This window comes from Daucus carota, chromosome 8, assembly GCF_001625215.2.
Source record: "Daucus carota subsp. sativus chromosome 8, DH1 v3.0, whole genome shotgun sequence".
In the NCBI taxonomy this organism is placed as follows: Eukaryota; Viridiplantae; Streptophyta; class Magnoliopsida; order Apiales; family Apiaceae; genus Daucus; species Daucus carota.
The window spans coordinates 601,325-672,911 of NC_030388.2; the positions used below are offsets into that span (position 1 = coordinate 601,325).

The 71,587-nt window shown below is 35.6% G+C and overlaps 8 protein-coding genes and 1 long non-coding RNA gene across 10 annotated transcripts; 6 read left to right on the plus strand and 3 right to left on the minus strand.

Moving 5' to 3' along the window:
• The first annotated feature begins 12,236 nt into the window (after nt 1-12,236).
• Nucleotides 12,237-14,303, plus strand: LOC108199715 (uncharacterized). Its single transcript, XM_017367657.2, has one exon. The coding sequence runs from the start codon at nt 12,628-12,630 to the stop codon at nt 14,134-14,136; it is 1,509 nt and encodes a 502-aa protein (XP_017223146.1). The 5' UTR covers nt 12,237-12,627; the 3' UTR covers nt 14,137-14,303.
• An 8,303-nt stretch (nt 14,304-22,606) lies between these two features.
• On the plus strand, nt 22,607-24,978 carry LOC108197891 (probable protein phosphatase 2C 65). Its single transcript, XM_017365632.2, has 5 exons — nt 22,607-23,008; nt 23,489-23,818; nt 23,906-24,023; nt 24,109-24,332; nt 24,434-24,978. Exons 1-5 carry the CDS (start codon nt 22,793-22,795, stop codon nt 24,845-24,847), a joined length of 1,302 nt encoding a protein of 433 aa, XP_017221121.1. The 5' UTR covers nt 22,607-22,792; the 3' UTR covers nt 24,848-24,978.
• A 757-nt stretch (nt 24,979-25,735) lies between these two features.
• LOC108197892 (cation/H(+) antiporter 26) lies at nt 25,736-28,445 on the plus strand. Its single transcript, XM_017365633.2, has 4 exons — nt 25,736-25,948; nt 26,078-27,082; nt 27,164-27,641; nt 27,724-28,445. Exons 1-4 carry the CDS (start codon nt 25,736-25,738, stop codon nt 28,443-28,445), a joined length of 2,418 nt encoding a protein of 805 aa, XP_017221122.1.
• Nucleotides 28,446-28,587: 142 nt separating this feature from the next.
• LOC108197893 (patellin-6-like) lies at nt 28,588-30,788 on the minus strand. Its single transcript, XM_064082683.1, has 3 exons — nt 29,998-30,788; nt 29,486-29,627; nt 28,588-29,361 (listed from the first exon to the last, which is right to left on the minus strand). The coding sequence occupies exons 2-3, from the start codon at nt 29,618-29,620 to the stop codon at nt 29,143-29,145; spliced, it is 354 nt and encodes a 117-aa protein (XP_063938753.1). The 5' UTR covers nt 29,621-29,627; nt 29,998-30,788; the 3' UTR covers nt 28,588-29,142.
• A 1,630-nt stretch (nt 30,789-32,418) lies between these two features.
• Nucleotides 32,419-33,285, plus strand: LOC108197894 (PRA1 family protein B4). The gene has a single exon (XM_017365634.2). The coding sequence runs from the start codon at nt 32,503-32,505 to the stop codon at nt 33,172-33,174; it is 672 nt and encodes a 223-aa protein (XP_017221123.1). The 5' UTR covers nt 32,419-32,502; the 3' UTR covers nt 33,175-33,285.
• Nucleotides 33,286-34,916: 1,631 nt separating this feature from the next.
• Nucleotides 34,917-37,983, plus strand: LOC108199845 (probably inactive leucine-rich repeat receptor-like protein kinase IMK2). Its single transcript, XM_017367842.2, has 2 exons — nt 34,917-37,009; nt 37,124-37,983. Exons 1-2 carry the CDS (start codon nt 35,125-35,127, stop codon nt 37,756-37,758), a joined length of 2,520 nt encoding a protein of 839 aa, XP_017223331.1. The 5' UTR covers nt 34,917-35,124; the 3' UTR covers nt 37,759-37,983.
• Nucleotides 37,984-44,570: 6,587 nt separating this feature from the next.
• On the plus strand, nt 44,571-45,725 carry LOC108197895 (ethylene-responsive transcription factor RAP2-3). Its single transcript, XM_017365635.1, has 2 exons — nt 44,571-44,596; nt 45,095-45,725. The coding sequence occupies exons 1-2, from the start codon at nt 44,571-44,573 to the stop codon at nt 45,723-45,725; spliced, it is 657 nt and encodes a 218-aa protein (XP_017221124.1).
• Nucleotides 45,726-51,588: 5,863 nt separating this feature from the next.
• Nucleotides 51,589-53,132, minus strand: LOC108198891 (uncharacterized). The gene is made up of 2 exons (XR_001802212.2): nt 52,779-53,132; nt 51,589-51,937 (listed from the first exon to the last, which is right to left on the minus strand). It is a non-coding gene; the product is annotated as an uncharacterized LOC108198891 (long non-coding RNA).
• Nucleotides 53,133-61,903: 8,771 nt separating this feature from the next.
• Nucleotides 61,904-63,881, minus strand: LOC108199184 (uncharacterized). Of its 2 annotated transcripts, XM_064083331.1 has the most exons (4): nt 63,418-63,881; nt 62,690-63,101; nt 62,503-62,613; nt 61,904-62,423 (listed from the first exon to the last, which is right to left on the minus strand). In XM_064083331.1, the coding sequence occupies exons 2-4, from the start codon at nt 62,768-62,770 to the stop codon at nt 62,142-62,144; spliced, it is 474 nt and encodes a 157-aa protein (XP_063939401.1). In that variant the 5' UTR covers nt 62,771-63,101; nt 63,418-63,881; the 3' UTR covers nt 61,904-62,141. The 2 variants fall into 2 exon arrangements, with proteins under 2 accessions (XP_063939401.1, XP_017222410.1); XM_017366921.2 differs by having other exon boundaries at nt 62,690-63,881.
• Between the last annotated feature and the right edge of the window lie 7,706 nt (nt 63,882-71,587).

Consider the following 71,587-nt stretch of genomic DNA (forward strand, 5'->3'; position numbering starts at 1 on the left):
ACCTTCGATGAAACAAACAAGTAAAGCAACAATAAACAATAAACAAGACACCAAGAATTATACGTGGAAAACCCCCTCAATGAAAGGAGTAAAAACCACGGGACCGTAGTCCACCCAAACAATTCACTATGATAAATTATATGGGTAATACACCAAGTTCTTCTCCAGATAAAACTAGAGGAATACAATCACCTTCACACTCTTGGAATAACTCGTCAAGAAGTATGGAACCAAATAAACAACAAGAGAACAAAGACCCACGGCTAGGTTCAGCCTCTCCACGGCTCTTTAGCTACTGCCCAGCCCCTCAAATACACCTCCGAATCCGATCTCCACCGTTCAGAATTTAGATATCGGTGTTAGGAAGACGCTGTCCGAAATTCAGGACGATCCGACCGTTGGAACTCCGGGAAACGCAAAAACAAGGCAGCCAGCGCAACCAGAAAATTACCTACGAATTTTCACACAATATATCTCTTTTGCCTATTTTCTCTCTTGCTTATTTTCACAAATATCCTCCTATATTTATATATAGGGTTCCCTTTATTTTTATCTCCTTGTGGGCCAAAACAAGGGTAATCCTATTGGACTTTTAATCTCATAGGTAGAAACTAAAACCCAACAAATCTCCCCCTTTCTAACTATGAGAAAGAGTTCGCCATTCCGGCGATCGAACAACATACCTTTAGCTTCCCTTTAGCTAAAGACTTTGTCAACATATCAGAACCATTATCATCGGTGTGTACCTTTTCCACTTCAAACAACCCTTCTTCAAGAGCGTCTCTAATCCAATGATACCTCATGTCGATATGTTTCGTCCTTGCATGAAATGTTGGATGCTTAGCTATATCGATAGCTGCTTGATTATCACAAAGAACCACATAGCGTTGTTGCGGGAAGCCAAGCTCCTGCATCAACCGCTTTAACCACAACAACTCTTTACAAGCTTCGGTTGTTGCTACATACTCTGCCTCCCCCGTAGAAAGTGAAACACCCTTTTGCAACCTAGATTGCCATGAGACTGCTCCCCCTGCAAAAGTCATCAAATATCCAGAAGTGGATTTCAATGTATCCTTATCACCTGCCAAGTCAGAATCTGTATATCCAATAAGCACTGGTTTATCATTCCCAAATGTAAGACCCAATTTGGAAGTACCTCGAAGATATCGCATAATCCACTTAACTGCTTCCCAATGCTTCTTACCCGGATTTGTAAGATAACGACTGACAACCCCAACTGCAAAGGCTATATCAGGTCTCGTAGATACCATAGCATACATCAAACTTCCTACTGCTGAGGCACATGGAACTCCATCCATCTCTGCAATTTCTTCCTTCGTAGAAGGAGAATCCTTTTCAGTTAACTTAAAGTTGGTAGTAAGAGGAGAACTAACAACTTTAGCTTTATCCATGTTGAACCTGCAAAGCACCTTCTCAATATATTGCTCTTGTGATATATGCAACTTCTTGGCCACTCTATCTCGATGAATACGAATGCCAAGAATCTGTTTCGCTGGCCCCAAGTCCTTCATGGCAAAGGACTTACCCAACTGTTGCTTCAGTTGGGAAATTCTTTCAGTATTTTTGCCAACAATAAGCATGTCATCCACATAAAGCAATAATATGATAAAATCATCATCTGAAAATCTCTGAACAAAAACACAATGGTCAGAAATAGTCTTACGGTAGCCTTGCTTCTTCATAAATGACTCGAACTTTTTATACCATCGCCTTGGTGCTTGCTTCAAACCATATAGACTTTTTAGAAGTCTACAAACATACCCCTCTTTACCTTTGACCTCAAAACCTTCAGGCTGCTCCATATAGATTTCTTTGTCCAAGTCACCATGTAGAAAAGCTGTCTTGACATCCATTTGTTCAACCTCCAAATCAAGACTAGCTGCTAAACCAAGCACCGTACGAATCGATGTCATCTTAACAACGGGAGAAAAAATCTCATCAAAATCAATACCCTTTTTCTGACTGAATCCCTTGACGACCAACCTAGCTTTGTACCGTGGTTGTGAAGTATGCTCATCTTGCTTCACTCTATAAACCCACCTGTTTTTCAAAGCTCGTTTCCCCTTAGGTAGCTTCACCAACTCAAAAGTATTATTCTCATACAAGGATTTCATCTCATCTTGCATGGCATAAACCCACTCCTTCTTGTGTTCATCTTCCATAGCTTCTGCATAAGATTCAGGTTCACCACTATCAGTCAATAGAACATACTCATTAGCAGAATACCTGTTGGAAGGATGACGATCTCTGTTAGACCGCCTGAGTGGAACGAATGGTGGAACATTTTGTACCGGTGACTCCTCATGGGCATCATCATCCATGTCACTATTTTCGGGAATATCAGTATTAGTGTCATGCTGGTCATTATCATGAGCATCGTCTCCAACCTGCGAGTCCACATGTCTTGGAGGAACTGGATCCAAATAAACCAGATCATTGTTATGTTGAGGAACTGACTCTGTCTTCCCAACATCTTTCAAACTCTGATCTTCAATAAAGATAACATCTCGGCTTCTCACAATCTTCTTTGAAACTGGATCATAGAGCCTATAACCGAACTCATCTTGGCTATAACCAAGGAATATGCACTCTTTAGTCTTCACATCTAGTTTAGACCTTTCATCTTTGGGAATATGCACAAAAGCCTTGCATCCAAAGACACGCAAATGATCATAAGAAACATCTTTACCACTCCAAACTCTATCTGGAATATCAAACTGTAAAGGAACACAAGGTGAGAGATTTAATACATTTACCGCAGTATTCAGTGCCTCACCCCAGAAAGACATCGGCAACTCAGCATGTGAAAGTAAACATCTGACCCGCTCCACTAGTGTTCTGTTCATCCTCTCTGCCAAACCATTAAGCTGAGGTGTCTTTGGTGGAGTCTTTTGATGTCGAATACCCTGCTGTCTGCAATACACATCAAAGGGACCTGTATACTCCCCTCCATTATCTGTCCGGATACATTTCAGTTTCTTCCCAGTCTGTCTCTCAACTAAAGCCTGAAAATGCTTAAACACGTCTAATACTTGATCTTTAGTCTTCAAGGTATAAACCCACAACTTCCTTGAATGATCATCGATGAATGTAACAAAATATAATGAACCACCATTGGTTCGGGTTTTCATGGGACCACAAACATCGGAATGCACCAAGTCAAGTATATGCTCTCTACGAGAGGGAGGACGACTCTTAAAAGAAACTCTATTTTGCTTGCCAGCAACACAGTGAGAACATCTTTTCAAATGTATATCAGTCAGACCAGATAGTACCTTTTTCTTCGACAGCATATTCATTCCTTTTTCAGTCATATGAGCAAGTCTCTTATGCCATAAATCGATCATATCAACATTCTCCACAGCGTTAACAATGCCGGTAGAGACTTTAGGTTGTGTCATATATAATTTCGGACACCTCTTTCCTCTTGCAACAATTAAGGAACCCCGAGTGAGCTTCCATTGACCATTACCAAAGCTGCTAACATACCCTTCATCATCAAGAAGGCCAGTCGAAATTAAATTCATTCGCATATCTGGAACATGCTTCACATCATGAAGAAATAACTCCATGCCCGTGTCAAACTTCAGACATACCTCACCGACGCCAACAACTTTTGATATGCCACTGTTACCCATTTTAACATCTCCAAAATCACCAGAAGTATAAGATGTAAAGAAGTCCCTTCGTGACGTAACATGACACGAAGCACCACTATCAATAGCCCAACTCAAATCATCTTGTGCAAGGTTAACAATGTCTCCATCACAACAGATCAGGTGCTCATCAGTAGTAGCAATCACCACAGAATTATCATTACTACTGTCAGTTTTCGTCTGATCGTTGTCTGAGCTCTTTTTATTTTCTCGCTTCAACTTTCTGCAGAACTTTTTCGTATGTCCCTTCTTACCACAATGATAGCACTCAACATTAGAATACTTACCTCTAGAACTACTCCGTTGATTACCTCTATTGGCTGGACCTCTGCTTTGAGCTCTCCCCTTCCTTTCGGTGACTAGGATTTCTGACTGTGAAGAGGAACCCTGTGACTTTCTTCTCATCTCTTCATTCAGAATACTGCTCTTAGCTAGTTCCATACTGATAATACCATCCGGAGCTGAGTTCGACAAAGACATCCTGAATGTCTCCCAAGAATCTGGTAAAGTACCCAAAAGACACAATCCCTGTATCTCATCTTCAAACTTGATACCCATTCCGGCAAGCTGATTCATAATTCCTTGGAATGCATTCAAGTGATCAGAAATTGTAGTGCCATCTTGATATCGTAGAGACATCAACTGTTTAATCAGATACAACTTATTATTTCCCGTCTTTCGAGCATAGAGTTGCTCGAGCTTGTTCCACAAAGTACGCGCATGTGTCTCTCCACTAATATGGTTCAAAACATTATCATCCACCCATTGCCGTATATACCCACAAACCTGTCGATGCAAAATAGTCCATTCTTGCTCGGATTTATTTGCAGGCTTCTCCGTAGTAAACACTGGTAGATAATATTCCTTCACATAAAGAAGATCCTCCATCTTTCCTTTCCAAACATGATAATTGGAACCATTCAAATTAACCATTCTACTCGTATTCGTTTCCATCGTTCAAACAAGTTCAAAAACACAACCTGGCTCTGATACCAATCTGATGGGAAAAAGTGACCACAACGGCAACAACTAAGTGCGGAATTAATCTTCGTTGGACAATACTTATCCCTACTTGTATGAACCTTCGATGAAACAAACAAGTAAAGCAACAATAAACAATAAACAAGACACCAAGAATTATACGTGGAAAACCCCCTCAATGAAAGGAGTAAAAACCACGGGACCGTAGTCCACCCAAACAATTCACTATGATAAATTATATGGGTAATACACCAAGTTCTTCTCCAGATAAAACTAGAGGAATACAATCACCTTCACACTCTTGGAATAACTCGTCAAGAAGTATGGAACCAAATAAACAACAAGAGAACAAAGACCCACGGCTAGGTTCAGCCTCTCCACGGCTCTTTAGCTACTGCCCAGCCCCTCAAATACACCTCCGAATCCGATCTCCACCGTTCAGAATTTAGATATCGGTGTTAGGAAGACGCTGTCCGAAATTCAGGACGATCCGACCGTTGGAACTCCGGGAAACGCAAAAACAAGGCAGCCAGCGCAACCAGAAAATTACCTACGAATTTTCACACAATATATCTCTTTTGCCTATTTTCTCTCTTGCTTATTTTCACAAATATCCTCCTATATTTATATATAGGGTTCCCTTTATTTTTATCTCCTTGTGGGCCAAAACAAGGGTAATCCTATTGGACTTTTAATCTCATAGGTAGAAACTAAAACCCAACATAGACACATCAGGGAAATACCTTGCTCTTAGCACACGAGAAACTAGTAAATGAGGGTCCTGAATACACTTCCAAACATGCTTTCCCAACATTGCGACATTGAATCCGTGCAAGTCCCTAAAGCCCATTCCTCCTTTACATTTAGCCTCTGTCATTGCCTCCCATGATAGCCATCTTATACCTCTACTCTCATTCGATCCAGAATTCCACCAGTACGCATTAAAAATGCGTTCAATCTCCAAGAGTAACGACTTAGGAAGCATGAAGCACGTCATGCAATAAGAAGGCAATGCTTGTGCTACATTTTTAATCAACACCGCCTTCCCTGCTCGCGAAATTGGTTTAGCCTTCCACCCATCTATTCTTCTGGTGACCCGTTCTTATAGAATAAGAGTATTTATTTCGAGAAAAACTGTATATAATATTTTATAATATGACATATTGATAAGTGTTTGATATTTTCTCTTGTTATTTTAAATTTTTTGGTTAGGATTAAAATTTATTGTTTATAAATAAAAGATAAAAAATATATTATATTTATACTGAATCAAGTTGTATGGAGTAGACAAAAACTTTGGAGCATAGGTGTACGAGTTACAATTTTTACGTAATTTATCATTTATAAGTTGTCTTAAAAAAATTATCAATCAATCAATAATATTTTTCAACTTTAACAAGTATTAAGATTCATATTCTGCTTATTAGTTATATTGCAGAACGTAGTGTTCTCTGATTTATAAAAATAATTGTTCTACATTTTGATTACAATATATATATATATATATATATATATATATATATTATAGAACATAATTTACAGGTTGTCGACTGTTTACAAATATAATAGGACGAAAAAAAAATTAAATTCAAATGATTAGATTATATTTTTTCCAATATTCTATCCTAATAATTTAATATTTTTGTCCTCTCTATAGGACTTAACTATGTATATATATATGTTAAGAGCCACTCTAACCTCCTGAAACTTATATAAAAGTAATTAATACATGCAGGAAGCAAAATCTACAGAGAGCATGTAAAAAGCAACAGAGAATATAATTGTTGTTTATAATTTTAGTTAATTTCTTAATATTGATTATATTTGATTAAGAAGGGGAGACATACTAATATCCCACGTCATTTGTTACCGTATTAAAACAATGAAAATATTAGTTAATTCAAAAATCGTCCCCGATTCTCTTACCAAATCTTAGTTGTGGATTATGATTGATTTCACTTAGGCTAGCAATAATGTGAGACCTCTACATGTACATAGACCATCCAATTAAAATTATTTGTCTTTCACTTAATTTGAAAAAAACGTTTGGATAAAATTTGGGACATGTTACATCACTCTAAAACAATATATTCTATTGGTAATACTTAAAATTAATAATAATAATTTAAAATATAATCATTTAATATAATTAATATAATTGAAACAAGATATATTATAAATTCAATAAATCTTACTCCTTTCATTTTATATTACATGTTCACTTTTGATAAAATTACGTATATTAAGAAAAACTAACTTCTATGAAAAACTTTCATTTATAATCATATTTATTAACTCGACCAAATGTAATAGTTGGCTTTGGAAATATACATTTGAAAGATGTGGTATAAAGTTCTTTAAAATTTAAATAATGCACTACACTACATTAAAAGTTTAAGTGAACACTTATTTGAAACAATTTCTTCTTCTTAAAAATAGACATCTAATATGAAAAAGATGCGTATGTAATATCCTAATTTAGTTAACTACTACTCCCTCTGTCCCATTTAAATCTATACGTTTCTTTTTCACTGCTTGACACGCACTTCAATGCTCTTATAAAATATGGATCTATAACTTATTTTTAAAATTTTTTTTCTGAATAAAAATACAACGTTCAAACTTTTATTCAGAAAAGAAAAATCTTAAAAATAAGTTATGGAACTATACTTTACAGAAGGATTAAAGTCCGTGCCGCATCCCCGTCCCCCAATATATATAACTCAGGGGGACGGAGGGAGTATTAGTCAATATTATAGAAATTATTTTAATTCGTGTAAAAAATACATTGTGCTCGTCGTGCATGTTTTTTTTTTTGACAATTTAGACTTATATATCTTACAAATGAGTGTATGTTCTGATATTTCTCGGTATGAGATAAAGTCAAACCCGAATATTTCAAGATAATAAAGAATAAACCCAAATCAAATTCGGAAATTACAAGACAACATAAGATAAACCCGCCACTTGGACTATCAGGTCTAGCCCACACGCATAATTTGATGGAAGAGAGCTAATTGATACTCCCTCCGTCCCAGTCATTTGTATACAAATGGCTGGGACACGGAGACCAAGAACTGTGTAAGAAATGTGTAAAAAATGAGTAAAGTTAGATGAAAAGTGGGTATAGTGGTGGGACCCGTTTATATTTAATAATAGATTTGAGATAGTGGAGGAAAGTAGTGGGTGTAATAATATTTATATTATTATAGAATGGTGATAGTGGAGTAAAGTAGTTGGTGTAATGATGTTTTATATTATAAAAACTTACCATTTTTGGTTTGTATACAATTGATGGGACGTCCCAGAAAGGAAACTGTATACAATTCATTGGGACAGAGGGAGTAGCTTATTGAAAATTCGACAATCTTAAGAGATAGTAGGAGGCCCGGTTTTTATTTTGGGCTTGGAGTATAGTATTTATGTGGGAGCCCATGGCAAAATGTAATGGATCTGACTATCAAAAGAAGAAAATTAGTAAAAGTCAGGACACAGGGGTACTGACCACTGTGTGCTCACCAATATAGATAATCTCTCTGTTTTTTAATATATAATATATGAAATTTGATTTTTTAACATACACTTTTAAATGTTTTGATTGGGATGTTGATTGTATTCTTCTTAAAATTTGTTATTTCAGAATAAAAATATGTAATCAAAATTTTATGATAAAAAAGTCAATTAAAAATGATAATTTTTACTATCCGGCCAACCGTCGTTTGGTTCGTGGAGCGGTATCGGGTTGGAATTAAGAAACGGTTTGGGGTGGTATGGGGTTAGGGTATCATTCCTGATATCTTGTATTTGGTTGAGTGTTGAAATGAATCTTTTTGATGATATTTTTTTTTAAAATTTTTGCTTAATTAAGTTATCCCCAAGTTAAAATGATTTTACATATTGAATTATTTTAAATTTTTAGTGACATATGTATTAAGTACTTAAAATATACACTATTTTAAATATAAAAAATAAATACTATGTGATATTTATTATAAATAATACATATTTTCAAATAGTTGGTCAAAAATTAGTCAATTTGACTCCTCAAAAAACAAAAGGGACATGTAAATTGAGACGGAAGAGTATTTTAACGTAAGTTAACGAAATTTAACGGAGGGTGTGCGTATCGTTTTTGAACGTAAGTTAGGGGGTCCGAATTGCAATCACCTGTATAGTGACTTAACGGAGTGCACAGAGTTAACGGAAGTTAACGGCAGGGGGTGCATCTCGGGCTTGAACAGTAAAGATAAGGGGTGCGAGTTGAGTTTCTCAAAGTATGGGTACAATATCGTTTTTGAACGATAGTTAGGGGGTGCGATATGCAATTACATCTTAAAAGTATAATCATGTTATTGATTAAATTAAATTATTTTATTAAATAAAAAATATAAATATTTTTATTATCGATAATAACATTTATTTGTATATATACATATTTTATTTATTATTATTAATATTTGTTTCTAAATATAAGAAAAGAATACTAATACTCATACCCATTCCAGCATCTCATACCCACCCCATCCATTTGGGTTTAAAAAAATCATAATCTGGAGGTTTGAGGTAGGGGTGAACAAAAAACCGTTTAACCCGCAAAACCGATCCAACCCGCCCCTTATTTCGGCCGAACAAACTGAACCGTTCAAAACCGAAATATAATTGGGTTCATTTTTTATTAACCCGAATAGAATGGGTTGGGTCAGGGTTTTTGAATTATAAACCCCAATCCAACCCGACCTAATTCGTTTAAGTTCAGTAGAAAAGAATGGTGTTTTCATATTGTAAGTTCGTACCCTTTCTTAGATTAATATGCAAATATAAGGTGTTTTGAGATTTCTGTAGCCTTGTAAGTTACTGGCCACACACACCTTGTCTCTCTTTTCTGCAATATTTGTCCATATAAACACTAAGCATTTACAGATTGTGTTTGAGTGCGTTTATAAAAGCATGTGGTGCATTAAACTATGCTTATACATTATTTTGATTTGTGAAATTTGCAATAGCTTATGCTCCGTTTATTTTTGTTTCACAGGAACATAATGTATTCTCAAGTTAATACCTTTATTCCCACTGCCACTACAAACACCATACTAAACACAGTCCCAACCACTTGCACCAAACAATGAATAAAACCCGATTAACCTGACCCGACCCAACCCTACCCGACGTATGAAAAATAGGGTTGGGTTAGAAATATTTGGCAAGGTTAATGGGTTTGAATTTTCATAAACCGATTATATTGGGTTGGGTTGAATTTTTGCGGCTAACCCGGCCAACCCGACCCGTGTTCACCCCTAGTTTGAGGTATGAGTATGAAGATAAAAAAAAAAAAAACCAAACACTAGGTATGGGTTTAGCTGCTTTCATATTTATACCTGATTCTCCATACTACTCAACTAAATGACTCCTAAAAATATTTATCCAAATCAAAAATGTCCTATAAAAAATCAGGTGAAATATCTTGTTAAAAAGGCAGATATCCAAAAGTTTAAAACCTGACATCTAATCCCATCTCGTTCGGAAGAAACCGAGAAAGTCTCACGGGAAGTCATTTATAATACATATGTTTATTATTTATTTTAATTAATAATATTATATATTTTCTATAATAAAATTATATTTTTATTAATTTTTTTAAGTATAATTTTTTTAAACCAACTAATATATCAATAATATCTAATTTAAGATGGTAAATATATTTTTATCTGCTCGGACTAACACAATATAATTCGTACCCGAGAGATTTTTATAATTAATAGAGTCTAGTGAACTATTCAATCGAATTATAACAAAACATGTTTATAAGAGGTGGAACTTTTAGTGCGAATATATTTCAATTTATGAAATAAGTAAATAGTTAGAATTGTTCACAAGTTACGTTCATCCATAGTGATATAATCGAATTTAAAGACATGCACGAGTTAATCAAAATTCAAATACACATGTTATCTTCATTTTATCTCTTTTTATTTCTTGCCCCCCCTCCTCCTCCCCCTCCCCCTCTCGGTCTTTCTATAAAAGCACCCCAATAGTGAACCCCTAAAATATAAAAAATTAATAGTTACCTAAAATATAGGTAATCGATAAGCTGTTTTTGGCATTCTCTATAATCATTCTTATATTTGAAAAAAATAATATTTTATTAGAACTTCTACTATGACGGGGGAGATAAAAAGGAGAGAAAATGAAAAATAAAAGAAAATAATAGAAGGAAATGAAGTGGAAGAAACAAGGGCTTATTTTTCTATCGTCTAAAGAATGGATTTTGTTTTTTCTCACCTTAAAATTTTAGGTAAGGAAATGATTGCTGGAGTGGACAATTTTCATGTAGACTCATTATAGGTAAAGGAGATGTTCCTTAAAATTGCTCAAACTAGTCTATACTCTATACATATTTATACTTTCTCCGCCCCCCTTAACTATTTACATTCGGGGACGGAGCCTCGACACTCATTCTAATGTCTCATAAAATATATTTTTTTTTATAAAATTATATTTTATATGCGCCTTAAAATACGTTTCGAGTAATAAAAAAAAGTGTAAAGAAATGAGAGGGACATAAGGAGTATATATATTAATCATCAATGTGTTTTAACAATCTATCAATTATCAGTTGAACAATATTATAGTCATTAATCGGTCGATCGATCATTTGCTATCTATTACTATTTTATCATGCAAGTTTATCAATATTTAACAAATTGATTTATTTTAAAAAAAAATTATATGTAAATATTTTATTTAATAGTAAGTTGTCCAAAACTCGATCAATTTGAGTTGTAATTCAGTTAAGTGTGTCTACGCTCGAACTCTTTTTCAAGCTAATTTTATATTATTGGGATAATAATTTAATTTGGAGTGTTACTTAAACAAAACTCAATACAAATTACAAACTCGGGTCAACTTAATTAACTTAATTAGACATTAAGAAATTTGAAAAATAAAAAAGGTTTTATTAAATGAAGCACGCCGCATAAGCCCCGATGAATGACTTCGTAGCATCTCATGCAGATCCAGCTTGAGAATTTGTGCTTTGATTCTCAAATTGCTAAAAACCTGATTAAATGTAGGTTACAACTTACGTTAAATGCTTAGAGATCTATCTTAGAAATGTGAGCACAATTAATACTCGTATCAACCTCTACATATGCTCGCATTTAATCCCTTCAACTCGTAGACTAACCTGTTTCTATATTTTTGGCATGTTTATTCAGCTTCATATTCGATGATTATGCAGGGTCAATATTAATTGAAAATATTCATATAGGTACACCTGATTTAATATAACCGGTCAATTCTCGGTTCATTAAATTAAGTCTATATTATTGGCATAATTATACGTCACTTCTAAATTATTGGCATAATTAATGTTCCTTTATACTTCTACGTAGCTAAGTATGGAATGGGGATCTAAATAAAGTGTGGGTTGTAAAACGCGTGGGAACACCTAAATGGCCCAGCCCACACCAGCCAGCACCAATCAAGGTTTGCGTATTAGTCCGCGTGGACCACTTTCTATTACCGCCTCACCCGGTTTCCTTTACTTCCTCTTTCTTTTCTTTACATAGCCTACCCATACCACATCATCCACTTCACCTTCCTTCTTTCTCATCTCTCTCCCTCAAAATCTCTCTCTCTCTCTCTGAATCTCTCTCGTTGCACAGACAGCAAACAAAACAAAGCTTGAAGATGAGAAACGTGAACAACCCATAAGCTAGCGAAATATGTCTCCTCATAGTACCCCTCTATACCCCCACTATTCTCAATTCTTCTCCACCACTCTCCCCACCTCCTCCCTCATCGGCGCTAACCACACCTCCGCTCGCTTCTGCTCCCGTTAGTCTCTCTCCATCTCTCTCCCAAATCTCTCCCACTCTCTCCCAAATCTCTCTCTCTCTCTCTCATACATACAAAACACACACACTAACTATACATACATACATACATATTTAGATTAGATTTAGACAAAATGGACCATCATCACAAACCGAGCCACCTCCGGAACATCCTAGGCAAGCTCCTGTTATTCAGCCTCGTATTCATCGTACTCCGCTTCGCCTACGTCGTCACAATCCACGGCGAAACCTGCGACTCAACGGACTTCTGTTTCTTCTCCTCCCCGGACTCTAACAACCCCAACGACCTCATAACCACCACCAAGGTGGGCCCCACATCCACCTCATCATCAATAATCATCAATCCCACGAGCATCAAATCCTCACCGTCCAAACCCTCCCATCAAAATCCCACCGTCCAATTCCACTCCTCCATCTTCCAGGACCTCATCGTCAACGGTCATCTCTCTCCCTCCTCCAAATCTCTCTGCATCCACTCTCCCTCTCTCTCCGGCGCTGACGTCATCGTCGCGTTGAAACAGATCGGCGTCTCCGACGTTTCCGGGATCCCCAAGAAACCCAACAAGCCGCTGGTGATCTCGTTCAAGGACAACACGTTTGATTTCATATTCGTCGGCGCCGATGTTCTTGATTTTCCGGCGAATCTTGCCGTCGAGGTGGCGAGGACGCTTAAGCCCGAAGGGCATTTTGTGGTCCACACGTTTTCGAAAGATGAGTATAGTTTCAATTCTTTTATTGGTTTATTTAATTGCTGTAAATTTATACAATCTCGAGAAATCGAGGTTCTTGATTCGCGGAAAATTGTTCGCGAAATCGTCATGAAAAAGGAAATTGAATATATTCGCCAACGGGTCGAATATGATGATAATAAGGAATGTTTAGTTCCAGGGTATAAGCAAGAATTGATTAAGAAAGCAGAGGGTTTGATTTTAGAGGAGCCATTGAAGCCTTGGATTACATTGAAGAGAAATCTTGAGAACATCAAGTATTTGTCTTCGATGGTTGATATTAATTTTAAATATCGGTATGTTTATGTCGATGTGGGGGCTCGGAGTTATGGATCCAGTGTTGTTAGTTGGTTTAAGAAGCAGTATCCGAAACAGAATAAGACTTTTGACATTTATGCAATTGAGGCTGACAAGACTTTTCATGATCAGTATACGAATAAGAAAGGGGTTACATTGTTGCCTTATGCGGCTTGGGTGAGAAATGAGAGCTTGTTCTTTGAAATTAATGAGGACCCGGGTGGTCAGAAAGACGTGGTGAAAGGGAGAGGTATGGGACGGATTAAGCCTATTCAGAGCTCGGGTAATGATGTTTCGGATGTTGATAAGATTCAAGGCTTTGATTTTGCGGATTGGCTGAAGAGTACGGTGACTGAGAAGGATTTTGTTGTGATGAAGATGGATGTGGAAGGGACTGAATTTGATTTGATCCCTAGGTTGTTTGAGACAGGAGCCATTTGTTTGATAGACGAGATCTTTCTCGAGTGCCATTACAATAGGTGGCAAAAATGCTGTCCTGGCGAGAGGTCTCCCAAGTATGAGAAAACATACGAGCAGTGCTTAGACTTGTTCACCTCTCTCAGACAAAGAGGAGTTCTTGTTCATCAATGGTGGTAAATGGTAACACGTACATTTCTTTTCTGTATGTCTCTTTGAACTTACCAAATGAAAATGTAATTGATTTAAATTTACTCGTCTGATCATTATCCCCCTTGTAATACGGTTAGCTCTATACTCTTAAGTTGTCCCTCGAATCAATCAATCAAAGGAGACATTCATTATCATTCCTGCTTAGATATCAGCTATATACAAATGTTTGCCCTTTTAGATGGCGAGTTAAGTTCGTATATTTTTCGAATGTTTCATCCCTTCAGAATGAATCTTATAGTGTTCTTGTTTATATTCCGAAAACAATCTTTTTTTTTTTGTTGATGTCATTCCGTGCATGTGCCCATAGCCTATGGGCACACACTGGACAAACTCTCTTTATAATGTTGCATGGAGTTGACAATCAAGGAAGCTTCTCTGGCATAAGGCAAGAGGAACATATCCATGTTTTTACATTGCCAAGTTTAGCTGGATCCTCTGGCCTAATGGCAGATGATTCTATGGAATAGTGACAGCATCTTAATGATAGATAAGGCAGAATTGGTGGGAAGCACATGGAATATTATAAAGTAGGTGATTGCAATTTGTGAATATAAATGATGTGAAGTTGTCTCCACCTCACATTCTTGATAGTACAGACTACAGAACAAGCAAGCAGTCATCTGCAAGAAGAGAACACATGGGCCTTGTTTTTTACTCTGTTTATAGCTGTTGGGAAAGTCTCTACCCATTTTTGCACAAGATCTCCCACTCCTGACAAAGCTGCCTGCATCTTACCGTATCTTCTTAATCATTGGCAGAGAATTCTTCTAGTAGCATGTAGCAGTAAATTCTAACTTTGTCTTCTTTCTTTAGATATGCAGCTTAATGTAAATAGTAGAATTCTAACTTTATTTGCTTAATAGAGTAGGTATTAGTATCAGGGTCCAGGTCTGTGCCAGGGACCCCATAACCAACACTCAGTATTCTGGCCGTTGGATGAATATCCAGCGGCCGAGATTATAACCTACGTCCAGCGCTTTTTAACCGCTGGACGAGGTCCTTTTCCGGTTAAAAAATGTTGGATGTATTATACTTTTGTTTTAATCCTGACTGTCGGATATTCATCTAACGACCAAGAAACTAGAAATTGATTTGTGAATAGATATTCATTTAACGATCAAGAAACTGATTTGTAAAACAGCCAAGAAACTGATTTGTTAACAGATACCTGATATACGTATGTTGAATGTCAGGGACCTGGATCCTAGTATTAAAGGTCCAGGACCCGGACCCTTAGTATTAAGGTTATCAAAATTTTCTTATAATCCACTGTGTTCTCCATTTTAGCTTATTATTGAAGTAGGAAAAGTGTATAGCTTCAAAGTGCCGTTGGAAAAGTGTATAGCTTCAAAGTACCAACGCCTAACGGCTTTTTAATGTCCCACCTGTTTGTTTTCTTTCAGGTTGTAGCTCTTACATGAATGGGGTAATGAAAGGGGATTAGTACTGTAAATGATTTGATTTCTCCGTCGCAGGATTTGACCCAACCTATTAATTTTATGATTAAAAGTACAGTAACTGAATATGCATAATATTTGTCTTTTATAAAGATAATTGGTGATCTGAGTTGCAAGTAAATTGCAAGCAATGTTGTCGGTGAAAGAATAAAACGGTAGTCGGTAGGAAAAAGGAACAAATGGGTCCTTTGGAAAAAGAAAAAGAGATAAATATGCGAACAAAATGATGACCAATAAAATGGCCAAATTTAACGGCAGTTTTTGGGCAAAGGTTATCTACTTGTCTCCTCTCTTTGTAAGAGGAAGTTGTGATGAGTTTCCTGTTTTCAGTAATAAAATATTAGAAGAAAAGTAATTTTGTTGTAAATCATGTAATATATACTATTAAACTATACGAAAATAGAAAAGAAATTATCCTGAAAAGTATAAAGAGAATAGAAGATGCACAGAGAAGGTAGTTTGTATTTCAGTATATTTCAGAATAGAATCTATTTCAACTGAACCAGCTATTTATAGAGGTTGGTTGATGAATCTTCCTAACTAAGATTTACAATACTTCTAGGTTAAGTATTATTATTCTTCTCGAGTAAGTATCGTAAGTCTTCCTCGATAAGTTATGCGAGTCTTCGCTAGTAAGTTTCGCCAGACTTCCTTGATAAGTTTTGTGAGTCTTCCTTAGTAAGTTTCGCCAGACTTACTTGATAAGTTTTGCGAGTCTTCTTGACTAAGCTTTTGACAATCATTTAATATATTATTTTATAACACTCCCCCTTGATTGTCAAATGCGAGTTATCATAGAGATTAACTGCCTCGTTAAAACCTTGCAAGGAAAAACCCAGTGGGATAAAAAACCTTGTCGAAGGTAAAAGAGTACAGTCTCCCCCTGAATTAAATTACTCACATTTCGACATCTTGATCTAGTAGACTTTTTAATCTCCGTATACCCATATTACTTCGTAACTTCTCAAATGTTGATGTCGGTAATGACTTTGCAGGTTTATCCACCAGGTTATTGGATGAACGAACTTGTTGTACATCAATATCCCCATTTTCTTGAAACTCCTGAGTATAGAAGAATTCTAACAATATGTGTTTTGTTCGATCTCCTTAGACATGTCTTTCCTTGAGTTGTCTTAACCAAATACATCATTTGCTTGCTTCATGAATTTCTAGTAACTTTGTTTGTGATCGCCCAAAGTGAAGATCTGACATGTATCCAGCATCTTTTAGTTGGGCCAGAATTGAATCTCACCAACAGGTTCACAACAAATGCAATATAAGGGCTCCAATTGCACGAAGGTAGGAAACTTCAGGTCCGTGTGCTTATTCATCCTATTTTTAGGATGGAAGGGATCCTTTTCAACCTCGAGTGATTGACAAACCATTGGCGTGTTTAGTGGATGAGCTTTGTCCACGTAGAACCGATCAAGGATCTTTTCAGTGTAGTTTGATTGATAAACAAATATGCCTGAAGATAAGTTTTCCACCTGTATACCTAAACAAAATCTTGTCTTTCGAAAATTTTTCATTTCAAAACTCATTTTTCAAATGGTTAATAGCATTAGTAATATCTTCAAAAGTACCAACAATATTCAAATCATCCACATATACAACAATAATAACAAAAACAGTTGGTGAATGTTGAATAAAAATGCAAGAATATACCTGGTTATTAACATATCCATCATTCAATAATTACTTACCAAGCATGTTGTACCACATACGACCAAATTGTTTCAAACCATATAATGATCGATGGGATATAACATAATATAAATGTCGAGGCTTAGTGTCCTCTATCTCTAATCCTTCAGGGATTTTCATAAAAATATCACTATCAAGTGATCCATAAAAGTATGCTATCACAACGTCCATCAGACGTGTTTCCAAAGCCATACTCATTAGAAAATGAAAAGTAACTCCATCCATTACAGGAGAGTATATTTCCTGGTGATTAAAGTTATACCCATTAAGAAAAAAAAAGTAACTCTACCCCTTATAGGAGAGTATGTTTCCTGATAATCAAATCCAGGTCTCTGAGAGAATCCTTGAGCTATCAGCCAAGCTTTATATCTCACAATTTCATTTCTCTCATTTCATTTCCATACAAATACTCATCTATTCCCAACAGGGACTCCCCCAGCTGGTGTTTAAACTATAGGTCCATATACATTTCCCTTGCGCAAGGATTGCAATTTTTCATTTTGGCCAATCATATCATTATCGACACTCTTCCACACTTTGTGGTTCAGGATCGGAGTTCATAATAATATCGCATACATATCGCAATCTCAATACTACCACGATCCAATCATCTCATTGTCGACACTTCTCCACACTTTGTGATTTAGGATCGGAGTTTCTAACAATATCACATACATATCTCAATACTCCCACGATCCAATAATTTTCAATTATATACATAACTCATTGAGATCTCATAATTCTCAGGTATCTTTGCTTCTATGGAAGCATTTGCCACTTCTTGGGCATCTGCCACTAATGGGGCATGTGTCACTTCTGGGGCATTTCCTCTTCAGGAGGATTTGTTACAGCCACTTTAGGGGTTTGAACCTCTTCATGAGGCAATACCACTTCTGGGGTATGTATTTGTCACTTCTGGGATAATATCATATTTCAAAGAAAATCCCGTTTTAAAGGATTTTGTTTCAGCCGCTTCAGGGGCTCAAACCTCTTCAGGAGGTAATACCACTTCCGGGGTATTTTATGGAATGGTTGCCATTTCTTGGCAAATCTAATTAATTTCCGTTTCATAATACAATAACCTCTATAAGGGGTAATACCGCTTTTATGGTATATATCAAAAAGCTTGGCACTTCTGGGGCAAGTACAATCAATTTGTAATTTCACAGTACAATGTCATATGTACGAATAGATTTCACAGTACAATTCTTCAAGAATTGCTTTATAAATCAGGATTTCAATCCTTACCAGAGCATTAATAGCATGTATGTGTGAGAATATGTCTAAAAGCTCTAAAAGAATCCGGCATTTGATTATCAATATTTTGCATATGAATACCTCTTTGAAGTTATGACCCATATTATTAGTACGTAGATTAATATAATCAAAATCGATGCATTCGAAGATATCACATAATTTATGCAAAATATTTTCTCCCCTGATTTAGGGAATATAGATTCACCAAAATGACAATCAGCATACCGAGCAGAAAAAAAATCCAATTAATGGTTCTAGATACTTTATATTAAACGGAGAATCAAAACCAACATACATACTAATTGTGCCCTCAGTGTAGTTCTTTGTGACAATGCAATAAGGGCACATTCTTCAATTATCAAAAGTCCTCCACTAATATCTCTAAAATCCTTTTAATGACCAGTTAACCAAAAGATTGTCTATGACAATCATATGATTCGATTTTATTTTATTAATGAAGTACTATTTGACAAGATACTAAATAATTGTAGGTCACATAACTCTTTACTCTATTGATTATTTAGGCAAGTAATTTGGTAAAGGCATATAAGGGACCATCGAGTTGACGCATCAATTAAAACCATAAAGTACCTAAATGTGCTAAAAGATGGATGAATAGGACCACAAATGTCACCTTGAATTCTTTCTAAGGATTTCAGGGATTCAGTTTGAAGCTTAAATGGGGATGGTCAGACAATCAATTTTCTTAAGAAACATACTGAACAAGAAAGTTCATCTTGGGGTATTACCTTTTGAGTTTTAAAAGATGTCCTGTAGAATCTTCAATAATACGACGCATCATAGATATTCCTAGATGACCAAGCCTTTCATGCCAAGGAAAAAGTAGTTTTAGGTTTGTTACTTTGGGAATGTTGACACTGAGATTCAATAACACTTATTCTTGTAACATATAATCCTGAAGAAATTGAGTGAAATTTTTATTGGACCTTTTTATTGTCAATTGTGTCTGAGGTTATGAGAAGATATTCTTTTTCATTCTCATTAGTAATTTCAATGTGAAAGCCTTTTACAAACGAGTATCTTTAAACCTTAGTAGGTTTCTAGTTGTCTTTCTAGAGTATAGAGCATCTTATGTGCGTCTTATTTGTCAGAATAAAACTAGCTTCCAATAAACCTCTACTATATATGATGTACCCGATACCGTCCAGACATGTAAGTTGGTTTTATTAGTCAACTGTGAAAGTATTTCTAACTTTGTAAAATAGTGTGTGTGCTTGTGCAATCATTAATGCATATATCTTCCATCTCCATACATATATAAATGAAAAACATCTTTTAAAAACACACAGAGTATATTAAACAACAACATGAAAAAAGCTAATAAAGAAAATAAGTAAAACAGAAAGGAAATAAGTAAAGCAAGACAATACATATGAAGTCTAGCAACCATAATAAAGGTTAGCACCAGTATCTATTTCATTTGAGACCTTATTGATTGGTTCATCAACTAGATTATAATTAGCAAAGTTTGTTTCTACTCTCTTTCATTATTCCTTTTGAATAACCCATAGAGATCAACAAGATGTTTAGGTGTGCGATAGGTACATTGCCAATGTCCCTCAGATTGCACCAATGACATATGCCTCGGTTCTCTCCTTCTTGGGGTGCCTTTCTTTTGGCACTTCACGTTGCCATTTCTAGTGGCCTGAGTTGTAACCATCACGTTACCACTTCAGGTGGCCCGAATGATAATGATTTCGAAACCGACTACAGAAATTTTCACGTCCACGGTTCCTTCCATAACCTCGTCCTCCTCTACGCCCTTTCCCACGCTCATTCTTCAGGAATGACGTGTTATGTACTTCAGGTAACCGGGCAGAGCCTATGGGACGTATCTGATGGTTTTTCAATAGCAACTCATTATTCTTTTCAGCCACAAGAAGGAGAGATACCATCGCGCCATATTTTTTTGAAAACTCCGCTCTCTATATCGTTGTGCCAGAATCATAATATTTGGGTGAAAAGTCGATATGGTCTTTTCAATTATTTCAGCATCAATAATATTTTCACCATACAAAATCAATTTTGAGCTTATCTTGAAAAGAGCATAATTATATTTAGCTACATATTTGAAATCTTGTAACCTCAAATCAACCAGTCCAGACGGGCAGATGGTAAATGAATAGGTTTCTGGTGATCAAATCTATCCTTGAGATTATTCCAAAGGGTGAAGGGATTTCTGATAATGAGATATTCAGATTTTAGGTCTTTATGGATGTGATGTCTAAGAAAGATAATTGGTTTGACATTTTGTGAAACAGCGGGGATTATTTTCTTAATCAATAGTGTATTTTAGGCTGTTAGCACTAAGGTGTAATATCACATCAAGGAACCAAGACAGATAATTATTCCCAGAAATATCCAAGACAACAAACTCTAATTTTACAAGGTTCGTCATTCTGAATGTAAAATAAATATATAAAACACAACCTATCAATATTTCAAGTTAATAAACAAACAATTTAATATCTATACAGTATGATACAACTAAAAAGTTTTAACGACATTGCCGCCATTAACAAATCAAGCAATAGTAAATTCATAAGCAATAACGATAGTAATAATTGTAAAATGAGTAGAGATAGATCGTACCTTATTTCCGTGAAAGTCGCAATTTTTAGAGTTGGTTATATTATACCTGTTTATGATGTACCTTGTTTGACTTATCTCAGTTCGGCAGAGTCTCGTGCTGATAACGTGTTGTAAATCTTGTAATATATACTATTAAACTATACGAAAATAGAAACGAAACTATCCTGGAAAGTATAAAGAGAATAGAAGATGCAGATAGAAAGTAGTTTGTATTTCAGTATGTTTCAGAATAGAATTCATTTCAACTGAACCAGCTATTTATAGAGGTTGGTTGATGAATCTTCCTAACTAAGATTTACAATACTTCTAGGTTAAGTATTACTATTCTTCTCGAGTAAGTATCGTAAGTCTTCCTCGATAAGCTATGCGAGTCTTCGTTAGTAAGTTTCGCCAGAATTCCTTGATAAGCTTTGCGAGTCTTCCTTAGTAAGTTTCGCCAGACTTACTTGATAAGTTTTGCGAGTCTTCTAGAATAAGCTTTTGACAATCATTTAATATATTATTTTATAACAAATAGTTTTTAAAATTTGTTCTTTTGCATATTTGATTGGAGATGTATATTTAACTAGTCCTTGCCCATACAGTATCTAGTAATTAAATTTATAAATAGATTAATTTTGTTTTTGAAGAATTTGAATACGACCAGTTTAATATTATAAAATTTAAAATTAAATGATTACTGATAATATATTTTTTAAAATATTATTTCAAATATGATTGATTGAAATAACTATTTTCACAATGGGTAACGGATGAAAACATGAAAACGAACAAAATAAATTCAAACATCAGATATTTTAAAAAACGGATTAAAATAAAAAAATATATCGGATTTCATGGTCATTCGAGGACCTTGAGGTGGGAGCATTGAGGAGCTTGGCTTGAACCTTGTGATGACTACGTTACTTTGCCTTATACCATTTTTAAGCTTGCTCGAAAAATGTTAAGGTCACTGAAATTTTTTAAAACTAAACGGAATGAAAAAGAAAATGCGAGTGAGAGTGAGAGAGGTTGAGATAATGAGAATGAGATTGTGAGAGAGACAGAAGGAGAGGGGATATGAATGGTGGGGCGAGTGGCGTGCCGAGTTATGGTTCAAGATAGCTCAACTCATAACTGTTTTCGATAAATTAATGACTTGTGTCGAGTTCTGCATAACCTGCTACGAATCGATTTTAAGCTTTTTTTTTCCAACGAGTCGAGGCGAGTTGGGCTGAGTCGACCCGCTCGTTTGGCCACCTCTACAGACAAGTAAACAAATCCATATAAAGGGGATTAAAATGGGAAGGGACTGAATAAAGGGTAAATCTTTGTTTAAAGTAAAGCTAATTTTATATTAAAAAAAATAAAAAGATGCTCTGTAATCTTTGTAATTTTTCAGTCATATTTTTTGAAAAGGCACCATTTTACATGCCAGGTTCATTTTCTTCATTTTCTATTAGCATTAAGAAATATCGATCTTATTCACCCAGACCAAATCAATTGTTTTTTTGGGGGCAAATCAATATTATACTGACAACTTTTATGGGGTTTGGATCTGCATTTGACAGTTTTCCCAGCTTTATCAACAATTAGAAGGGTTGTGAAAAAAAATGGGTGCATGCTGCACAGCTCAAATTAAAAGAGAAAGAAATGATGGATTACCGGCTAGGATGCATGAAGGAGGGAAAGAAAATGGCAGTGAAGATATTGTAACTCAGGGTGATTTTGGTGCATTGGTGAGACTGCAAGGATCCTCTACTTTTGTTTCCATGTTTTCTCAACAAGGCCGAAAGGGTGTTAATCAAGATGCCATGACAGTTTGGGAGGTATTTCAGAATTTTCTTGCAGTATATGATATGCATGATTTTGGTTAGTAGGTTTATGCATATTTTTGGTTTTGTTCTTGTTAATGTATCAAATTTTTTTCGATTTCGTTGTGTGGAAACAAAATTTTAAAACATTAGGGATTCCCTGGAATAGAAGTTTGGTTATGGTTATACTTCTGCTATTGATGAACCTAAAGCTTGAAATTTTGTTTTGGTTTCATTCGGTTCTAATCACCTCAACAACCTGTTTGTTTTTTTGTCATGTTATGTTAGCTCTGTGTTTTCAAAATTGCCTACAACAAGTCCCCTGATACTTCATTTTTCATTTATAAATGTCCATGAATCTTTTTACAAAGTTGCCTTCTGATTTTGTTGCACTATTGAACTACTTTCAGAAGTTTTTTCTCGTCCAAATTGTACATTTTCGTTAAAATCGAGATATATGGAGCACGATAGTAGCTGATTCTTATATTATTCCAGAACTATATCGGTGAGCAAGATGCAATGTTCTGTGGCGTGTTTGATGGACATGGTCCTTCAGGTCACAAGGTGTCGCAGTATGTGCGCAATGTATTTCCATCAAAACTTGCCGAATCATTTAAGCATCCACGATTTAATGCAAGCTGCATTGATGAAGACCTGAAGTCTGAGAATGTTGATGATCCTGTTGACGAAAACCATGGTCCACTATATTCTTTGGTGAAGGCAAGTTTAGTAGAGTCCTTCAAAGTTATGGATGAGGCTCTTGAAACTAATGGTAAAATCGAGAGTTATTGCAGTGGCACGACAGCGGTGACAGTGCTAAAAAAGGTATATCTTTTGTTCTTGTTGTGAATATGTATTGCAGATATTGATACTTTATCTTTAGTTTACACCTTTTGTTCTCCAAATCCTCAGAACTTTCATTTGGTAATTGCAAACTTGGGGGACTCTCGTGCAATTCTATGCACAAAAGGTGATAAAGACCAACTTCTTGCCGTCCAACTCACAGTAGACTTGAAACCGGAACTGCCATGTAAGGTGTTCACCCTCGACATTACATATGTAGAAAGATTATGCAAGTAAATAAGATTATATAAACCATGTTATGATGTGTCTAGGTGAATGCGAGAGAATTTGGAGTTGTAAAGGAAGAGTTATGGCCTTAGAGGAAGAGCCAACTGTTTATAGAATATGGATGCCTGATCAAGAATCTCCTGGTCTTGCTATGTCAAGAGCTTTCGGAGATTTTTGCCTGAAAGATTATGGGCTTATATCAGTTCCAGAAGTTTTTTATAGAAAGCTAACAGAGAGAGATGAATTCGTGGTGCTAGCATCAGACGGGGTAAGCGTAATCATGTAAAAAATTGGCATAACCTAAGGAAGTAAAAGGATGCTACATGATAGTCTTGTCTAGAAGTACTTCTAATTCATTATTTTCTTCAGATATGGGATGTTTTATCAAATGAAGAGGTGGTGCATATTGTTTATTCAGCACAGAAGCGATCCTCAGCAGCAAAACTGCTGGTAAACAGAGCCCATCGAGCATGGAAATGCAAATACCCGTGTGCCAAAATTGATGATTGCACAGCAGTTTGCTTGTTCTTTAAAAAGCCATCATCAATAATCAAATCCAAGTCTGATACATCCCAAATACAAAAGTCGAGTGTGGAACCTCATTTTCAACAGGGTAACTTAACCACTGAAGACGGTCTTGAAAGTATCATAGATTCTGACATTGCAACTGATCAGACTGCTCAAGGAAGCTCTACAAAAAAAAATATTTCTACATATTCTCAGCGGACTGGCCTTATGGTGAGCAAGCGTAGACCGACTCGAAACATTGGTCTTAGACATTGATAATATATATAGAAAGCTTGTAGCTTTGGAAGAAAAGAATATGTTTCTAAGATGAAGAATTTCAGTTACTGAGGGAGCCATGTCTTTTTGCTGCCAAAGGGTTAACCTAAAATATCAAACATTTTTATTGATTTCACCCTTTAATCCTTCTTTGTAAAATTTTATAACCTCAATCTTGGTCATTTGATAAGACTACACATGAAAACTTTACTATTGTAGGGTTGCCAAGATCAATTTTAGCATCCACTTCGAGCAAGTTTTTGTATATGTTCATCATAACTTCTTTTTTATGATATATTTTTTGCAGTCAAAGTTTAATAAAAATGAAACGAAATCTGAGTAGCAAAGATGTGATGCTAACACTTTTTGGATGATAAAACAATCCTTTGATCTGAGAATTATAACATTCGATGCATAACTTTTAATTTCTTTTTTTTATAACTTCGAAGCTTCATAATTTTATAACCAATTTTGTTATAAAAGACTTTAGAGAAATCATTAGAATGAAAAAAAATTCACTCAATACATAATTAAATATGTGTTAAATACCTCTAGCCAGCTTCCATGAGGAATATAACGATCTTACTTAAAAGTGGTCAAAACACCTAAAAACGTGTGATGCATCAAATATTTAGTCAACTGAAAGTCTCTGTGATAATAATACTACTGCACTTGTCATTAGCTTGCCTATGAATATGTGTGGATAAGAGTTATTAACGGCTTGTAATTTTCATGTCAACATCAACCAACCATAAGTATATAACTTACAAACCTACAATCACACATTGTAGCTAAAACTCTGCAAATGCTAAATTTACAACACTTGTTCTCTAGTTTACCCCTTGTACCATTCATGTAGTTGAGTTTTCCTCTTGGAATAACAAAAAAATGTCGAATTCAAGCGAAGGCCCTCATGGACCTATATATTGTGAGAAATTTCAATTGCAGGTGATCTCTACTGGCATTTTCGCGGGTAGTAATCCAACTCATTCCACTTTACCCCTTCTGTTGCTGCAACTTGGTTTAGTCTCTCTATTAGGAGGAGTCCTGCAATTTGTATTTAGGCCTCTCGGTGTGCCTAAACATGTCCTTGATATTCTTGTAAGTTTTTTTGGTCTTTACTCCAGCCTGCATGAATTCGCTTAGTATTTTGAAGTATATGGTCTGTGTAAAATCTTTTCAATAGTTCATTGTGCAATATTCACTAATATATGAAGTTATATGAATCAGAGTGGGATACTACTAGGTCCATCTGGTATTGCACGAAATAAAAGTATCTTCGAGACCTTATTCGCTCCCAAAGGTGCAATGGTGCTCGACGTCTATGAGATGGTGAGCACGATACTTTTTAGTTTCTTCATAGGCCTTAGAACTGATGTGAAAATCATAAAAAGAGCAGGAGGATTAGCACTTACCATGGGGATACTATGTAGCATTCTTCCGCAGATAATCAATGCAATCGTGCTTCGAGTTTTAACCAAAGATATGTCAGATGACTCTGCTCTTAGCCATGCATTGACCTCTTGTGCTGGCCTCGAGGGGCTGATTAACTTTCATGTTGTGTATACCACTCTTGTAGACCAGAAGTTTCTTAACACTGAGGTGGGCCGTGTAGCCCTTTCGTCTTCGATGATCTCGGGCTTTTGTAGTTGGATCATGATTATGGTTCGGAAGCTTTATGATGATTCTGTTCGTGGTCGTATAGCTCAGTCAATGTTATCACCATTTTTCAGAGCTTTTATGATAGTCATTACTGTGTATGTGCTCCGCCCTATTATGTTTTGGATGATAAGTAGAACACCAGAAGGCAAAACCTTGAAACAATCCTATGTTTGTTCGATGACACTCTTTTGTTTTGGCTTAGCCTTTTACTCCGAAATCACTGGAATGCACCATGTATTTTCATCAATTCTACTTGGTCTGGCTGTCCCAGATGATTCTCCACTACAATCAGGGCTTGTGCACAAGCTCGAGGGATTTGTTAACGGAGTACTTATGCCCTCGTTTATTATCAATGTTGGTAGAAAAGTCGATATTTATCAACTAAAAGGGAGCTCTGTTGGAAAAGTTGAGGTTTTAGTTGCCACAAGCTTCTTGGGAAAACTTGCATCAAGTTTAATAGCTTCAACATTTTGGAACATGGCTCTAATGGACGCCTTCTTGATCGGTCTCCTCGTGACTTGCCAGGGCATATTTGATATCCAATTTTTCACTATTGCTGAGAAACTAGAAAAGGTAGCTTAGTGTTGCCTAAATAGTTGCTACAGTTATTTGTTTTATGTTTTCTTTAATTTCTTTGTATATTGGTGTGTGCAGAATCTAACTATCGAGTGCTTCACCGTAATGGTGATCATGGCACTAGTTATACCGACTATTGTAACACCTATAGTGGCATACATCTACAATCCTTCGACATTATACAAAACTTCCGCAAAACGTGGTATTCATGCCACAAAATACAATCTGGAGTTCAAGATTCTAGCCTGCATTCATCAAGAAGACACCGTTACAACGCTGATCAACGTCTTGGAAGCTTCCAATCCCACAAGAAAAAGCCCCATTACAGCTTATGTTCTAGACCTCGTCGAGCTTGTTGGCCAAAGCATACCCTTATTCATCAGTCACAAGCTCAAGAGAAGTCCATCTTCAAGATCAAACAGAACTCAGCGCATCATTAAGGCCTTTTATCAGTACGAGTTACAGAACCAAGAATTTGTAACTGTTCATTGCTTCACCTCTGTTGCACCATTCGAGACGATGCACAACGATATTTGTTTGCTGGCACTTGAAAAAGGTAAGAGCCTAAAGCTTCTAGATAAGTCGGCAGAATTACCAAGTCAGTTTATATTAATTTCTGAAGAATTTTATTTCATCAGGTACATCATTGATAATCCTTTCGCAGGGCATGGTTACCAACTCTTCAGTAAAAGAAATGAACAATCATGTCATGGAGAATGCGCCGTGTACAGTCGGAATCCTAGTGGATCGCAAGGCTCTAGGAGAGTCAAATGCTGCAGTCTCCCCATGGCTTTGCTTTCATGCCTGTTTGATCTTTATAGGAGGTTCTGATGATCGTGAAGCACTCACATACTGCAGTCGAATGTGTGAGCATGCCAACATTAGCCTCACTGTCATACACATAACTGAACTTATCCAAAGTCAGTTAGACTTGGATGCCATGGACCGGTTTAGAGATACAAATGTCTATAATAATCGTGTATTCTATAATTCTGTAACCGTGAAAGAAGGAACAGAGACAGTTCGCGCGCTTCAAACATTGAACAATGTCGATTGTGATCTTATTGTTGTTGGCAGAAGGCATGATCCTGAATCAGCTGTAATGTCAGGGCTTGCAGATTGGGGTGAAAAGACACCAGATATGGGGACTATTGGGGATATCGTGGTGTCTCCAGATATAGATAACAAGGCAGCTGTCATGATACTGCAGGCGCACAGTTTAGACCACGAAATCGAAGTAATTCCAACCACACCTCCACTTACCCCAAATAAAAACTTAAAGTGTATTACAACTGTTGATCCTGATAAAGATTTGTGGCAATTGCCTGAACTTCACTCTGATAAAAGGTCCCCTCGATAGTAGTTGCTAAATCTTATTTCTGGTTCAACTTGGAAAGCTAGTCCCCGAAGGCACTTCAAGATGAAGAATCCTTTCCATGGTCTCTTTTGCATACCAGCGCAAGAATGTCCATATCCACACAAAGAGGTCAAGACTTTGTTGGCTCATAATAGAGGGAAAACTATAGAATCAGAGCTTATGTATCCAGTATACCATACATTTATGCAATAAATATGGGATAGCAATAGATGATAGCGGCCAACAAGGCAGACCTGAGAAACCAACAAAATTTTGCCCTTGCTGAACAAAATCTACAAAGCTATCCTCCAAATCTAAATCTACCTTACGCATATTGTAATACAATACAATGTTCCTACTTAGTCACGAGCCTCTAGAACGGCAAGATAAACAAGCACAAGAATAACTTGCTACATCTCAACTTACAAGCACATAGTAAGCCAAGAGAAATAGATAAATCATGTCAAACACACAACCTTCTTCCTTTCTGTGGCATTGTTTATACATCTTACGTGTTATACTAGTAAGTATACACAATCCAGGTGCAGTAGCACTGTAGCAGTATTAGACGATGTGGGTATGTTGTTACATAATATACATTACTCTTTCGGAACAATATCAAATCAAATAAAGGGCAAAAGGATTTTCAACTGAGATTAATGTGTAGTAATAGCTGTATGGACAAGATATCGATATGCAGCTACCTTTCTTTTCCGGCCCTGTTAGAGTTATCAACGGAGAACACCATTTTCCCAGCTTCCTTTGTTGTATATGAGTTGTGAATCGTTTCTTCTGTGACTGCCATTTTCCTCGGTTTCTCAATGGCATTAGTGTTGCCGTCAGCGTGTGGCACAAATTCAGCACTGTACTCCAACTCCCACCCTCCAACCACTATATCCCATGTTATCATAGCACCAGCCTAGAGATACCCGGCAAACAAAATACTATAGTTTAGTAAATAAATATATATCAAGACCTTAACATCAGAACTGCACTAAAAATACAGTAACAACTAACAAGATCAATAACATAATTTACATAACCTCAAGGCCTTCAATCTGTATGTTTACTTTCTCTCCACCGTTAATAGTAAACTCAGAAGCTGGTTTTGGTGGATCACTCTCTGAATCACCCGGACGGCTTAACCTTCCATACTGAACTGAAACCTCTTCCGGCATAATGTACCTAGTATATGAACAGAACTTTATCACCATACGGGAAATATTATAATTTAGAATATACAAAAGTGAAAATTGCTTTACGTAGTAGACATAGAGATTCGAACAACAAAATAGGTACTTTACGCGACCAATAAAAGGTATTTTAATTTGAGAAACCAATTTACTTTTAAAGTGTCTCTGTAATATTCCCCTCTTTACGAACAAGAATTTGCTCTTAGTTTCCTGAGTTAGAAATGGACTGAATACCGAATACAACATACTAAAGTACCATGGCACATTGATGAAAATCTGTACACAAGTAAGCAATTTTTCAAAAAGCAAAACTTATAGAATGACAAATTAAAGACAAAATGAATCGACAAGAACAAGGATACCTTACGAGCAACCATTTCGGGGTAATTATCCTGAAAGAGTGACCGAACGTGGTTAGAGGTTACCCTAAGCTCTCTTTTAGGCATGTCTTTCAGATCAGTAACCTGAATAATCGAATTTATTCAACCAGGCTTGAAATGCAACAACTTAACAACCATTTCAAGAACCTGAACTCTCCATCTCAAGAACTTCTTCAATTTGTCATCATCACCAAATATCTTATCATACATTTCCTTATCTTTAAAAACTCCATATGCATTGTAACAAACTGGATGTCCCTCTTTATCATACCCACTCATATAAGCCACAAGCCCTTCAAGTGCTTTAAATTCTAGATCTTCATCCAAAATACAATCAGACTTAAAATCTTTCCTCCAAGAAAGACATTTCAGCAACACTTGCAGAGAGTCTTGAATTCGAAAATCTCTAGCCCTCAGATATTTTAACAAAATCACATCAGCCTTTTCTTCTCCACCTAAAAGCTGAACACCCCACATTGAATCAGAGCCATTAGGAGTTGCTTTGAGCTTTTCTTTGAGTTCTTGAAGTGATTTTCTTTCAGATGATTTGAGGTGAGTTAGATAGTATGTGTCTTCTTTGAAATGTGTTCTAATTTTAGTAGTCTCTATAAATGATCAAAGTTTTCTTGAAAAGATTGGATTTTGATATGGGGTTTGGTGTATTAGTGAAAACTTAAAGAAATTTGATGAAACAAATGTAAAGCTCTGATATTTATAAAGATTTAGTGGTGAAAATAAGGTATATATAGTGTGAATAGAGTAAAGTTTCCAACTTTGAGTAAGTGAGGTTGCCAAAAAGTGTGCATGCAAAGTCACAAAATGGTAATAAATGACAGAATGTGTGTTGTGATGATGCATAAGCGTGATTATTGCAGAAAAAAGGGGAGGAATAGCAATGGAAAAACACAGGAAATAATTATTTAAAATTAGAAAAGAAATGGAGGGAATATTGGGATTTGTTATTTGTACCCAAGCTGTTTTGGCTAGTGACAAAATCTTCAAACCAATCTGTTATTTTGAACTTTAATGTAAAACATCTTTAAGGTAAAAAGGGAATGTCATACATGCATTACTGAATTCATCATATAAATTTATTTATTTATTAGACGTATAGTTGTGTGAATGAATCGACATGACGATAAACGGAGTCAAAACTATTGGTAAGTTATTCGAGTGTGACCTGACAAAATTAAGGTAAGTTCGTACTTGATCGTTTTAAACCTTATTTGAACTAGAGTTTGAAATTGAGCTATTTGCCCAAAAAAATATAAATTTGCAAAATTAATGTTGTTTTAAATTATATATACATTTTTGACAACAGTACCAGGAGTGCCTTATTTTTTTGGGTGTCTAAAATTTTTTTTTGCACCATCAACTTTAAGTTGTCTACGCACTTCTGATAAAAACTGCCAATAAGTCTTGAAGTGTGGCCATATAGTTGTTAAAGTTGACATTAGGGGCATGAATCAAAAACTAATGCCTGCGCTTAGATATATCACAGTTTACTTCTACTCCTATATAATTTCATTTTAATTTCTAGAAAGAAGTTCATATTGAACGTTCTTTTTAAACGCTGGTAGAAGACAACGTGATCATGTTAATAATCCGGCCACAAGTGACACAGATATATAGTTCTTAAAGTTCATTCAGGTTTCATCTTTTTCCGGGGTTCTGACTTTGGGTTCTAGACTTCACAATATATTTACAGATGATCTCCTGTATTGAACTCCTAGAAAGATGATTCCTTTTAAGTGTGATCAGCTTTATAACTATACACTATCTGCTACATTTAGCTTCTATTCAGTCATCACCAGAAACATGACATGCCTGTGCTTCTATTGCATTTTAAATGTTCTAAACTATGCTAGAAGTTTCTTATGTGCATCTTATATGTTGTAAAATTGACACGTTTCTCACCTGATCACTTTTAGTGTGAAGGCGCAACATGTCTTAGCACTTATCTACTGTCTTCTTGGTTCTTGAATGGTCCCTTAAAAGTGTAAAACTGGAACTAGCTAGCTTCCTATATTTTCGTAGTTATTTTATAAGTTTTTGGTGCAATAACCAGGCATAAGGATCTTCAGCACCCGACAGAACACAATGTCCAGCTTATGGGTCTGATATCTTCTGAAATCTTTACCCCGTATTAGCAACCTGGTCATGTGTTACTCCAACATGCAACAGCTAGATAGTCGTAAAATGTAAATACTAATGCATAATTTATAATGTTTAAGCAAAAATTTAGGAGTTCAGATAAGATTGTAGAATGTTTCAGTGAAACAAAAATGCAGAATGCAAGTTTATTAAGGTTATTATGGGTACAAAGGTATGCATTTTATGTTAACCCTTTTAAAAGTAAAAATCTTATGTATCCATTGAAAGTCTCCCTTATTTTTCTCTCCTTCAATGTCACAGAATTAATACCATAAATTTATACTAGCCCCCCTCTCAAATTTCTGTCCTTAAAACTTTATTAATCAATAGATAATGGCTTCCAATTCGCAACCTGCAAATCTCCCTCCCATAATCACCCAATCCAGTGCAGCCCCGGGCGGCTCCGTAGACCCCCAACCCCCTGTTGCAAACCCTGCAGTACGTGCATTTTTCACCAACATTTCTGAAACAGTCCGCCAACGCCTGGCAGATCGTCGCCCATGGTCAGAGCTTTTTGATCGCTCTGCATTCTCGAAACCAGAGTCTGTTTCTGATGCCACGGCTCGCATTCGCAAAAACTATGCCTATTTCAGAGTGAATTACCTATCTCTCATTGCCCTGGTAATGGCCTTTTCCCTTGTGACGCATCCTTACTCTCTCCTCCTCCTCCTCGGCCTCCTCACCGCATGGCTCTTCCTCTACCTTTTCCGCCCCTCTGATCCTCCACTTGTCATTTTCGGACGTACTTATTCTGAAAGAGAGACCTTAGGAGTTCTGGTGTTAAGCACAATTGTCATAATTTTTCTAACAAATGTTGGCTACGTCCTTATATCTGCATTGATGGTGGGAATGGCTATTGTTTCTGCGCATGGAGCCTTTCGGGTTCCTGAAGATCTGTTTCTTGATGACCCTGATTCTGCAGCAACTGGATTCCTCTCTTTCCTAAAAGGCGCCACTGCGGCGCCACCAGCGGCTCCTGTAGTAACAGCTACTGTTCGCGTTTAGACATTCCGCATTGAGTAAATCACAATGTGAATATTTTAGTTTTCGGTGCTTCAGAATTTTTCAATTCATCAATTTTTTTAAGAACTAGCATATTATCATTTTTAGTACCCATCTCATTGTATTTTATATTTGAATCGTAGTCAGTCTGTTTTTCGGTTTAATGATAGATGTTCTTATTGGTTGTGAATTTTCGCTATTTGAGATGGGATAGAGTACTAAATAATGCCTGAGCGTGATGTATGATCTGAAAATCTAGAAGCATATCAGAAATATATCTGCAGTAGTACGTTCTGTGTTTCAGATTTTTGTCCTGCAGCTTAAATAATTGAAATTATCATTGATCCATATGAATTTTCAGCTTGATTGTAGATTAGTACTTGGGTCACTTGGCACCTCCATCCTCTTAAAGTGATTCCCTTAGCCTCTACATGTACATGGCAAACGAGCTTGCATCGGAGGAGTCAAGCCATATTTTTTAAATGCCCGCTTACCTGTGAGGTGTCATGGAAGAAGGCCCCGTAGAAGTGGAAAGAGGGCTCACAGCATTGTGGATGCTCTTAGATTTGCAGCAGGACATTAATGATTATAGATTGGCCGAATTGCATTGCATTGCGTGTTACTGTTAGGAAGATTTCTTGGATGGTCTTGTTACATGAAAATCAAGAAATCTTATTTACTGATGCTCTATATCCATGGATCATTACAAAAGAAGATAAACCAATTAAATGGAGTCCTGTATCAAAGAAACTAATAATCTCACCATTTCTGAAAGATCTGGAGTTGTAAACTTATGATTTCAACAATCCTGAAAGATCAGGAGTTTCTGTTGTTGGTCTAGATTTTGCGAACATAATGGTAATGTACTGTGAAGAAAGAATGCCTTGGACTAGGGAAGGTTAAAATATCAGTTTTTAATTTGGGGAAGAAAATACATTTCACCTGATGATGCTTGTGCAGACTCAACTTCTACCTAGATTTTGAGCACTTTTTAATGAGTAGGCTTATAGATTCATAAACTAATATTTATTCTAATAAATCTTAAGATAGGATGAACGAGAATTAAATATAACAGAGGATAAACTTTTATCACTAGGCTATCTCATCACGCTCACCCAATATTTTATATAAAAGTGAAATCCGTAATCACAACAAAATTTTGGTTGCTTTGATAATTCCTGAATGCTGATATCCACATTCCAAAGTCACGAGATCACGTAAGTTGGCTCTTAAATTTCTAATCTTTAGTAGTAAAATACCAACATGCAAAAACATAAATTCCCAGATTTCAATTTCAGTTCTATCCGCCATATTTCAAATAGATTTTCATAACTATTCATACTTGATAAAATTACTGAGTTATTTTACCATATCCGAAATTACCGAAAGTGATTCAACTTCTGTTACCGAGGATCGATGGTTATGTCGAAAGTAGTATTTCCAAATCCAAACTAGTCCATATAGACGTTATTAGCAAGTAAAAGTGAAATTAGCAGTCAAGGTTACATGTTGCAACGTCCTCTTTGAAACTGACAATTTGGGTCACATAAAAACATAAAATACTATGAAACTAAAATAAAAACAAAGAAAATGAATGTTTTTATCATCACCCACCTTAAAAAGAGCCGTTAGTGTGTCCCATGACATGTGAGTTCATTAAGAATTATTATGAGCTGAAGAAAGTAGCCGTTAGTTTCAAACAAAGACTCAGTAAACTTAACCTAAGATTCTCATTTTACATTTTCACATGCTTTTTGTCAGTCTCCTCAACTCACCCACCTCTCCTCTTATATTATCTTCACACTTTTTATTTTGTACTATATTTTTGCAGTGAGCTTCTAAGTTGTAGCTTCTAAAGCTAAAACCCCTGTCAAAAAGTTGTGCAAGATCACATCTTTTTCTAAACCCATCTCAGATCACTCACTTCTTCAGTCATTTCCAAGTTGTTGTTGGATGGAAATCTTGTGTCGGAAATCGGGCTGGAGTTTTCGGGCCAAGAACAAGAATTTGAACATTTTTTCATGTTGTGATGCTAAATTTTGGTTTGTTTTTCTTGTTTTGATTTTGTGTTTTTGTGCTGTTTCAGGGAAATCATTTGATGGGGTGATTGTGACTCAAGGTGATCATCAAGCACTTAAGGCTATCAAGCATGAGCTAGTTGATTTCAGAGGTGTTTTGAGGAGCTGGAATGACAGTGGCAATGGAGCTTGTTCAGGTAGCTGGCAAGGAATCAAGTGTGTTAATGGTCAAGTCATTGCAATTCAGCTTCCTTGGAAGGGATTAGGAGGAAGAATCTCCGAAAAAATCGGGCAGCTTCAAGGGCTTCGGAGGCTTAGTCTTCATGACAATTTTCTTAGTGGTCCTGTGCCTAATTCTCTTGGCTTCCTTCCAAATCTCAGAGGGGTTTATCTCTTTAACAATCGGCTTTCGGGTTCAGTTCCTGCATCAATTGGTAACTGCCCTTATCTTCAGAATCTTGATCTCAGTAATAATCAACTCATTGGTACTATTCCTCCTAGTCTTGTTAATTCTACTAGGATTTATAGACTGAACTTGAGCTATAATGCAATTTCAGGTTCGATACCCAATAGATTCACTTATTTTCCTTCACTCACATTTCTTGCTCTAGAACACAACAATCTTTCTGGTTCTATACCTAATACTTGGGGTTCGAATACGAATGATTCTTACCAGCTTCAGTCATTGACCCTTGACCACAATCTCCTTTCTGGAAATATTCCATCTTCTTTAAGTAGATTGAATAATCTCCAAGAACTTAGTTTGAATCATAACCAGATTGTTGGAACCATACCTAGTGAACTAGGGAGCCTCTCCAAGCTTCAAATGCTAGATTTATCGAACAATGCAATCAATGGAAGCCTTCCTGCTAGTTTTTCCAATCTCACTTCTCTTGTGTCACTAAATCTAAAGGCCAACCACCTTAAAAATGAAATCCCAGAAGCCCTGTTTAAATTGCATAATCTTACTGTCCTAAATCTGAAGAACAATGAGTTTGGCGGTCCAATTCCAGCCAGTATTGGAAATCTATCTAGCATTTCTGAACTTGATTTATCTGATAACATTTTTGGTGGAGAAATTCCCAACTCAATAGCTGATTTGCCAAAGCTGGTTTCTTTCGATGTTTCAAACAATAATTTGTCTGGGGAAGTTCCTTCTAAGCTTCTAGACAAGTTTAATTCAAGTTCTTTTGTTGGTAACATCCTGTTGTGTGGATTTAGCCCCTCAACACAATGCCCTTCTCCCCCACCTCAACAGCAATCACCACCGCCATCTTCATCACAGGCTTCAAACCATCGAAAAAGCAAAGGACATAAAACCAAAGATATCATTCTTATAGCTGCTGGTGCTCTACTACTTGTCCTACTTGTTTTGTGCTGCATATTGTTATGTTGTTTAATCAGGAGAAAGAGTAAAGCGAAAGCGACTAAATCAGCTGGCCCAGCTGGTATAAAATCAGTTCCAGCCGTGGGAACTGATGTTGAATCCGGTGACACTGGAGGGAAACTAGTCCATTTTGATGGCCCATTTGTGTTTACTGCCGATGATTTGCTATGTGCAACTGCTGAGATAATGGGAAAGAGCACTTATGGAACTGCTTATAAGGCGACATTAGAGGATGGCAATCAAGTAGCGGTGAAAAGGCTAAGAGAGAAAATAGCCAAAGGACAGAAGGAATTTGAAGCTGAAGTTGTCACACTTGGAAAAATTAGACACCAAAACATACTGGCTCTTAGGGCTTATTATATGGGACCTAAAGGAGAGAAGCTTCTTGTTTTCGATTACATGTGTAATGGGAGTCTTGCATCCTTCCTCCACGGTTAGTATTCTATTTACTCCTTTACGACTTCAGTCCTTGTTATGTTTCTATTATTCAGAATTACTGTGATCTTATATTTTACCAAATGTTTGATACAAATGTGTCATGGTGCAGCTCGAGGTCCTGAAACCGCAATCCCCTGGCCAACAAGGATGAAAATTGCAATGGGAATAACAAAGGGCCTATGTTTCCTCCACTCCAAAGAAAACATAATTCATGGGAATCTCACATCAAGCAACATATTGCTGGACGAGCAAAACAATCCTGCCATCGCAGATGTTGGCCTTTCAAGGCTCATGACAGCTGCTGCCAACACCAATGTAATTGCCACAGCAGGTACACAAGGTTACTGCGCACCTGAGCTCTCAAAGCTGAAGAATGCCAGCACAAAAACCGACGTCTACAGCCTCGGGGTGATCATCTTGGAGCTCTTAACAGGAAAATCACCTAGTGAAGGCACAGACGGTGTTGATTTACCACAATGGGTTGCATCCATTGTGAAGGAAGAATGGACTAATGAAGTTTTCGATTTGGAACTTATGGGGGATGCCTCAAACACAAATGTGAGCGACGAGCTTCTCAACACTCTGAAATTAGCCCTTCACTGTGTTGATCCTTCACCAGCTGCACGTCCAGAAGCCCAAGAAGTTCTCCAGAAACTCGAAGAAATTAAACCAGAACTGGCAGCAGCTCCAAGCACAACTACTACAACTGATGAAGGTCCTGAAATTCCAACAAAAACTGAATGAAGAACAAACAATGCAGATCACATACAAATACAGCACAATACTTGTAAAATATATATAGAAATACAGATCACATTAGTCCCTTGCATAGTTACATATACATGTATATAGTAGTGATCTGAGCAAGTTACATTTCATTTCTTCAATTCTTTAGCAGATGCTTTACATATTATTGTTCAATTCATTATGGTGTGATATCAGAATAAAAATACATTCTTTTCTTTCAAATGTTGGTTCAAGATTATCAGATAGTTGCAAAGAATTTTCCTTTCATGTAATCTAAATTATACTTTTTTGACTTTGTAAATTGTAATCAATAAATTTGTAATTTTATCTCGATAAAATCTATTCAACTCGATCCAAATTTGTTAAACCTAACCCAATTAGAACTAAACCAGTAGAGAAGAGCAAAGACAAAGTATTGTATTGAATGAATTGTGACTTGAATTGTGAGTTACATGTTCATGGTTTATAAGATCGGTTAAGAGGAATAAGAACCTCAAATCTATGTGTTGGTATTTGAATTGACAATTTTATAATAAGGAATGAGAACCTCAATTCCACTAGGAGGTGAATCATTCCTTATACTCGGATACTCATTCTCATACTCTTCATTCCAATTTCCTTCATTCCCATTTTCGATTCCAATTCTCACTCATGATTGAAAAAACCTCGTAATATGTGAATGTCTATTATTAGAGGCGAGTATTCGGTCAGTTCGATCTTATATAATATGTATTAGTTGTGAATATTCGGTTGGTTCGGTCCAAAACCGGACCAAATGGACCGAAAATTGAAATTTCATTTTTTTCCTGGACCGAAATTTTATAATGGACTGAATTCAAATAATTCAGTTCGGTCCGTTCCCGACCAAAAGAATCGAATGTTTTATAAAAAAAACGTATATTATAATTAAAACTAAAATTAATGATTCATTAAAAAATAATATTAAAAAATCACAGTACTTCATCAAAGATAAATATAATTAAATTTACAAATTAGATATTATAATTATAGATTATAAGATATACATATATAAATTTAAATTTAAATTTATATTATATAATGTTGACTATTCGAACTAGACCGTAATATTTTTTTTTTAAAATTGAAATGAGCTAAAATTAAACCGAATTTTTAAGAAATTAGGACTCAACAGAACCGAATTCACACACGATGCCGCCGTTCGATTTTGCTCACCTTGTATATACATAATCTAACCAACTTCCAAATGAGAGATTTACTTGCACACTTGGAATATAAAAAATATACAGAATAATTAATCATCTATGTAATGTCAAGTGTCAACAAAATTCGAGTCTAATCCTCTCCAAAACGAGATCTCACAAACACATTAAACCCGACTTTTTTTTTTTTGATTAACATTAAACCCGACTTATTTCACAAGAATAGTTCATGTCCAAATTCGATAAATTATAACTCCATTCGATCTGATTTTATTTAATAACCTGAACTTTAAAAATCGAGTAGCATGTTGGCTATTTTAATATAAGGGTTATGTTTAGATTATTTCAGATTATGATTCATGAGTGTATTTGTGATTTTGTGATTTTTTTTTTTTTGTCATAAGACTTTCACGTCAGTGAATTGTACCGAAATACAATACCGAAAAAATCGAAAAAGCTTTTTTCATACATAAAAACTTTCATCTAACCAAAGGGCATGTCAAAAAACCCCACAAAAAACTAGATAAAAATTTATGATGCCTGAAAAAAAACAATATCCGCGGAACTATGAAGAAAGGAGAACTTTCATTCAAAAAAGTATATCGACTAACCGAAGGTCATGCACAGATGACTCCGAAAATTTAGCCAATAAAACTTTAATGACCGAGAAGAAAACCCAGAAGAAGAACAAAAATCCGCGGAAAGGAATAAAATAAGGTGTAGAGGAAAAAAGGAGGAAGAAAGAAAGAAACAAGTATGAAAGATTATGCTAGGCACCAAAACAAAATCATCTAAAATGACACAATCGTTAAAATAATGACAACCAAAATCGCAATATACGATCAAGAAGCCATCAACCATGACTATCCCTCAAAAGGAACACAAAAATTCAAACTAAAGATACAACATGTCCAAAACACAATTTACGATACAAAGTCTTATAAATCTAGCAATAAACGAGACACAAAATTCAATTACGAAAATATAACCAATAACAAAGGACATGAGACAAATACATTTAAAAACAGTAAGAACAAAGATTTTGAACTCATACCATTGTCGTGGGGTCAATTCACACGATCCTTACCTTACCGAATATAAATATATGTAGATACTGGAAATGGCTAAAACTAAATCGCAGTCGCTAACTCGTCATTGACTCATCCCAATTGATACATCACCAAATCAAAATCTTGAAAATCGAGTAGATCTAATTTCCAAGTACAGATCCGTTGGGGAGTATTATTGAGAAAATAAGAACAAATCAAAAGAAATTAACTGATTCGGAGTTTTTCATCGGAGAAAATCGATGAAACCTCCGACGGTGGCTAGATAGGAAGAGAGAGTTTGAGAAAATCGATGAAACCTCCGACGGTGACTGAGATGTTGTGACTTTGATTAGTTTGAAACTTGTTAAATACTGTCCGTGCTAATATGATCATGCTTGGCTGCCATCAATTGTATGTGTATAAATTACTTTCCTTATTAATACTGTGCTTAATTGATGCTTTAGGCCGAATTACAAACTGAAATTTTGTTATATATATAGTTGAATGCTTGACATGGCTGTATTAAAATTTCTACATGATCCTATCCAATTGGCCACAGAATCTATAGTATATGCTATGTCAATATGAATTTTGCTTTGGATACATTAAAAGATGGCTCTGACAAAAAAAAAAAGATGGCTCTGATTTGTTAGGTGATTACAATTGATAAGAGTTGATAATTATTTATTATGTGCAAAAGATTGATATGTGAATTCTTGCAAAATTAGTGATGAGAGTCATGAATTTGGTAAAATTCCATGATTCCTAATGTTATGAGCTGCCCTATGGAATCTGTTATGTAGTTAAGTGTGTTAGTCTCAATTAGACGTAGAAGGGGGTTTGAAATGAATGTTCATCTCATTTCAATTGCGGAATACTTCTGTTTAGTTAGTCTATCAATCATAATAAAATAACTCCAACAAGTTCGGGGATATTCTTGTATTTGAAATAATACTTGGGTGCTACAAATCCAACACAAGGTCGGCTAAAGAGACTACTGATCATACTTCACACAAACGCTCGTCCATTTTCTATGTTCGTACTTAGGAGTATGTGTAGAGACTAGAGAGTGTGTGCACTTTACAAGTGGATAGTTATTTTCAAATGAAAACACAAAGCCCTGTTTATAGACTTCAACATTAACCATGACTAGCTGAGTGATCCCGGTTCTGCGAGAATGATCCCGGTTCTGCGAGAACGATCACGGTTCTGTCTCAGTGATCTAGGTTCCCTTGGAGTGATCTTGGTTCTGTAATTTAACGAAGTATGGTTACGAGATGGACTTATAAGTATTTTTTGAAAAATTGTTTGGTGACCCTTAAGATTCGAATCCTAGATATGCGTCCACCCCTCTATGTGCCAAGTGAAGAATTTTTGTGCCAAATATATGATTGCAACAATGCTATTCAAATCTTTTATTCACATGAGATGGGTTGTATGAGGTTCAAATATTATTCGAGTTTTTGGAGTCTACAACTATTATTATTAGATTACATTATGATCATGTGGATATGGATTAAAGCAGAACAATTTATTTTAGTATTAAAAGAATATTTTTGTATGCCGCATACATATAAGTAAATACATATATAAAGACTTTATAACAATATATTAAATAACTACACATCCCTAGCATACATCTATGAAACCTCGTTATTCGGTTTGTAAGTCCTATCTATTTAGCATCATTTTTTTTTGTTTTTTATTAGAGTAGTTTTTGAAATTTAAAACTTTGGAATATACTAGTTGGAGAGGGACGATGAAAGATATTTGGAGGACTTGCAAGATAATTCATTTATATCGTGTCCTTCAACTTGCGTTTTTAAAGATATTTGTAAAGCATAATGTAACATAATGTAATAGCGATAAGTCAACACTATAATAGAATAGGAAACAATATATAAGTATGATACATGAATCAACAGGTTGGAGATCCGATACGAGCAGACAAAGACAATCAAGATATCTGAGATGAACATACGTCCACTGAAAGAAGTTCATTAATATGTTCAAGCCTTGGTGAAGAATAAAGTTCAAGTAGTTTCTGCTATCGAAGATTTCCTGACAATCAAGTTTCAAGAACCAGAAGACCCCAGTATATCTATTCTGATTATTCATAATTAGTTTTTACCGAAACAACATCAAACCCGGATTAACTGATCAAGTATTTCATCAAGTCAAAAATACGAAGAATCGCTTTTGTATTAGTCGTTCGTGAACCAGACCAGTGCACAGGCTGTCAGTACGTACGGAGTTGTTCGACGCGTTTAATAAACGGATAATTGATCAAGTCACAATTGAGTTGTTCCCGAGTCAAAGAAAAGTCAAGCCTTTTAATGGAAGCCAAATCAAAAAGCGGCGCCAAATAATTAAATTCAAATAATACTACCTATATGTATATTGGTTGTTGGCGCCACTTGAATTAATCCTAAAAGAATTCAAGTGTGTGCTAATAGTTTAATACATATGTATATATGTATATAATGCTAAGTGGCGCCACTTAGCTTGATGGTGTGAAGAGTGATAACAAGGCACATAGGAGACACATGCACCACTTGGAGTTAAATTATTTTCACTCTAAGTAAAGAAGTGAAGTGGCGCCAGTCACTCCGTGTGAGGCGCCACTTTAAATCAATTCAGATCAAAGGAGTGATATCAAGGGGGACCAAGGCTTCATGGCACCACTTGTGAAGGTGCATGGAGTATTGGATGAGTGAGGGAGTGGCGCCACTGTGTACCACTGTGAGGCGCCACTTGGGTTTTAAAAGTGATTTTCTCTGAGGCAAAACATCCTTTTCTTCCAAGAGTCTCGGAGGCGCCACTTAGAAATACAAATGGCTAACACTTGCGCCATTGAAGTCTTAAACCATCCTTAGTTAAGCATTACAGAACCTGGATCACTTGGATCATTTGATCGGCCTTGGTTAAATTAGAGAACCTGGACCACTTGGACAAATTAACCACACATGGTTAATCTACGGAACCAGGATCACTACTCAGAACTGGGATCACTCAGCTAACCATGGTTAGATGTTGAAGCCTATAAATAGAGCCTTGTGTTTTCATTTCAAAATAACTACACACTTTGTAAAGTGCACACACTATGCACATACAAGAGCGATGATAGAATATCCGTTATTAATTACGAGCGTTTGTGTGAAGTGTGATTTGTAGTCTCTGTAGCTGAAATTTCTGTTGAAATTTGTAGCACACGAGGTTTATTTCTAATACAAGAATATTCCCCGAACTTGTTGGAGTTGTTTCACGATTGACATACGAACTGAACAGAACTATTCAACAATCGATTTAAAATGACGAATTGGTATAAGACGTATTCAACCCCCCTCCCTTCGACGTCTAATTGGACCTGACAATATGTATCAAACGTTAAGCATGCAATTCATAGTTCATTTTCATATATAAAGTTTTTGTGTTTATAAATTTACTTTTTTTTCAAATGTGCCTCAATTTTTTATCTTGTAAAGTTTGGTAATTGTGTCTATAACTTTAGTGATTTTGCATTAATTAATGCTTAGTTAGTTAATTGTGTATAAAAAAATACATTATCGTATACAAGTACATGGATTGTATATATAAAGTAAATAATAAACAAATATCAGAGTATGAGGATAGTTTTGTGATAATAAAAAGAATGGTGAAAATCATTAACTCCAATACTCCACCAAAAGTGTGAATTTCGTATAACTTGATGGATATACATTTTTGTTATAAAAGTACGCTTTATCTTATGGTCCATTTTAGTTTCATGAGTTATAAGTCATTTAAATCTATCGGAAATTTCCACACCTCCGAATATCTAATACCAAATCTCGTCTGTATTCTTATTTTTTAATAATAAACCTGGCTATTTTTATGATATTTATTTTATGACCTCGTTCGTTAGCTAGTTCGAGATTCCAAGTAATTAATCTAAAATTTGATGAATTATTAATCTAATTTTTTTAATTTTTGAACAAAATGGGTCAATATGTATATTACTACTAACTGAATGATAATGCAGTGGGCATAACATTTTCAGTTATGGCCTTGTTTAGAAGTTAGAAGTTTGGAAAAAAAATAAAAGTTTGGGCCGTGACCAAGAGAATCTTTTAATTTTTGAATTTGGCAGTTAACGGATGAAACAGCTGTTTTCTCTCAGAAAATTAATTTTCAAAAAATTATTTTGTGGAGATTTCCGGTTTGAGATATGTGGATATCTATGATGCAAAAAACTAATTAATCAGCCATGTTCCAAACAATTTTATACAAAACATTTACTATGATCGGCGAGTCAGGAGAGGTGATTCTAATCGCAAACCGCTGATTGCCAAATAGGTACCGTATATTTTTCACCAACCGTTATTTGTCTACATATTTTATCATTAAACTATAGTAATACAGAATTACAAAATAGGGCCCACGAATTACTGCGGCCTCCAAATACCTTTACAACTTACCACCCAACTGCTCTATATATACCTTCTCAAACTAGAGATTAACCCTCCATAAGATTTCACTCAATTTTCAGAGAAAATTACTGAGAGAGAGAGAGAGAGAGAGCATTATTTATCAAGCAGTAATGGCTTCTGAGAATCCAGATGACAGGTGAATTTCTTTCTATTATTCTTCAAATTTTCTTCTCATTTGTGAAAAAACCCCGTCAAGAGTATTTATGTATCTCCTTTTCATACACATCAATTTCAAATTTTACTCTGCATCTTCTTCTTAATTCTTATGTTGGATGACATGTGAGGAAACATGTTCATTCTTACCTGCATTTGTGTTTCTGTTGTACTGATGATTTTACATTATTTGATATTGTAAAATGCCTAGTTTGACAAAATTTGAATATACCAATGACATTCGCAAAAATACATGATTAGATTGAGTAATCAAGATATGTATATTTTTCAATAACCAAGATGATATTGGAAGTTTTATTATGATTGAAGAATGTACATCTATGCTTATGTGTGTGGAAATAATCGATTTAAGAATTCTTATACTTATGGCATTATTTTTTTCAACTAAGATGAGAATGTGCATTAATTAGATAAGATGAATTAATAAATTTTATAATCTTTTTTTAATTTCTTGGAGCAGAAAGGAGTTTGATCCCTTAGTATACGGGTCGAAAATGCCTCACAAATTATATAAAGGTGTTTACGAAAAAAAAGGTAAAGAGAAGTGGTATGCACAATGTTCACATGGAGGAGAGAATGCATACATTGGTACTTATAACACAGAGCTTGAGGCAGCTCTGGCTTATGATAAGAGAGGTAGAGAGCTGAAACGTCCCGAAGAAAAACTTAATTTCCCGAAATTTCTTACTGAACATAATCCACCAGCAGCTACCGAGCCGGCATTGCCCATAACAAATGCATTGTCCAGTAGTGTACAGGTCAATGTACCTTCAGGCAGCTCAAGTTCTAATGCTGGAAGAGGAGAAAAAAGAAAGCAAATTACTATCTCTAAAGAAGAATATGATGCGTACCTTCCATATCATGAAGCTAGGAAAATAGAATTCGCTCAACGTGGACGGAATGTCTCGGTCAGTGGTGTAGCCATCAGGTCTCAGTCTGCAAATATTTCGAGTGCTATAATGGAATTGATTGGAAACCCTGGAGAGTTCAAAGATGTGCCAGATGAAGAGTTATTAAGCGACGCTGAAAAAGAATTCGTGGAGAGCTTACTCAACCAGGGCACCTCGTCAGACGACGGCAAGCTCTCTTAGTTGGCACAACAAGCTAGAGCTTCCAGTTGATTAATAGTGAAGTTTGGCGTTTCAACATTAATAGATTACTTTTTCATGTTCCCCCAGGGATATCCAATTAAACAAAAGGTTAACAGTCATTTTTGCTTACTGTTCTTACAAACTAGGAGTTTTGTTCATGAGGCGATATGTTTTTCTTGTGGTAGTACTGTTTGTTTCTCAACAAGAAATTTAGACATGTAAATGAAGGTCAAATTACTCCATTACAGATATGCGACAATCTTTGTTGGTTAATCGAAATAGAAGTATCAAGAACGAATGAATTCATTGCACCACTCTTTTTTCAACTTTCTCGAATATATGATGAGTAATGTACAACTTATTTCCATGACCACCGTCCACCTAATATCTTTACAAAATATATAGTTTATTAATTTTGAACTTAATATCTCGGTTTTTTACCACCAAACATATTTTCAATCTATTACAGCCCAACTGAATTTTGAACTTAATAATATTTAAGGATTAGACAGGTTATATATTACAACAAGTTCAGTTCGCGTTTGATTTTTAATATTTAAATAGAGATTCATATGAAAATACATGGCCATCTAATATATACAAATATTTATACCTTTTATAAAAAAGTGAAACCTGAAAAGAAATACTATACGAGAGTACCAAAACTCGGTGGTCATCATATAATTTTTTTCATTTAATAATTATAATTATTATATTATTATGAAAAAACTTTCATATTGATTACGATTAACTAATAGAATAAATATATAATATGTAATTTAAGTTTGGTCAAACTGTAATTTGTGGACTTTGAAATTTTAATTATGTAATATGTAACGCAAAATTGTAGAAGGTTAACTTCAACGTGAAGCCGTTAACCGAATTTGTAAAGTACTGGCGAACTCTTTAGCAAAACCATTTCAATTTTTTGTTTTCTAAAGGTTTAGTTTTCATGAATTAACATAAGTTTTTAATTCATTATATTTTTAAATTTGATAGTTACGTGATCCAATTAAAATTATTTAAAATTATAAATTTAAATATAATTAAAATTTGTCAAACATTCATTTAAATAAATAGGATCAAATACAAACTAATCATTTGTTATATTTCTTTATTAGCAACATACTAGTTTATAACCCGTTTCATGGAAGAGTGATTTATAAGAATTATTATTTTATTATATATATTTTATATTAAATTTATTTTCAAGATAAAATTATGTTGAAATAATAGGCATTTTTTAATTAATATAGAATTTAAATAATTAAAAATAAGTTCCTAAGATTGACTAATTAAAATTTTGTCCAAATAGATATGTTTCAGTTAGAATGTTTTAATACATTTTAATTAAAATAAAAAGCCTTATCAAAACATGTTATAGATTATAGAGGCACATAGACCAAATTAACGACCAATAATACATCAATAATTTTTAATATTTTAATTTTAATTGTATAGTATAAATGAAAAGGTTAAATATATCTTAATTTAAATAAGAAAAACGTATTAAAATATGTGTTATAGATTCTAACATTCTAATATTAGATAACCAAATATCTCAGAATTCATCAGAGAAAATAAATTCTAATATTTTATATGTTTATAATTATATTTCATAAATTTAAGAGGAAACTAAATAATTCAAAATAAAATAATGCAAATAGTTACCTTTCATTTTGTTCACTATACTTGAACTTAATATCTCTAATAATAGTTTAGATTTCAAAATATATTTCTAATAAATAAGAATTGGTATTTTTCCAGAATTACACTTTTAAATAATAGTTTTATTTAAAAAATAAAATTATTATGAAAGAATAAGAAAGTATAAGGAAAAATTTTAAGAAAATATAATTTTAAAATTTATTTTAATCGATACTCATATTATCAAAAAGATATAAAAATATAGGATTTTCGAATAATTTTATCTGAATTAATTTATTATTACAAGCATTAAGAATAATCAAAATTAGAATGTTGTAATTTAAATAAATTTATATAGATATGATTAAAATTAGGAGAAAATACCCTAAATAATATACTTTTCAAATGTAACTACCTCAAATATAAATTTTCATCTTATGTGTCTAAAATACCCACTTTGGAACACGCATATTTAGTATGCGTATACTTAAGTTAAACATAACGACCCATACGTTGCATTCACTTTGTTCTTGAGGAAGCATGATACTTGGTCTGGGTTTTCTTTCATATTGCTCGTGCGCTTTATTTTTGGATATATAGGACCACACATCCATTATATGAACATGAATTTAATTGTCATGATATGCCTAACTATATAAATATAAATTACAATTACATGTTATTTAAAACTAGCTTATAACCCGTGCAATGCACGGGCGGTTATAATATTTTTTATTTTTCGGCCCAAGTACCGATCGACTGACCGACCGACCAAATTTCAATGTTTCAGCTTTAATAATTTAATAGATAATAAAAAAAATATTATAACATATTATGAATTTAAATACCAACCGGATCATCAAACTCGAGAGACCGATCGACCGACCAATTGAACTTTTTTTGTTTCAGCTTTAATAATATGATAATATAGTATATCATGAATTGATAAATTACTTTTTAAAGTGAGATCATCAGAGAATTTAAAAATGATGTTGATGTATTTTGGTTGAAAAATATCACCGGTTATTTATTAATAATATATATATAATAACATTATATTTTTATATATATGTTGCCCGTGTTAATTAGAAGATAGGTTTTTTTAGTTAGGAAATCTAAAAAAGATAATATGTTTTAATTAAACTACTATATTGTTCCATGTTATTCTAGAAGATTGAGATTTTTTAGTTAGAAAATATAAAAAGATGATATATTTTAGTTAAAAGGATAATTGATTATATAGATAGGCCCATATTTCGGCCCAAGTACCGACCGACTAAACTTTCAATGTTTCGGCTTTAATAGTATAATAATATAGATATAGTATTTTTTTAAGGTTTGACTTTAGTTTTGGTATAGTCAAATAGATTTTATATTTGTTTTATGTTTTGATCGTATATTTGTTTTATGTTTTGATTTGTTTATATTTTATTTGAACCCACTAATTTTGTTTGAAGCCCGTTAATTTTGTTTGAAACCCGTTAATTATAAAAGTCCGTATAAAAGCCCGCGTACCGACTGACCAAACTTTTAATGTTTCGGCTTTCATAGTATAGTATAGAAGTATGGGTTTTTTAGTTAAAAATTTGAAAAAGATAATGTGTTTTAGTTAAAAAAGATGATTGCTATGTTGTCCAATGTTATTTTTAAAATTTTAAATTTTTTAGTTAAAAAATATATAAAAAATAATAGTTTTGGTAATTGATTATATAAAAAGCTCATAATTTGGGCCAAGTATCGGCGGACAAAACTTTTAGTAATTGATTATATAAAAAGCCCATAAAGCCCAAGTACCGACCGACCAAACTTTTAATCTTTCGGCTTTAATAGTATAGTATAGATACATTGCCTTATCTCTAAATCATTATTAAAAATCATAATGATCACTAACTACTACTTACTCACAATAATAATCAATTAATATATTTATGCACTTTGTTATGTACGCAAACCCAACCTACAAAACATATGGTTCTCAATTAATTTTAATAATACAATATTAGAAAATACAAGATTTTGTTTCAGTACATATATATAACAAAACACGAGATTCTGCTTCAGTACATATCTAGCTCATATAATATTACAAAACACGAGATTCCGTTATTGTACATATATTGCTCATATAATATTACAAAACACGAAATTCTATTGCAGTACATATCTAGCTCATATAATATTACAAAACACGAGATTCTGTTGCTGTACATATAAATAAGGGCTTTTTTTATTCATAACCACGTTTTCAATTTTATTTCCAAAAATACTACCTTATCCAATCTTATTTTCAAAAATATTACCTTCTCTAAAATATTTTCAAAAATACTGTGGTTGCATATGCAACCATATATGCAACTACAAATCCTGATTTCAAATGTCATTTTCGACCTCATATTTGGAATCGATATATATATATTGATTCCAACGATGAGGTCGAAAATGACATTTGAAAACTGGAACTTGAAATCAGGAATTCAGTTGCATATATGGTTGCATATGAGGTTGTATTCAGTTGATTCTATTGTAATCTAATGGCCCCGCCAGGGGCACCCATACACCCATACATCAGTTGCAACTTACAGTTTTCCGTTGCATATGAGATTGCATATGAGGTTGCACGCAACCTCATATGCAACCTCATATGCAACTAAATGCAACTGAAAACTGTAAGTTCCAACTGAAGTATGGGTGCCCCTGGCGGGGCCATTAGATTGCAATAGAATCAACTGAATGCAACCTCATATGCAACTAAATGCAACCTCATATGCAACTAAATGCAACTGAAAACTGTAAGTTCCAACTGAAGTATGGGTGCCCCTGGCGGGGCCATTAGATTGCAATAGAATCAACTGAATGCAACCTCATATGCAACTGAATGCAACCTCATATGCAACTAAATGCAACCTCATATGCAACTAAATGCAACTGAAAACTGTAAGTTGCAACGGATGTATGGTGTGCCCCTGGCGGGGCCATTAGATTGCAATAGAATCAACTGAATGCAACCATATGCAACTGAATACAACCATATGCAATTATATATGCAACTGAATTCCTGATTTCGAGTTCCAGTTTTCAAATGTCATTTTCGATCTCATATTTGGAATCCATATATATATTTTGACCTTAGAGCAGTTTTTATTTTGATCTTTTATAGTCACAACAATCTTCACCATCGAAGAAAGGAGTTAGAGATGATTGAGAGTTTGAATTTGAAGCCATGTAATCACTTCTTGTTTCATCCCAGATTGGAATCGAAAACTGCTCCTCTAAGAAAAAGAACAGATGGAATAACTTTTTGTATTTCTAGATATGATTGCTCTAATTGAATTGTATTACATATGATGTAGAATATGCTTTTATTGCTTTATATAGTTTCTACCGAACATTCAGAGAGTTAATGCAAAGAACCTCTAAATGAACTTGTAATGCATGAATATATAATAAATAGATACCGAGAATGTGAAAATAAATATGAACGTGCATGAATTCCAACATTTATATTTTTATTGTTCGCCCGCGTATAGTTGCTCAGGGGGTTAGGCTTTAGGGTGGAGGGAGGGAGCTTAAACAATCAAGAATCTGAAAATCTTTGTTGCACTTGAAGTTTTAACAGCTTTGTTTAGAAAACAGTAATGGATTCTGAGAATCTAGATGACTAGTGAGTTCCTTTTACTCTTCTTCATAGTCTCCTCTCATCAGTAATTGTGCACATGTCAAGATAGCCTGCATTTTTATGTATTATTTGTCTGCATGTTATGCAGATTCTTTATGCATATATGAAATGGTAGCAGATTTCTTGATAAAAATAATCTCTTACGTAAACAATTAGCAAGATTTTTGCAAGATACATAGATTGATAGATCAAGGGTACTGATAATTAGAGGGATTGATAGATGGCCCGGGCTAATTCTGATAACATGAATGTTTCTTGATTTCAATGAAGATGCATGATAAACCATATTTTCAGATAGCCCAGAAAGCTTTCGAAGCTAATTGTCATGTGTGTTTGTGTGTATATGAGAAACAACAAGATTTCTTTTACAGCTGACAAATGAAGGTTGTTTGTTGGAGATCATTACCAATTGGGTGCTCGAGGAAATTTCTTGGTACGAGATTACAAAGATTAAACAGAAAATCTATTTTGTATCTGTTCTTTTTATTGTGTGTTTAACTTTGTTATATTGCATCTCAAGGAGAAATTTAGAATAGTAAATGAAAAATTTATGCATACAGTTCCTGACAGTCTTTGTTAATTGTTCAAGTTAGTAACAGATTATTATAACAATGATGCTGAATCATGGACTCATATCCCACAGGTGCCAATACACTTGCTTCTAGCATTCACTAGAGTCCATCTGGCTCTTGCAGGACTAAACTTTAAAGATTTCACTCCAATAGTCCAATGGAGCTGCCATTGCTCTGTTCCAGATTTAATTTGTAGTAGCTACTACTCAAATATTTACATAGTAACTAGTATGGGTTATGGCCACTTTCAAGTTTCAACAGCAATCCCCTGTCAGCTCCATTTCTCATAACATCATTAGCTCGGCCAATTGCAGTACCTTGTTCAAATTAGAAACAACCGGGAGTATACTCGCTCCGTCCCATTTAATTCTATACGTTCACTATTTGGCATCCATTTTAATATTTTTATAAAATATTGTTCTATGATTTATTTTTAAATTTTCTTTCCTGAATAAAAATTTAATTTTAAATTTTTATTCAGAAAAAAAAATCTTAAAAAACTAATAAAATTACACTTCGGAGAAGTATTAAGGTGTGCCTGACGGAGTGAGCAGACATTAATCAAAAAGAATATTACCTCCATCCCAAATTAGTTGAGCTAGTTGACTTTGGGCACGTAACTTTAGGTGCATTGACCGTCTAGTTCTGAAATTTAATTTTTTGATTTTTCTTTTGTTAACGAAAATTTCATATCTAAATTTTTATTTACAAAAATAAAATTTTAAAAATAAATAATGTAGCTATGCGGTCAATGGATTTTAAAGTGCGTGCCCGAAATCAACGAGCTCATCTAATTTGGGATGGAGGGAATATCTGGTATATGAAACTATTGTTGGAAAAGGAGTGTTGGAAGGTGTCAATTTGAATGTGGATTTGAGTAGGTTATAGATCACATTTAACGTGTCATTTTGACCATCGATTTGAACAGGTCTCTCCTCCGTGGAGATATTTCCAAAAACTCATAAAATTGATCAAAACGACTAAAAGATAGTACAGTATAGGAGAAATTCGATTATCCATAGGAGCCATAGAAATGAAAAATTGGTACATATATGCTCCCGCTTCAAGATAAAATATTTGTTTAATTGATATATAAACTCGTGTTGGATCTCACCTAAAATAATCTGTCTTGTTGTAAAAATATTATTAGCAGCGTACCTTCGTAGGTGCATCATCTCGTCACAGAATCCAGCCCTGGAAAAGATATCCCGAGCATGAAAAAGCTATGAAACTCAGGATGGATAGCGCGACAGTTTGAACAAATACACACATTCAGGAATAGAGATCACCATGCATATGTTATTTTGTTGGCGCTATCCCTCCTGAGCTTCACAGATTCTTCACTGCTTCAATTCCTTAGAAAACCGAGGGAGGAAGATGAGTGTTTATAGACTTCTTTGGTGAGAAGGTTGTGTTGTTTCCTAGCCAGAGAGGGTCCATGTATTTATACACGAGAGAGATGGTGAGAGAGAGGGAGAGAGAGAGAGAGAGAGAGAGAGAGAGACGTCCGAAATAAAAAGTCAAAGAAACGTCATGCATAATCTAAGATCTCATGGAGCCATGAGACGAGTGTTTTGACGAGAAGTTTGTTTCTACTTTACTTCGCATAAATCCTTCCTCGATCTCTCCCGTATCGGAGTGCATGCAAAATAGTACAAGGAGTGTGAAGTGAGGATTAATTAATAATTAGTTGGATTCCAAATCCTGACCGAATTCGTAATAGTTTTTCAGTTTTAGTTGTGGATGAATAAAGTTCAATATTAATATTCATGTCTTTCCCGAATATTTTACGATCCTCGTGAGCCTGTGTGCCTCCACTTAAATCCCGGCATTTAAAACATCCCTGGCAAAAATCGGTTTAAAGTCAGAAATAAGTTAGAAATTAACTTAAAAAAATCATAAGTTAGTTTAAGGTATTTTTTCCGGTGACTAATTTTTTTAAAAAAAATTTTAGATAAATTTTATTTCTAAGTCATAAGTTATTCATAAATTACTTTTATTTTTATTATTATATTTCTAATAATTCATAAATTATTAATAAATCAAAATTATCCATATAAACATTTTAAGCTCTCAATATACCGAATAAATCACGTTAAGTCATAAATTACAAGCTCAATCACATGCTATGACTCTTGCCATTGATAGAGTACAGTAGTATGCATGGGATTAATTTCTGCTACGTTAATAGCTGTAAATTGCTTCTCCACGTCTGTTCCCTTTGACAACTCCATCCTGGCATCCTTTATATACTCATTATCATCTTTAGTCTTTGTTCTTGGCTTCAGAGTCACTGCTCCTAGGCGTCTAGTAAATACTCCCTCCGTCCCCGTCAATAGTATACATTGGGGGACGGGGGCGCGGCACGGACTTTAATGCTTCAATATAGTACAGTTATGTAAATTATTTTTAAGATTTTCTTTTTTTGTATAAAAGTATAACATTTATATTTTTATACAAAAAAAGAAAATCTTAAAAATAAGTTGTGGAACTATGTTTTATAAGAGCCTTAAAAAGCGTGTCGAACAGTGAAAAAGAAACGTATACAATTGACTGGGACAGAGGGAGTATCATCCTATGATACGGACATAAGATTATACTCAATGAGATTTGAGATTTATTTATTTTTTCCGGTCGTAAATAATCTCGTACCACTAAACCGACCGACGTGAAAAAATTGTCGAGTTAAAATTGATCGGCTAAATTCGGTCGGTTTTGACGAGATCAACGTCGTTTTGCCTTGCTAGCAAGACCCCGACATATTTTAACCGACCACAATGAAAACGGTCGGTTTTATAGCTGATGTGTCCGTGTCTTAACCGACCAGGTCATCGGTCAGTTATGCATTTGTGTAAATTTAATTAATTTTTAAATAAAACAAAACCGACCACCCAATTTGGTCGGCTTTAGACTTAAAACCGACCGTTTTTTACTGTCGATTTTTTCCTGTTTTTTTAGTGTACACTATATAATTAATATATAATATATTTGATTATATCAATAAGTATTAATTTTTATCTTCGCGAGGGGATACAAACAAATAGGCATGTGAACGAAGTTATATGTCATGTTTTGAAGACTGATTTTCGTAAATGATTGGTGAGTGTGGTGTGGAGGAACCTAATCAAACATTTGTCCGGAGCATGAAAATCAGATTCATGATTAGAAAGAAAATCCATCCAGCCGGACAAAATAAAAATAATGTCACATAGCACTTGTCACAACTGACCACCACCAAACTATTCGGCACATGCTTTTCTCGTTCGAAAACGATTTGAATATAATTGTAAGGTACATAACCCCCGAATATAACCGATTTTGACAGAGATTTTGTGTTAAGATTTCTTGATAAATATATGTGGTATATCTAATATATGCCGATGGCTAAATCCCGCGGTTTACGGTGTGATTTTTATAAAAATCTTGGCAAATCACATCTCGTAGGGTCGAGGTAATGTTGAGCGGGACAATCTTTCAAGTAGAGTACAGTCTACGGGAAATCATAAAAGTTTGATTATTCCGTCAGAGATTCAGAGTGCAGCAGCGGCATTAAAATTTTGATCCGTAACTCTCTTACACATGCACATGTATATAGTAACATGCATTCCGCAGTCTGATCAAGTCAAACCTCATCTCTAAGTATATGTATACAGTTGTAACAATAGTAACAGGAAAACAGATAGATAGACTTTGACGTAGTTTAAACTTATCCATGTATCAGGCTATGTACCTATATATACCTTCATGCTACTAATGAATATAATCAAGCCTTTCACACTGAAATCTCAGTTGGTAAAATCGTGTTATGGTATCAGAGCCATTATCGGTTTAACAACCACTAGATCCGCAAACAAACAATCTTTACATTCTGAACCATCTTAATCTCAAACAATTTTTCAATGGCTTCCTCAACCCAAACTGTTACCTCAGACACAGAAATCATTCATCTCAATGCCCCTACACATTTACCAACGAAATTAACTCAAAACAATTTCCCTGTATGGAGCACACAGGTGAAATCAACTCTAATTGGTCTTGGAGTGATAAGCTACATCGATGGGACAGTCGAAATTCCGGCGCAATTTTTAAAAGATAATGTACCCAATCCTGCCTTTATGGTATGGAACAGACAAGATAAAATCATTTTGAGTGCACTCCTAGGAAGTTGCCATGAGACCATACAACCACTTGTTTCAACTGCTCTCTCTGCCAAAGAAATGTGGGAGCGAATTGTTATCATGTTCGCAAACAAATCAAGGTCACGAGTAATGTCTCTCAAAAGTCATCTCCTTTCAAACCCATGTGGCTCCAGGCCCATCTCAGAGTATCTCAGAGATATACGCACAACAGCTGATGACCTTGCCATTGCAGGTCATCCAATGGCGGACGACGATCTCGTACTATTGACTCTAAATGGTCTCAGTGATGAATACAGTAACATTCGATCAGCCATCAAAGTACGTGAGGCACCTATGACATTTGCTGCTCTTCACGAACAACTTGTTGACCATGAACGAGGCCTGAAAAATAAAGTTCCTGAGCCTACTGTTGTGACTGCAAACTTCACACAGAAAGTTAATCATAATTCACGAGGTATGTATTCAAACTCATCATTTACTCCTCGTACAAATTCATCTTGGAATCAATCATCTCCAGGACGCCCTTATGGCTCCCACTCTGGCCGAAACAATCAGCAATATTTCAACAAGCAGACTCAGTCCTATATCAAAAATAACCGTCCCTATTGTCAATTTTGTCAACGCCAAGGACATGCCACCAAAGAGTGCCGACAACTAGCTCGTTTTTTGAAGGACAATGATATCCAGAATCCAACACCTGCAGTTAATAACACCATGCTTCAACCAAATCAGAAACAACAATGGCTGTTTGATACAGGCGCTTCACATCATATCACGAATGACCCAACTAATTACACTTCTTTTTCAGATTATGGAGGTCCAGAAGAAGTTTTGATCGGCAATGGTTCAGGTCTTCCAATAACACATACAGGAACCTCTCATTTAAATTCTGATGCAAAAAATTTCATATTAAATGATGTTTTATGTGTTCCTTCTTTAAACAAAAATCTCATCTCAGTGGCAAAATTCTGCAACACTAACAATGTTTCAATTGAATTTTTTCCCTTACAGTTTCAGGTCAAGGACCTCAAAACGGGAGTGGTACTACTGCGCGGGGAGAATTACAATGATGTCTATTATGCTCATTCTATTCCACAAAATCTCATGTCTCCTCAAATAAATGTCACCAACTCCACGTTGATTGAATCTTGGCACAATCGGCTGGGCCACCCAGCTTTCCCTGTTCTGAGGCATTTGCTTCTATCAAATAATTTAGTTAGTTCTATTCCATCTGATTCACTGTTTTCATGTAATGCCTGCAACTGTAATAAAAGTCATAAACAACCTTTTGGTGTTTCATCAATGACAAGTTCTCGCCCTTTAGAATTGATATATACTGATGTTTGGGGTCCTGCTGTCACTTCCATTGATAAATTTAAATATTATCTCTTATTTGTTGATCACTACACCAAATACATATGGCTTTATCCTATAAAACAAAAATCAGATGTGCACCATGTCTTTATTCAGTTCAAACAGGTTGTGGAAAAATTCTTTAATTTATCCATTAAATCTATTTTTTCAGATAATGGTGGCGAATTTGTCGCACTTGCTTCTTTTCTGAATTCTCAAGGCATCTCACATTTTACTACTCCTCCACACACTCCTGAACACAATGGCATGGCTGAACGTCGTCATGGTCATATTGTCCAAACAGGTCTCACTCTTTTACATCAGGCATCACTACCTTTAACCTTCTGGTCTCATGCTTTCCAAGCGGCAACATATCTCATCAATCGTTTGCCATCCAGAACCAATCAGTATTGCACCCCGTTTGAGTCACTCTTTGGTAAATCACCAAATTACTCACGGTTAAAGATTTTCGGTTGTCTTTGTTATCCATGGCTTCGTCCATACAATAACTCGAAACTACAACCTAAATCTGTGCCATGTATTTTCTTAGGATACTCTCCTTCTAAGTCCTCCTACAAGTGCCTTGATCTCAATCATAATCGTCTGTATCACTCACGACATGTTCATTTTGTGGAGTCCCAATTTCCTATGCATAATAAGACGCGTGATTCTGCTCTCCCAGTTGTGCCAGACTCGTACTATCCTCCTTTGAACCCCACTGTTGTTACTACACCACCTTTAACTACCACTATTTTACCTCAATCACAAACCACTCAAACTGCTTCCTTTACAGAAACCCCACCTGCTTCACATGAAGGTCCCACGTCTTCATCCTCTAGTCAAATAAATTCACCCGTTGTATCTTCACCTCCCTCGGCTTCATCACAAATTGAGTCTACTTCAGTATCTCATCCACCTTCACCCTCTCCCAATCTACTGCCGGAACCTCGTTCTAGACGTCCCAATCCAAAATACTTTAACTCACAATTCATAAATCATACCACCCTTCATCCCATTTCTCCTTCATTAGAGCCTAAATCAGTATCACAAGCTTTAAAGGATCTTCACTGGCGCGAAGCAATGTCCCTTGAATTTGATGCTCTCACTAAAAATGGCACTTGGGACTTGGTGCCAAAATCAAATCAGCCAACAATAGCGTGTAAGTGGGTTTTTCGGATTAAAAGAAATCCAGATGGGTCTGTTAATAAATATAAGGCGCGCCTTGTTGCAAAAGGCTTTCAACAGCGTCCGGGTGTTGATTATTCAGAAACTTTTAGCCCGGTCACCAAGCCAGCAACAATTCGGATTGTGTTAAGTATTGCTCTTTCTCGTGGCTGGCCAACTCGTCAACTGGACATTAACAACGCATTCCTTAACGGGCACCTGAATGATGAGGTATACATGGTCCAACCTCCAGGCTTTTTGCACCCTTCATATCCACATCATATTTGCAGACTTCGCAGAACTATCTATGGTTTAAAACAGGCATCTCATGAATGGTATAAAGCTCTTAAAACCTTTCTGCTTGAGTATGGTTTTAAAAGTTCTGTTGCTGATTCTGCATTATTTATTTATCACTCAGCGGGCATCATTATTTATTTTATGGTTTATGTGGATGATATTGTGCTTACTGGGAACAATGTGCCGTCTGTTAATAAGTTTGTTGCATGTTTGAATCAAAAATTCTCTCTGAAAGATTTGGGACCACTGCATCATTTTCTGGGAGTTGAAGTTATTCCTACCAATTCAGGTCTATTCTTGTCTCAAGCTAAACATATTTCTGATTTATTATCGCAACATCATTTAGATGGTGCCAAAGAGATGATTACGCCTATGTCAGCTACATCAAATTTAGTGCTTCATGATGGCTCTCAATCTATTGATCCTACTCCATATCGCAAGCTTGTTGGAGGGCTACAATATTTATCAATCACTCGGCCGGATGTGTCTTTCGCAGTTAATAAATTATCTCAATTTATGCATGCTCCTACTGAAAACCATTGGGTTGCTCTTAAACGCATCCTGCGATACCTCAAAGGGACAATTCATTATGGTCTGTTCTTGCGCAAAAATTCTCCGCTACAATTATCTGCTTTTAGCGATTCAGATTGGGGTGGAGAAAGAGACACTGGACGTTCCACTACAGGTTATGTTGTGTACTTGGGTTCCAATCCAATTTCATGGAAATCATCTAAACAAAATTCTGTTTCGAGGTCTTCTTCAGAGGCGGAATACAAGGCCGTCGCTAATGCAGCAGCTGAACTCATTTGGCTTAAAAATCTATTATCTGAGTTACATATTCCTGCTTCATCTCCGCCTACCATCTACTGTGATAATACAGGGGCAACATATTTGAGCTCCAATCCTGTATTTCACTCGCGCATGAAGCACATCTCCTTGGATTATCATTTTGTGCGTGAACAAGTGGCTGCTGGATCTCTTCGTGTTGCACATGTTCACTCTAAGGATCAATTTGCTGACATTCTTACGAAACCTCTCTCTCGACAAAGTTTTCTTCATCTTCGCACCAAGCTGGGAGTCTCCAATGGAGCCTCCATCTTGAGGGGGCGTAACATGCATTCCGCAGTCTGATCAAGTCAAACCTCATCTCTAAGTATATGTATACAGTTGTAACAATAGTAACAGGAAAACAGATAGATAGACTTTGACGTAGTTTAAACTTATCCATGTATCAGGCTATGTACCTATATATACCTTCATGCTACTAATGAATATAATCAAGCCTTTCACACTGAAATCTCAGTTGGTAAAATCGTGTTATATAGCATGCATGCATGTTCACCAGAAAAAGGTACATTCTTCCCATATGATATGACTCTACGAGTTCGAGTCTTCGTAGATCTGCAGGCTCACTTTAGCCGGCTTGTACAGGCCCGGCACAGAGGGTGGGCGAGCAAGGCGACCAAGACCCATGCTTTTCAAAGGGCTCAAAATTTAATAGTATATATTAAGATTTAATATAGATTTTGTCCAACTACTCACAAGTCTATGTGTCCTTGTGTAATATATTGTTTTTCAAATTTCACAAATTTAAGCACATGACATCTTGAGCTAATCCACTTCTAAAGATTCAAAAATTGAATAAATTGAAGGCTACGTAGGTTTCTTATCTTGATTTCATTAGTATAATTTATGTATTAACACATTTAATTAAATCTGAATTCACAGTATCATAAATATTTTATAAGAATTTTTTTTGGAAAGGGTCAAAATCTTATTTTCGCCTTGGCCCATACTCCCTCTGTCCCTCTCATTTGTTTACAGTTTTTTTACACTGTTCGACACGCATTTCAAGGCGTATATAAAACATAGTTATACAACTTTTTTTTGGAAAATTTCTTTTTTGTATAAAAATATAAACATCAAACTTTTATTCGGAAGAAAAAAAAGTTCAAAATAATTTATCAAACTACGTTTTATAAGAGCATTAGAATGCGTGCCGAGCCCCCGTCCCCCAATGTAAACAAATGAGGGGGACGGAGGGAGTATATTGTATGGAACGGCCTGGTACAGGATCTATAACAACTTCAAGATTGACCCCATATTATATTTGATATTTATAGATTTCATGGAAGTTTGTAATTTTCTTTCAGGGTTCTGTGCTTTTGGATCTTTGATGTATTTCTCAGATAATTGCTTAAGTGTCCAAAGAAAAAAAAAACTTCAACAAGATTGTATTTTATATAAATATCAGTTTAGTTTTATAAAAAAATACTTCTGTTTCGTATCTAACTAGCATTTATTTATTAGGTCCCGATCCCAAACGTACATGTTGGGGAGCTTTTATATATAAATATAATTTTCGGATCGCTCGATGAATATCTTACGGGGGTGTATTCGATATATTGAGATTTTAATGGATTGTTTTTAGTCTATGAATTTTAATGGATTGTATGGGATTTTGATTTTGTGCGGATTCTTGATAAAATGTCGCAGAGTCATCATTTTATGAAATGAAAAAAAATCCATCAGCATTTGAATACCATCAGATTTTAATGGATTTTAAACAATCTCAATTGAATACCATCGGATTTTAAAGCATAATTTAAAATCCCAATTGAATACCACCGGATTTTGTAGCATAGTTTAAAATCTCAATTGAATACCTCACTATTTTAATGGATTTCAAACAATCCCAATCGAATACCCTCGGATTTCATGAATGCAAAAAAATGCTTTAAAATCTCAATCCAATACACCCCTCTTAGTATTAGAATTATAACATATTTATGGGACATTCAATCCCTTTTAATCTAATAGTTGAACCTCTAATATCAATCTGTTTTTTTTTTTACACGACGCATAAAAAGTTTTAGTATGTTCAGCGACAGAAAAGTGTTGCTAAATTGCTCGAACATAGTTGATGTACCGAAGACATTGAAATTTAAACTCCTGCTAGATCTGGACTAAAGTAATTGTCTTATTATAAGACTTAGATGATGAGAAAATGAAAAATACATGCACCAAACAAAGCTGGTCCTATCACATAATGAAGCAGAAAAAAATAGAGTAAATGGCAGTTTGCCACCACTATGTTTGGGGTTTTTTGCAGACCAGTCCCCTTCTATTATTTCTTGCAGTTGACATCCCCTCTCTTTTTTGCCGCCTCGATTTGCACTCAAAATCTCACTTCCGTCAAATAGCACCGTTAACAAACGTGAATGCAGGGATAGTTATGTCCACTATTTATCCCAGCTGCAGATGAGAATATGTATGTACTATTCATATAATTTCAAGCACAAATGCAAATGAGATAACAAAAGCAACACATAAACAGATTACATAACCAGCATGAAGGGCATCATGGCAGTTTAATATTCAAAGCCACATAACCAGCATAATCAAAGCCACAAAAGCAGCACATGTCTAAATTGTCTGTGCAAAATAGAAACCCACGGCTTTTGCAAATACAACCATACAACCACCAATATTAATGTCTGCAACTACCACAAAATAAATCACCATCTACCTCCTATCTCCAAACAAAAGATTTCACCCCTTTGCAGCATCAAGAAGCCTTCTTACCGACGTTCTTCTCCATCCTCCTCCTTGCAGCCTCTAAATTTCTTGAAGTAGTAAATGGCTGTCCAGGGACTGAATGAACACCTAAAACATTTCTAGAGGGGGGCTTGTAGGGCTTGCGGATGCCTCCATGTGTAGTATCTGGTAATTCTGTTGGAGCTGTGATACCCCAATCTGCCTGCTGCTGTGGAGCATCATTTGGAGCTGTAGCATTTTCAGGATTTGGCCTGGTAGAGGTATCATCTTGGCCCTTTTTCACTTCAACATTCTGTAACAAATTAAATCATTAAAGCACAAATCACCATCTACTTAGACTACACATTTAAGCGTTTGTTGACATGAGATACCTTTTGTTTGCAACTTCTGGCATTGTGTCCAGTGCCTTTACATATACCACATTTTTTGGGTTCTTTCGAACTTGCACCTCCTTGCTCTCCCTTGTTTGCATCATCCACCATCTGTCAATATGTAAAAATGTAAGCAAATTAGAAAAAATGCAGATAAATGTGAAATAAAACAAGACAAAGTACCCACCTTTGCTTTGCAAGTCCTTGTATTATGTCCCTTTTCTTTACAGTAAGTGCAATTCAATGATGCCTGATATCTCTTCAACATAGTTGGATCGGATTCTCTTGTTTCTATGACATCACTCCTTTTATCTCTGTTCTTTTACCATATACCAGTAAATCAACCAACACCCCTAGTTGGTCCTCAGTTTCAACCTCCAAAATACCTTGTGAGAGCTTATTTTCAGGTATACATGACCATAAATCATATCCACCTAGCTTCAGTCCTAAATCAGACAACATGGACTCTACATCGACCATACAGAACTGATTCACAGAGCACATATCAAAGTAATCGACATTATTTCCGGTATATTCTTCAAAATTATCAGTGAAAAAACCACCATGATGAATTTTAAGTGAAAAGTAAATGGAATCGCCTGTAATTTGGGGGAACATAGCAACACGAAACCATAATTAAGACTAATTTTAAGTAAGACATACAACCAAAATCCAGATTATTATTAACATATAGCAAACTCAAAAAACACTACGATTAAGCAAGCAATACAAAACCCATATAGCAAATCAATACAAAACCCTAAACTCATATAGCAAGCAATACAAAACCCATATAACAAATCAATACAAAACCCTAAACCAGTAAACATAAAAAATCCCTAAACTCGACATGCAACCACAAAGAGTACCACATATAACAAAATCAATGAAAATACGCTTAGATCAGAATATTACTTGCATAGTTTGGTATTTCACAGCCATTTGGTAGAGATGGTTCACGAATGATCGGGGGTGCCACTCCTTCTTCAAGGACTTGCTTCCAATATTCTGCCGGAACTTCAGCCCAAGTAATATTAGGGTTCGGATCACCATCTTGCTTCCTTAATCGACCTCGCATTTTTTGATTTTCTTCGCTAGGGTTCTATAGAGAGTTTTTGTTAGTACATAACTGTGTTTGCGCGCTCGTTGTAACACAGGAGGGGGGGGGGGAACGAAGGGGCATTTGTTCTATACACGAATTTACAAAAATATCCCTGGTTCCGTTAAACTTAACGGTGCTATTTGACGGAAGTGAGATTTTGAGTGCAAATCGAGGCGGCAAAAAAGATAGGGGATGTCAACTGCAAGAAATAATAGAAGGAGACTGGTCTGCAAAAAACCCCAAACATAGTGGTGGCAAACTGTCATTTACTCAAAAAAATAATTTAACTTGACTCGGCTACTTTTCGAAGTAAAGCCAAGTAGATAATCCGTAGATTTTGATTTCGACTTCGAGATTTATCATATACAGAGACCGCAGTCTGAGTGAAAGACGACAACAATAGCAGAAGCAGCTGCCCAGACTAAATGGTGGTGAAAGAAATTGGCGCGTCAAATACTCACGTCTACAGGTACTTCGAAGTATCTCCGAAGGCATCGCCCGACATTTCTTACTATACAGGGAAATGTTATTGACCTCAAAATATTTTTTTAAAAATATTTCCCAAATAATATGATAGGATGATGTGGCGACCAACTCATTATTTTTTTATTAATTATTTTTATAAAAATCACGCCTAATATTTTGTATCTATCCTAGTTTTATATACTAGAGCTACTACGTAGACATCTTCTTCCATCTTTGATAATAATCTTGTTTGTGAATCTTCTCAGGTTGATGTGCTAAAATTCATAATCAAACATAATAAGAAAGCGTAAAAGCTCGTGCGAGGCACGGGCCCGTCATCTATAAATTATTTTTTATATTATATATTTTGATTAATAGTGTAAATGTATTTTTTATAAAATATTAATTTTATTAATATTTCCATATAACTCGAATTGGCACAATAAAATTCTCACATGAAAGAAGTTTATACTACAATTTTTTAGTGTGGTATTCATCAAAACACAACCAAATGTGTTTATAAACGATAAATATAATAGGCGCGGTTCGAGTGAATCATATAAAGAGGGTTAATTATCAAGAGGGCTTCGTAGTTTTCCAAAGATCAACATATATAGCTGACGACGGAGAAAAAAGGTACATGATATTATCTTGGGGTTAATTATCAAGTTGGTAACTAAAATGAGCTTAATGTATCAGGTTGGTCACTGAACTCAAAACGATATCAAGATGGTCACTAAAGTCACCATAAATATCAAACAAGTACCTTGAAGTATATGTTCAAGTAGTAAAAATATTATTTATAAAGTTTTACACATTATTTTTTAAATGTTACCACAACCAACTAAAAAGTTATGACTTCTAGTAATTAAAATAATATATTTATATTTTATCAAGTTTATTTATTATTTATATTTTATTATATAGTTATTTTTTTGTTTTAATTAAAAATAAATAATAAATAAACTTGATAAAATCTAAATATATTATCATAAATATTAGAAGTCATAACTTTTTACTTGGTTTTGATAACATTCAAAAATAATGTGTAAAACTTTATAAATAATATTTTTACTGTTTGAACTTATATTTCAAGGTACCCGTTTGATATTTATGGCCACTTCAGTGACCATCTTGATACCGTTTTGAGTTCAGTGACCAATTTGACACATCAAGCCCACTTTAGTGACCAACTAGATAATTAACCCTATCTTGAGAAGGTAGAAAATCATCAAGATCAAAAAAAAAGTCCTGTTTGAAACCTATTACAAGAATTAATTGCAAGGCCAAACTTAATGTGATTACAGGGACAGACCGAAAGTGTGTGATTAGTTCTCGTAACTTTTAACATAATTGTTAACGGAGGAATTTGGTAGTTAACAAAATTCGAGGTTCGTGGCCGGAATCAAGATCTATGACGGTGGCTAAGCGGTGGTGATGAAATTTTAAGAGTGGCTGAGATTAGGGTTTCGAGTTGCCTCCAGATGCTCCCAACTCGTGTCCCCCTAATTTGCCTACGTACCCCTATATTTATAGGGGATCAAGCCAATACGTAGTTCTTTTCTCCTAAGGAAACCTAAACCTAATAGGATTAGGCTTCCCCTTCTGCTATCTTCCTCCTGAAAGGAGCCCAATACGATGAGGCCTAGTTTTGGGCCTTGTAGACTCTCGAGCACCCAAAACTTACCCCAAATGCAAGGGCACTTCTCTACTCCCCGACAGGGACAACCCGCCAGACTACAGAGATAGAGCCTTCCAGGGCGTATCTTCGAGAAGGTTCCACAAGCTCCCCGACAAGGACAACTCGCCAGACGTACTACAGAGCAAGACTTCCTCTAATCTTCATTCTCTATCTCCCAAGGAGGGAAACTCCTCAAACTACAAGGTAGAGTCTTCGACAAATCAACAGTAGGATCTATACACACCCAAGGGCGTCCCCCTAGGTAAAATATGTCCCCTTCTGCCCTTCAAATGACGATCTTTCTCTGTAAGCTTCAACTTGGCGCGCCCTGAAGATAAGGCGCGCCCAATCTTCTTGAAGTGGTCTCTTCTGACTGACATGGCTAGCTTGGGCTTGGTCCACTCTTGAGCCCATCATAGTCTTCTTTTATGGGCCGGGTCTTCATGGTGATTTTTGCGTATAACAACTACCCCCCAGATCTTGGTGGCATTGAAGATGTCGACGAGATCTTGATGTCCTTCATCCCCTGAGATGTCCTATCTTGGTTGTTCTTTGTTGATGCAGAAGATGTTGACGTTCTTTAACTAGGCGCGCCATATGTTCAAGAAATTTTCTCTGAAGCTGATGTTGAAGAAGTTGTTTGAAGATGACGATGATTCTGCCTAACGGAGGTGAAGGCAGTGTTTGCTTGATAGGGACAATGACGAAGTTGCTGAGGAAGAGGCCGCGGAAGCCGAAGCTGAGTTGATGAAGATGAGGCCACGGAAGCCGAGGCTGATGGAGAGGCCGCGGAAGCCGAGGCTGATGGAGAAGCCGCGGAAGCCAAGACAGAGTTGATGAAGATGAGGCCACGGAAGCCGAGGCTGAAGGAGAGGTGAGGCCGCGGAAGCCGAGGCTGAAGATGAGGCCGCGGAAGCCGGTGCTGAAGATGAGGCCGCGGAAGCCAAGGCTGAAGGAGAGATGAGGCCGCGGAAGCCGAGGATGAAGCAGAAGAACGTGCCTTCTACCACGTCTTAGATGAGGATGAGACGCGCCCTTATTATCCAGATCCTTCTTCTGATCTGTATGATCACCCCCCCAGTTTCGGTGTATGAGCTTGACTTGAAGATGCAGGTTGGAGAAGATAGTGTTGCGAAGATGTGTTGTGACGTATAATTACTCTGAATCTTGAAGACTGGAGTGTTGGACGTGTCTCTGTATACAATTATATATATACAATTATATTTAAAAAAAATAATAATAAGGTTAGTATTTACCTCATGGCGCGCCCTGTTAAGGGAAGGCGTGCCCCGTTTTCTTTCTTTCGTATTATTCCTAGCTCCTTCTTTTACTATCAGCCAAGGATTTTGTTCCATCTCCTTATATGCTTCACCCTTGAGACCTGCAATTTGGAACTTGTAATCTCTAGTATGTCGCCCTTCTGATGTTTGAAGATTATGCACTTGAAGCGTTTGGAGTAAGTGTGGAGAGCCATGATACTTCTGATATGATGTGTCCTCTTAAAAAATTTATCCCTGCAAAATATTCAATTGAAATTGCTCGCACCCCAAACATTAGATATATAGTACCTTAAAAATAAATTACTAAAACAAAAATATTAGGCGTTAATAAGAGACACATGTCATATATCAAGTATAATAACCATCTACATGGATTTGTAAAATACATAATGCAACAATATAATAAAAATATTTATAACATAATGATGCATGGCACAAATTGATATCTTGCAAAAAATAAAATAAAAATTGAGAGAAACTTATCTCCTCCACGTGTTTCTATTTTTTCCATGTATGCTGCTTTACAATTCTGTATCCCCACGCGGCCACGCCTATGCTACTTGGCATATGATTATACGGCTCAGCTCCATCTCAAAAACTTTTCTAGACTGCTTTGCTCCTGCATGCATGCTTCTGGTCCTCGAGACCACCCGCCATAAGCAAATTTCTTTTAACCTGTGATGTAATGATTCTCCTATTTTGCCACCCATATTAACTGCTTAGGAATCAAGTCAATCACATGCAAGTATATATTTTAATAAATAAATTTCAATAATTTACGAGTAATAATAAATATAACGATCTAAAATGTATGAAATATGTGTATCTTGGTTAATGCAAAAGAAGGTACATCTCGTATGAATTTTTAAATAATTGAATATTAAAAAATATAAATATGAAAATATTAGTGCATAAAATATACGAAGGGCCGCTAAAATGCTAATATTGGATTACAAAAAACTTATCTGTAATTGTAGGTGACATCCATCCTAACTCGCGCTATGGCCTAGTTATTCCATTTGCTTAACCTGCTTCTTGTATCAACTCAGTTTGACGATATTATATTATAAATCCATAAATATGTCACATAATAAAAACGTGTAGAATATAAAGAGCACAACGTAAGCATAAACATAAAAATAAATAAATAAAAGTGCATAAAAGACTTATCTCTGATTTATGCCCCGGACGTCATAATTAATCGGACTGATTTTCACACTTTCTAAGCAGCTCCTCTCAATTTTCCACTTAGTATCCTGTCAAAACCTGGATTTTCACAAAGGGTTGCATTTGATGATTTTCGTCTCCGGCCTAGCTCCTGCGCTTAAACACAGCCCCACAAATTCTCGTTGCAGCATTATTAGGACATTCATAACCACCTGTATATACTCAACAAGCCTACAAGTTTCACTAATTTTCTACTCCAAAATAAATAATCACATGAAACAATAAATTGTTAAATTACACCATAATAAATTATGACAAATATAATTCATATGCAAAATTGTATTCATGCTCCATGCATGCTAATATTATAACAATGTTTTCTATGCACCTATATATATACACACACGATATTAATAAATAAATATTAACAAAAAGATAAACATTAACAAAAGAATAAAAAAAAGAAGCACATATCTTTGCTCCGTTTGAGTGGCTTCTGGTAAATAACCCTTCAGTACGTACATTCAACTTGCAGGATTCATCAAACTTCACGCGCATTCCCTCGTAGTCATATCTTTCAATTTCCTCATTTAAGCTGTCATCGTTTTCCAAAGATATGTAGTATCCTATGATTTTAGAGTAACATGATTTAGAGTAACATGAGTATATCTTACATGCTTTATAATACTTAGAATAAGGGTCTATACGGACATATCAGGTATCATATATGCAGTATAATGTTAGCGATGCAAGATAAAATAAGAAATAGAAAACTTATCCTTTTAGTGTCCACCGGTTGCAAGCTTCAACTAGAAAATAAGCTAAGCATTGGTATGCATGATCTCGGTCAGAAGAGTAATACTGTGCCATCAAGTTTAAGTTTTACAAGCGATAGCAGCAAACAAAACAAACCAATGACATAATTCACACAAGATAATATATATTTATAAAATATATTAAATTAGTAATAGAATGATGGGTATTACAACTAAATTATGCATGATATAACTAATTTAAATTATATAACCTGAAAGATCTAAATAAAATATTAATATGCATGGCAAATATATTTCAACTTGAGAATCATAAAACTTAGAAAAACTTATCATCACGTCCCAGAACGGAAGCAGCTCCCTCTGTTGTGCCTTCTCAGTCTGCAACAATAAGCATGACAATATTCTAAGCAAAGTTATTAATTAATGAAGCATCACAGAACAATGCACCACCAGCGATCATAGACATCCTTTGACTTGGCCTCTTTGTGACCCGTGAAGCCACAAGTAAGGAGAACAGAGCCACTGATTGGTGCAGTTACTGGCTTTCTGTTTCTGATTACAGATGGAAAGAATTTTCCCAAGAATATCGAGTCCGTGTATGTCACACCACCCGGATGAGCTTTCCTGTTGCCAGGGATTATAACCCCAGGTCTTTTCATTTGAAACTATATTTATTTTCAAGGACCGGAAAACTCAGAGATTATGCAGAAGTACGAAGAATACGTAAGAATTTAAACAAAACATGAACAGAATTATATAATATATATTGATAAAAGAATAAAAAGAGAACACTTATCCTGAAGCAGAAAGCAAACCAAAGGGAGATTCTCCTGAAGGATAGCTAGATTGGAAGCTTCTGGCCGGTATATATCGCACACCTTTTGAAACCACGTTGAAAGTACCGGAGACTCTGTCGTTGGCGGTTCTGGCGGCGGCCTCAAGATCGAAACCTAGGGCGGAAGGATTGTCTTCTTCGGGAGCTTGCGTAGAGGCGGCATAGGCGTTCCAATCGGCGAGTAGAGATGGCTGTTTGGTTCGGGAGATCACCGCTCGCGCCACTGAACCAAGCCTGTGTTGTTTTGTGCATCTTTAGTTTGTTGAGGGACTTTGTATTGTAATTGTTGGCGATTTATCAGCAATTCAGCAGCAACAGTAGCTTCGGGTATTTTTGATTTGATTAGGGATTGAAGATTATTCGGAACCCGATTGCATGCCACACCCAGAAAACATGCAGTCACGATTATGTCTAATTTGATGTTAATGTCTAAAGGTAATGACCCATGATAGATTTTCAGTATAAACACACATCCACCTATTCACCATTGTCCGAGATGCTTTAATTATTGATTAATAATCAGCCGTAGTTTGAGCATGTTTTGTAAAGATCGTTTGTCCTCCCCAAACGAAAGATCTTTAGGCCCCTCCTTCTAGCGTCAATTTGTTAACGGAGGAATTTGGTAGTTAACAAAATTCGAGGTTCGTGGCCGAAATCAAGATCTATGACGGTGGCTAAGCGGTGGTGATGAAATTTTAAGAGTGGCTGAGATTAGGGTTTCGAGTTGCCTCCAGATGCTCCCAACTCGTGTCCCCCTAATTTGCCTACGTACCCCTATATTTATAGGGGATCAAGCCAATACGTAGTTCTTTTCTCCTAAGGAAACCTAAACCTAATAGGATTAGGCTTCCCCTTCTGCTATCTTCCTCCTGAAAGGAGCCCAATACGATGAGGCCTAGTTTTGGGCCTTGTAGACTCTCGAGCACCCAAAACTTACCCCAAATGCAAGGGCACTTCTCTACTCCCCGACAGGGACAACCCGCCAGACTACAGAGATAGAGCCTTCCAGGGCGTATCTTCGAGAAGGTTCCACAAGCTCCCCGACAAGGACAACTCACCAGACTACAGAGCAAGACCTCCTCTAATCTTCATTCTCTATCTCCCAAGGAGGGAAACTCCTCAAACTACAAGGTAGAGTCTTCGACAAATCAACAGTAGGATCTATACACACCCAAGGGCGTCCCCCTAGGTAAAATATGTCCCCTTCTGCCCTTCAAATGACGATCTTTCTCTGTAAGCTTCAACTTGGCGCGCCCTGAAGATAAGGCGCGCCCAATCTTCTTGAAGTGGTCTCTTCTGACTGACATGGCTAGCTTGGGCTTGGTCCACTCTTGAGCCCATCATAGTCTTCTTTTATGGGTCGGGTCTTCATGGTGATTTTTGCGTATAACAATAATCACTTTTTAAACCCAAACAAATCTCGACTCTTTCGTTCAAATCAAGTTATGGGATCACATATAAAGAAGAAACTCGAAATGAAATGAATGACAGAGCAGAAATTCGACTAAATAAAAGTTATCGCTCTATAGTAGTTGAAGCCGGAGGACTTGAAAATGTACCATTTTTACAAAAAGATTGTAGAAATTTTCTTAATAAAGTACATCGTTTAAGACTTGGTGAAGGAGATGTGGCTTTCATTAAAAAGTATTTTCTTAAATGCAACCAGATAATCCCAAGTTTTTTTATGTGATGGATCTATATATGAAAAAAGGTCGCTTTATATCTTGGGTTGATGCAAAAAGCAGAGATGCTTATGTAGAGATCGGCGATGTCATTACT

Excerpts from the sequence above, each read along its gene's own strand:
- LOC108199715 (XM_017367657.2), top strand. The coding sequence starts at position 12,628 with ATGGACCATCATCACAAACCGAGCCACCTCCGGAACATCCTAGGCAAG.
- LOC108197891 (XM_017365632.2), top strand. The coding sequence starts at position 22,793 with ATGGGTGCATGCTGCACAGCTCAAATTAAAAGAGAAAGAAATGATGGA. Across the intron at positions 23,819-23,905 it reads CGGTGACAGTGCTAAAAAAG|AACTTTCATTTGGTAATTGC; the intron begins GTATATCTTTTG and ends CCAAATCCTCAG. Across the intron at positions 24,333-24,433 it reads TGGTGCTAGCATCAGACGGG|ATATGGGATGTTTTATCAAA; the intron begins GTAAGCGTAATC and ends TATTTTCTTCAG.
- LOC108197892 (XM_017365633.2), top strand. The coding sequence starts at position 25,736 with ATGTCGAATTCAAGCGAAGGCCCTCATGGACCTATATATTGTGAGAAA. Across the intron at positions 27,083-27,163 it reads TTGCTGAGAAACTAGAAAAG|AATCTAACTATCGAGTGCTT; the intron begins GTAGCTTAGTGT and ends TGGTGTGTGCAG. Across the intron at positions 27,642-27,723 it reads TTTGCTGGCACTTGAAAAAG|GTACATCATTGATAATCCTT; the intron begins GTAAGAGCCTAA and ends TTATTTCATCAG.
- LOC108197893 (XM_064082683.1), bottom strand. The coding sequence starts at position 29,620 with ATGCCGGAAGAGGTTTCAGTTCAGTATGGAAGGTTAAGCCGTCCGGGT. Across the intron at positions 29,362-29,485 it reads TACAGATTGAAGGCCTTGAG|GCTGGTGCTATGATAACATG; the intron begins GTTATGTAAATT and ends GGGTATCTCTAG.
- LOC108197894 (XM_017365634.2), top strand. The coding sequence starts at position 32,503 with ATGGCTTCCAATTCGCAACCTGCAAATCTCCCTCCCATAATCACCCAA.
- LOC108199845 (XM_017367842.2), top strand. The coding sequence starts at position 35,125 with ATGGAAATCTTGTGTCGGAAATCGGGCTGGAGTTTTCGGGCCAAGAAC. Across the intron at positions 37,010-37,123 it reads TCTTGCATCCTTCCTCCACG|CTCGAGGTCCTGAAACCGCA; the intron begins GTTAGTATTCTA and ends GTCATGGTGCAG.
- LOC108197895 (XM_017365635.1), top strand. The coding sequence starts at position 44,571 with ATGGCTTCTGAGAATCCAGATGACAG. Across the intron at positions 44,597-45,094 it reads TCTGAGAATCCAGATGACAG|AAAGGAGTTTGATCCCTTAG; the intron begins GTGAATTTCTTT and ends TTCTTGGAGCAG.
- LOC108199184 (XM_064083331.1), bottom strand. The coding sequence starts at position 62,770 with ATGTTGAAGAGATATCAGGCATCATTGAATTGCACTTACTGTAAAGAA. Across the intron at positions 62,614-62,689 it reads CAAGGACTTGCAAAGCAAAG|ATGGTGGATGATGCAAACAA; the intron begins GTGGGTACTTTG and ends ACATATTGACAG. Across the intron at positions 62,424-62,502 it reads CCAGAAGTTGCAAACAAAAG|AATGTTGAAGTGAAAAAGGG; the intron begins GTATCTCATGTC and ends AATTTGTTACAG.